Raw genomic sequence first — 72,089 nt, 5'->3', positions numbered from 1 at the left:
TATTTAACTATTTTTTTTCATTTAAGCAGGGAACCACATTTGCTTGTCACTTAACTCCATGCAAATGGGAAAAACAACAGCAAAAGCTATTAATATAAAAAACTTATGACACAGCATTTCCAATATAAACTTCAGTATGAACAGCATAGTATCTGACAGTTCTTTCACCCTTAACATATCTACCAAACTGCTTCACAAGTTCAAGTGGATTCATGAAATGGGAATTACACGTGCTGACACTTTGCCATTGTCTGCGCAAATACGTTTCTCACAGATGCGCTATGTAAAGATGTATTTTGCATGTCTTACTATTGTTATTGACCAGTTATATTCTATCTCTAATTAAGGCATTCATAAACACAAGAGAAGGTCAGGGATGTGTGCTTCACTGAAGACATATTTACTCAGAGTCATGTGTGTCCATAGCAATGCACCTGCAAATGATATAACAGTAACTGGTGTACTGTAAAGGACACTATAGAAATAAATAGGACAAGTGCATTGTTATATCTGGTATGGGTTTATACTGACACTGGACATTGGTCATCCATGATCATATCACATTGATATGGTCAGGATGTTTTTAAATGTATGTTTGCACATTGCAATCACAAAATCAAATCTGAAGTCCAGCTTTGGCACACAAGTCTCTTACAGTATATGTTACCTGTGATACTATGATGATGTCATCCTTTATAAAGACCACTATGACAATGATAATACCAGACTTCTGTGATGGCTTGAATGTTAGGTACTGTGTTCTCCAGCTGGAGTAACTAATTAAGTAGGGGTTCCAATGGCACAACAGTCAACTTGTGTGTATGTCTGTGTCTAACTGTGTATGTGCGTAGTCAGAAAAGCATGAATCAATATCCTCACTCAAGTATCATTCAGAACAAAATTTTACAGAAGTACATGACTACACAGCAATTTCATACCACCCTCCTGACATCTTCTGCTCACGATTCACTGAAGATATCATCCTCTATAAAGTGCAGTCTGACACTGTTAAAGTCAGAAATGTGCCATGGCACTAGCATTAAGTACTGTGTTCTCTAGCTTGTGGAATGAGTTTGGTAGGAGTTCTAATCTCATAGCGGTAACTTGTGTGCATGTTTAATAAACTATCAGCCAGGAGATGATTCTAGAGCAGCATGTGAGTACACAGCTATGTGAGACACTCCTACCAACATCCTTTTCTCATTATACACTGATGCTGTCATCTGCTATAAAATATACTCTGATGGTATTAAAGTCAGGTTTATGCCATGGTGCTATCACTAAGTACTGTGTTTGCCAGGCTATGTAACTAGATATATAGGGGTTCTAATCTCACAGCAGTCAAAGTAAGTGTGTGTATGTTCATTCAACTATTAGTCTGAAGACAATTTTAGAATGTCATGTGAGTTCACAACCATGTCAATCACTCCTCCAGCTTCTTCTTAACATACAGTGATGATGTGATCTCTATAACGTACACTGTAACAGGGTTTCACTCAGATGTCTGTTTTTGCATAAACATTAACTGTTGTGTTCTTTAGCTTGTGTATCTACATAAGTAAGGGTTCTAACCTCACAGCAGACAACTTGTGTGTGAGTTCATTCAAATATTAGTATGAAGGCAATTTTACTCAGAGATGTGACTCCACATTTAACCTCCTCCCAACATCTTCTTCTTAGCATACAATGATGCTGTCATCCACTAAAAAGTGCACTGTGACACTGTTAAAGGCAGACATCTGTGGTGGTGCTAGTCGTATGCTGTATGTAATCCAGCTTGTATACCTACATGGTTTAATGTTCAAATCTGACCTTAGTCAACTGCTGTGTGTGTGGTTGGTGGTATATTATGGTCATTATATGATTTTCTTAATCTTTTTTCATTTGACCCCTACTCAGGATAACCTTTAACATAACTTCATGAATACAACATCCCATTTTTCCCTCTGTCCACATAATATCCTTTCTGCAGAACACTGTTTGATGTCATCATCTGAAAGAGGCATAGACACATCATGAAGCAGAGCCCTTTCATGACCCTCTGCAAGCCATCTCTAGACCATTGGATGTCTGATTGCCAATTCTGTCATGGGATGCTGCACATGTCACATATGTACAGAGACAGTTTGTAATACAATCAAAGATATACACACATATGCACATACCTCTACTATCTTCCATCATATGGATATAGTGATTTTGGTTTCAATGGTATAATAATGGCTAGGATTGTATGTGATATTGGCCATTAGCTTAGTAATGTCATATGACCATATGAGCATTGCACATGTCAATGTTGTTGTCATCCACATATGCTATGTTGAGGAGTGGACGTATGGTAGCCCTACAACAGTGTATTCCAATCTGTTATTTAAGGTAATTTATTGATGGACACTGCTGCCATTTGATTGCATGTTCCTTCCCTAATAGCTGTAATAGTAATATGTCTCCTGAGGACTGTTGACATGAGATGATGCTATGTATATTGTTGCCTTAGTAAAGCATGTGCTGTTGTGGTATATCAACATTCTACACAGTTCGCATTCAACCATCACAGCAACAATTGCAGTATGACACATGTGCATGTGTACAACTACCATCATGAAATGCTATGTGACATACAATATTACATCATACTGATTGCATGGGCAGATACACCTTATTTCATCCACATGTTGTATTATATACACAAACATACAAGTTCAGATTCACTTGCAACTTTGGGGAATTCATTGTATACACATTAATGTTGCTAATCACAAGGATTATTCAGGTATTCCCCAGCAGCATTGTTTGACTGTCAGTGTTTGTGTCATTAACTGTTCTGCATGGACCACATCCACTTAATTTGTAATATGTCCATATATAATATCAGGACCTTCACACACACCTTTCCAGTCATAACTTTATAGCCATATGATACACAATTGATGTAATGACATGAAATAGGTAGAGTTGTATGATTCTATTAACAGTTCCACTGTGTGGCATGTGATACATAGCCAAGGTTGTTTTTGGAGGTGTTGTCCCAAATCATATTTTAACTAAATACAAAATCATAAGGGGAATACATAGCTATGTGCAGAGATGGTTGTGGATGGCACCACTCGTATTCATCTGAAGACAACAGATGACCTGCTAGCTGACAGATTTGGATCAAACTTCAGCCCCCTGTCCCCACTAGTTGTCACCCAGAGTATACATGCAAACATTACTCAGCTTATTTTCTCAAGAGAGCAGCTCATCCCTGTCCTTTCTAAGGCTAAAAACACAGTATCAATGGACCCTGACAACATCTTAGGTTGCCTTTCCAATAACGTAAAACCTGACCTAGCAGACACAGTTGGATCCCTACTTAAACAAAACTTCCAGACTGGCTATAAAGTGGCTGAATGGAGGACAGCAACAGTCATCCATCTGAACAAATGGGGACCATCACCTAAGACAGGGAATTATAGAAACATAAGCCTTACTAGCCTCATGGCAATGGAAAGAATCATCATGCACCTTGTCAACAAGAAAATTGAAAATCTCCCAACTGTGTAACCAACCCATTTTTGATTCGTTAAGGCTAGATCATGTCTGTTAAATTTGGCTGACTTCTTCGAGAAGGTCACCAAGGCCATTGATGAGGGAAAGACTGTACATCCCACCTAACTTGACCTGGCCTAGACATTTGACAGAATTCCACAATAAGGTATTACAGAAAAACTGTTTCAACTGGGCATAAACTCTACATCACTGAGTGTGTAGCCAAATAATTCATCAACGGGACACATACTGTCCATGTGTGTGAATTCGGGTCTATATAAGTTCATCGAAATGTCTGAAGTTCGAACACCATATGTTCGAACTTCAAACCACGAACTGCAAAAACATTGAAGTCTTAAAACAGTGATTTTTTTCTCAGGGAAAACAATTGCTGTTCCAAGAAACACACACGCAACACAAACACACCAAAACAACATCAATCCACACACATACACTCAAAATTCTACATCTAACCCTACACTAAACTGTACATACACTACTACCTATCCACTTACCTTAACCCAAACACTAACCCTAAGGTCCATCACTATTGCACACTCACCTGACCTGCGCCCTAACCCTAACTCACCTATCCCTCCCTAATCCTAAAGTCTTTCACTATCGCACACCCACCTCACCCGCACCCTAACCCGTGCCCTAACCCTAACATCCACACAGTTGCACACTTACCTGAACCTGACCCGTAACTTCCCACCACAGTCCTGATACTCGAGAAGCCACAGAAATGGCCCACTGAATTTTTTCCCTGGGAAAGAATTTGGTGGGCCGCGACTTTGTGATTACCAGTGTTTGAACTTTACAGTTTGAACATCTGGTATTCGATATTCAGCCATTTCAACAGACTGATATAAACCCTGTGAATTCACCTCATGAAAGAGGCCAGTGATCAGGACAGTACCACAGTGTTCTGCAGTAAGTCCTTTCCTGCTCTGTATTAAATTTCAAGAAGTCAAGGCAACCTTAGACATGTTTTGTCTGACCAACTTTGTGGATGACTACAAAGTGTGGACAACCCTCATATCCACTAATGTTATTGATATACTGCAGAAAGTATTAAGACACACAAATGATTGATGCCAGAGTCATGGAGACACACTAAATGGCCAATAACACAAAATTATTCCCTTTTGGAAAGTAAATACCCAAGCTACTTGCAATATAGACAGCAAACCCATATGAATAGACACAGTGGTATATGATCTGGTTACTTAAGTAGATAGTAATTAGAAGTTCAACATCCATATGTCCACTGTGGTGACAAATCCCTTCTATGTGGCACAACTCATAAGTACAGGCATGGCATACAGATCAAAGGGTGTAATAATTCCATTGTACTCAGCCCTCATCATGCCAATAACTGAGTACAACATACTCTTTTGCATGTACCTCACCACACATCTGCAACAGCTAGAACAACCCCAGAGTTTTCACACAAGGAAGATACAGTGAGTAAAAAGCAAATCCTACACAGAAAGCATGAAAGCACTATCACTGTATTCTGTCCCCTACCAACTACTAAGGACTAGTTTGTGTCTGGTCTACCGGGCAGTCTCTAATCCAGAACTGATGGAAATGTTACAAAGTGGTAAATTAATCTGCACAAGATTCACTCATTTCAAGGATGTTAAACTAGCCTCTGACATAATAAATCATGTTGGAGAGATATATACAGCTCTCAGACACTGCTCCTCTCTGGAGCAAGCTTTGAATTCACATAAAACAAAGACCTTTCCTGACCCTTGTCAAGTGCAATCTAGATCAATAGATGATTAATTGTAGTTGTAGTCCTGGTTTTGCACCCATGTTCCTCATGGATAGAGGCAGTTAGTCTTAGATAACATAGCATAGGCTCATACATGTGTGAATGTCATTCACCTAGCTATTGAAAATTGTGAAACTCATGTTAAATACAGCTAGGCTTTTATGGGATTTTGGAACATTAGCCTAGTACTCTCCTATTAACCTATGAAGTCCAATTGTATCCTAGGCTCAGCTATAGTGTGACTGCATAGCACCACAGTCATACCAGTATATCACACGAGTATATCACATAAGCGCATACATGTCGGGATTTCATGGCAGTATAACATTTTCACTGGCAATATCGGGGGGGGGGCAGTGATCATGTGGCACATATCTTGAGGTATGACATGTGCTTATCGAATGTTCTCCATGTATTGTTTGGTATGTGAACAATAACACAGTGACAGCTTCCTCACTCATTGATGCTAGACTTTGCACTGCTGCAGTTTTTGTGCACATAGGCATAATTGATGCATTGCCATCAGTGTTACATACTGCTGTACTATACATTATAATGGATCACTTAATTCACACATCAACTGCAGATGCTTAAGACAATATCCATTGCTATTACATGTGGCAGATGCATGCAGTACACAGCTGTGTGTAGGGAATCCACTCATAACAGTGTGTTCTTTGTAAGTGTTATCTGCATAACTGATACCTATGTCAGTCAAGGGATGCTTTAGTCAAGTGTATTCCATTTAGCACAGTAAGCTTGTACATATTTTGTTGCCCATACAGAACTATTCTTTGGTATGCATACCTATTAGAAATTGATAGTGCAGACTTCCCTTCAAGATGTTGCACAAGATGCATGTGTGTGATGTCTTTATGTGATGCACTCAGTAAATACACAGCTCATTGACGACATTGATGGCATGGGTTTGATTCTTGCAGGTGTGGCTTGTGGCTTATGTGTCATGCAAGCCGCTCTTCTGGCCAGGAATACCCCTGATTTCAACTCCAGGTTTAACACTCTCCTTTTTAACCTCTCCAAAAAGAGGTAATTTCTACAGAAAGGGTGGTGAATCCCCCTTATAGAATACTGACAATCATTACAGTTTTACATGTTTGCTCCTTCAGGACATGTCTGATAACTTAAACTCACATATCCTGTCAATGTCACAGATTAATGATGTTAATATTCTAAAATTGTTTCTGATTGTGCCTGCTTCATGTCTACAGTTGTCATGAGTCTGTTGCTATGTATCCATAATTGGTTGAGAGTATGCTGACATTTCAGTCATATTCAAGCAAGTCATTTTGCAGATCTTCACAATATGCAAATAACCCGTTTTATATACTATACTTGCTAAATGTCTTCTCCGGTGAGCATGCCAGTGATGTTTATGTCACAACCATTCATCTCCATTGATATGTAACCTTGTGTAACCATGTTTGATGATATAAATATACTAGCTCAGGAGGTGTAAACAGCAGTATGTATTGTGCTATCTATATATGTGCTTAATATTATACTACTGACTTGTTTTGGAAGGGTACATATATTGGCATAGCCTATCCTGGGTACAGTGCCACATTTAACATGCCCTCTTCCACTTTCTTCATTCCTGTCTTTCATATTTGTGCCAATTTTCATTAACACAATTTCCCTGCCTCGTGTATGTTTCATTGTATTTGCCCTAGCTGTTCAACCCCATCCATTATTTTATTCTGCAAATAATTGTTGTATTGTACATTGCAGTGAGTACACTTTTCTTTAATGCATGAATACTGCTGTTATTGCAGTATTCTCTCCCCTGGTAGTCATTGTGGTTGTCTGCACAATCTCGTCAAGCAGGTTAAAGTTGTATGCATCTTCTTTTGACTTTCTGCAGCTCTGCATGCATTCCTGGCTGGCAACACTGTTGCTGGCCATGAAGCATCACTTATATTTGTGTAAGTGCAATGTGTGGCATGCATATGCAATTAGCTCTTTTGCTCATCGCACTAACACATAAACTCCATGGAGGCTTCTTGCAAAGCCTACAAGGAGTTTATTGAATCCCCGGACAGCGAATACTTTTTATGCCAGAAATCAGGGCTCCTCCAACCTTTAGTAGGTGAAATGTCTCTTTTTTTCATAGCCAAGTTATGCGGTTACATACTTTGCAGAGAATGTGAAATGATAGTCTATCAATTTATCTGATGTTCATGAAGTGAGGACCTGCAATTGATGCATATGCAACTCAACAGTTGGACAGTGGAATGATGATTTACAGCATCAGTTTTAGCTAAGAGAACTTTTATATTTGAGATTTTTTTCTATAAAGCTAAGATGTCTGTATATTAAATCCCTGACCTCATTTAAAAATGGGTAAAGGGGGATTGATGATGACAATGACAACAACAAAGAACTTTTCAATAAGATTACGTTTTAGATGTCTTGGCTTGCTTACAATCTGGTTAGCAACTGTTTGAATAGAGCTCATGTTCTGCTTACTACAGATTGCTTTGATTATAGACATGAGTTGGCTCTGTAGACAGGATATATTTTTCCTGAGATATAAGTTGTATGCAAAACACAGACATATATTTTAACACATTATTTTATTATCAGAATTTTGTTAGTTTCATTTAGAATATACTTAAACATACAATAAGCACATGAAAATTTCCAGTTTAGTTTATGTATAGCTAATTACAGCTGTTGGCTTGCATTTTAGATTACCTTGCCTTACAAAGCAGTTATTTATTTTGTATTTATTTATTTGAAGTTTGTTTGCCAGGATAGTCCATTTGGCTGAAAGAGCCCATTTTCAACAGAGTCCTGGGGAGAAAAGCTCCATAGATACAATGTATAAAATAACAGGTTGTTTTAGTACAAGAAGAGTACATGAAAACAAAGTATTTGATGATACAATTTAGAAGATAAAAAACAGAAATTATATAACCATTAGTAAAAGTTTACAAATAAATAGTCCCTATCATTGCTAAATAGATGTTAAGTCTATTACAACAATGAGTGGGTATTTACAAGTCAGTTCCGACTATAAGTAGCTATTTACAAATATATATGTTCCCACAGAGGAGATATGAACAGTGAGGGGGGTATATAGGCTAAATGAGGTAAGGGAGAGATGAGAAGAGAGAAAGAGGAAATGGGAAGGTATGGAGTTGAGTTATGATAAAAAGAGAAAGGGAGAGAGGGTAGGGAGTAAGGTAGCTACTGGAGACATTATGCAGGATGGGAGCATGAACATTCCTAGAGAGATGTTAGGTGTGAGTGGAGCAGAGTTTTAAAGGTGGAGGGGCTGCTAGTGAGGCTGATATGAGGTGGGAGGGAGTTTCAGAGACGTGCTAAGGAAAAAGAGAGGAGAAGTTTGCCTGCTGGATGGCTAGGTTTGTGAAGTTCAATCAGATTCTGGATATTGGTTCTTAGAAGTCTGTTCGGTAGGTGCATTGTAAAGGTTGAGGCAAGAGAGGGGCATAGAGAGGGACTGAAGATGAGTTTGTGAGCATGAATTAGTTGAGTGTAGATAAGATAATTGGGCAGTTAAATGCACTGTAATGCAGATTTATATATTTTGTGATGAAATTTCTTAGTCATTTTTATGCAGAGTACTTGGAAAGATACCAAAAATTAATTAAAGCTTTCAATCTCCGCTATTTTAACTTCAAGGGTTATGTTGAAGAGGAAAATAATCCCATTTGCACACTCTCTCTCTCTCTCTCACACACAATGTGTGTGTGTGTGTGTGTGTGTGTGTGTGTGTGTGTGTGTGTGTGTGTGTGTGTGTGTGTGTGTGTGTGTGTGTTATAACTATCTGTCCTCTTTCCTTAGTTACTGTTACTCTGTGACATGTCCAAAATTTGCACAGTAAGACTGCAATAAAACTAGGAAAAATTTAGCTAAGGAGAAAAAAACGAGAGATCCAAGAGAAAGCAAGAGCACAAGATGGATAGGAAGAGTAGTGCAGAGATTTGTCAGGTGCTCATGATATGACCAAACTGCCTGGCTCACTGACCTTTGGTGAGGCAGTGGCTGTGGGATCTGTAGTAGATTGGGAGGTTTCCTGGGAAAAATGGAAAATGGAGATGGCAGTGGACTAGCTCAAAAACAGGAGAGAGCAGAGTGTGACTAAAGAAGAAAGGTTAACAGAAAGTAGCAAAAAATATGAAAAAACAAAACAAAACACTCAGCTCTGCAGTTAGAACTTCAAAAACAGCCACCCAAAAAATAAGTTAACTTAATTTATTTCTTAATATACGTATAAGTGCTTTCATTTTAAACATGATAAAACTTCATCAGATACAAAATTTCTCACATATCTACACTTACATACTCATAATTAAAAATCATGTGACATCCTCTTAAAAATCATGTTATCCTATGCTACAAAAGTAATCATGTGATCTGCATTGGAAATCCATCATATGTTTCAAATAAAAAAAAAAATCACACCTGATAAAAATATCTCCACAATACATTTTAAAAAACATTTTCATCATACACACATTTTTTCTACCTAATCAAAGATTTTAATTTTAAAAGTGGAGCTGTGCTTACACTATCATTCAAACCTGGGCATTTGCTTGAATTAAGACTCAACTGCCAAATTAACTACTGTCTTTCCAATAGTATGGACCAAGGACCACCTCGTGGGTTCTTCTCAACTTTTTCTAAGACTATAAATTTAAACCAGTGGTCCCCATGTTGTTCAACATGCCTAAACAGTGTGTTTGTGGTTTTATATTTTTTTATGTCATATATATGATCATAAATTCGATTCTGGAGCTTACGCTCTGTCTCCCCTATATAAAAGGCTTTGCAGAATTGACATAGGGCCCCTGTAAACCACTCCCATTGTATCACAATTATATTTGCCTTGCATAAATATCTCAAAGTTGTTAATACTTGCCCTATTACATTCCAAAATAAACTTGCACATACTACACTTCCCACATTTAAACATCCTGGGATTACTTATGATCAAATTATTTGGTGTCACAAAAGCATAAACCAGATACAAAAATGGATAGGTCATGGCAGAGCCTTATCAAACATTATTCTGCAATAAAAGAGAAGAGACAGATGCAAAGGTATTTCTTGAGTTTTGATGGTCAGTAGTAGGTGATGGACAGGGCCATATTAATTGAATTTTGATGTATTGTGCAAAAGAGAGCAGTTTTGTTATGGCAGAGCTTGTCAAAGTTATGAAATTTATCACAGGGGGTAGGTTAGGTATTTTAAATGAAGTATTAGGTTTATTCCTATCAAAGAAAGCATTGTCATGTATAATTTGCCATCATTTTCATAAATGAAAGTAAGTAGATTGTAATTCATTTTTCAGGAAAGTGGATTGAGCAGGCTATGTATATATCTTTCATTTTTGATTTAAGGCTATGAAGTAGGCTTTTATGCTATTCATTTTTTGTGGCTTTACGCTATGCATAGGATTTGCCCCTTAAATTGAAGATTTTTTTATTGTCAGATTAAGCCATTGACAGCCTTGTTCCTTTAGTTGTCTTTTAACTGTGGAAAGTATTTGTTTAGTATAGAAGTGGTGATGGTGTTAAAGCACTGGAGACCAGTGAATGGGATTTTAGTATGGTAAAGAGGTGCCTAGAATTAAAAAAAAAATCAGGACAGTTTGTCTTCCTCTCTGGATTCCAAAACTGGCTTTGTTTCTATAAAGTATAGGAGGGAAGTACAGAGCTTTGAATTAAAGGATGACTTGAATAGGAGGTGGTTGCTGAGGAACCTGTATAAGTATGATGCTTCTATAACCTTATATGAGGTATTGGTGAGGATTAAGTAAAGAGGAAAGAAATTTCTATTCTTGGTTTAGGTTTAGTAAAGGTAAAGATCTTTTTTGTCAAGTTGTGTTGGTACAGGAATGTGCACATTTGATTTTATTTAGTTAAAATGACACTGAAAGAATTCAGAATTTACTTTGGTTGAATAATTATAGTATGTTTGTTATTTTATCTTGGTATAGGGAAAGGCGAGGTGGAGAAAAATGCACACCACTGCTACAAAAGGTTTTAAGATAGAACATACAACTACTGAGACAGTGGTCCAGTTTTGGTTAATTTGCATTTTCTAATTGGGAAACAATTTAGTGTGAGGGAGATGGCACCTTCTGGGTTTCTTTTACAAGAAGCATGACACCACTTCATGGATGATTTTCTGCGAAAATGCAGAAATTATTATTTAGGTATGAGTTTGGTACTGCAGGTATTTTCATTAAAGATGGTTTTCACTACAGTGTCTGACTTGCTGCTACTTATTCTGTGTTCTATAATATCCATTTTGTTTGTGATATTTTAACACTGATATGGCAGAACATCAGGCCTGTTTTAGTATTAACTTTGCTGGGTCATTTTGCCTTAGTACTTGAGCTTTTATTTTATTTAGTGGGAACTAGCAGGGAGATTATTGCAAAGTAGAAAATGAACATGACTGCTGAGTATTAGCAATGGTTCACAGGATAGATAATTGGTGGGTTTAGGAATGGCAATTATTAAGAGAATGGTGTAACATTTTTTTGGAAAAGCATTTCTGAGTTGGGAATCCAATATTAAGAGAGGGTTGGGTATAGACTCTCAGTTGTGGGCAAGTAATTGGTAGATGGAGCCTAAAAAATACTGGGGTGATGTTGTAAGGTGTTTGTGGTAATGAATTCCTGCATTGGAGATACAGTAGATGACAGGGAGTGTAGTTTGTGCAATGGGGATACACTGGTGCTGAAACTGATGCCCTGTGCGATAAATTAAAAGTATGGGTGGTGCTTGGTGGCTGTATTTTAATTATTAGGTGAGGAGGTGACTGAATGTGAGCTGGGGGGGTTATGACATAAACAGAAAGGATTAGAAGATAAGGCAAGTATTAGTGTTAACATGCCCAATAAAGACTGGGGAATAAAACAAAAAAGGAAAACAGCTTAGCAGAAAGTGGTCCTGAGTTCAAGTCAATACACTAAAATTCATCCTTCTGATGAGGTACTAATCCATGGTCCAATCTGCTTGAGTTAGTGGTAGTGCAGGTGGATGTAAAAGATCCCATGGCATGTACTGAAAAGAGAAGAGGAAGTTCCCTGATGCCCTGGCCAAATATCCCCTAGTAGAATAAATATCACCTTGGGTTTCCACTGAAAAGGAGCCACTAGCCTTGTGGGACTAATCCATTCATCAAAGGCAATATAGATAGCTCAATAGATAGATATCTAGACAGATAACCATATATTCTTTCCATTGAAAGATCAAATGATTGAAGTAGCATTTAGAAAACCATTTTTGAATAGGACGGAATCATCAAGGTTGTATTCTAAGCAGATTTTTTTGTTTGTTGGTTATTTAGTGGAGTACTTTTATGTACATAAGGCGAGGGTCATATGACTGTGGAAATTTAGTATGCAAAATATGAGATGATGCAGACTGGTGCTATTTTGGTATTTATGAGAATACAGCAAGCATCTATAGCTTGAAGGACTGCTGTTGGGGAAAGAAATTTTAAAAGAGTAATGGTTAAAGTAATTTTATACTCTACTTTGGCCATGTAATGTTAAGTTAAGGTAAATAGATTAAAGCCATTGACAGCAATTTAATGGAAGTGTGGTTAAGGGGGGCCAGAAATGTGCTACAGATGGATTGGAAAAGTCTAGTTTTGTAGGCAAGGGTGGGTGGGGTGCTATAGAAAATGAGTTGTGTAGAAAATGGAAATAGGTGGTGTAAGATGAACAAGGGTTTGGGCAATGTTTGACTCAGTTTTTCACATTTGCTCTTGGTTTGGTTACTTCACCTCAGATTTAAAATGAACCTACTTTATCTAAAACCATTCGTTGTTAAAATAATGAAAATAAGTATCATTTTGTACTTTGGCCAATTATTTCTACTGTGTTTCATAAGAATCCTGTATTAATTGTTACATTTTCACACAGTAACTGAGTTTCATAGCTGAACTGCTTCCACCGATGTTGTAGTTCTTAATTACATTGCATCTGCTAGTTTTACAGGACAGTAGGGGTTTTCCTGCACTTGAGCTCTAAAACCAGAATTTTTACATTAAGAGGGTTTTCTGAGTGCACTCTTATGGCAGACGTGTGCTGTAGCAAACCTATCTGAGTTGGGGGCTGCTGGTTGAAAGCTTATTGTGTGTTTTCTAGATTGGTCTATATGGCTTGCTGTTGTAAAACTTATTTTTCTGATTCTATATAAGCCCAATGCTTGTTTCATAGTTTCATAGTATAGTACTAGGCTATCTGCCCTGGGGCATTTGTAAGCCTAGCCATAGTGATGTGGCTTTTGCCACCCCATGAAATGGTACAAAAATGTACAGAATAGATCTAGAATACTGTGCCTCTGTCTAGTAGTGACACAATGAAGGTCCCCTTATATAATAGAATTAGTTTACTGTGCCCCTGTCTAGCAGTGACACAGATGTGACTCCTGGGGTAAACTTTCGATCTCCCATCCACTCATCAAGATTTCTCTTGAAGAGAGTCAGTGAGGGGCTCTGCCTAATACGAACTGGGATCCTGTTCCAAAGCATGGGAAGCCTCTGGGTTATGAATCTATCCCTCCAGCATGTCCTATTCATACTTGTGCCGAGGTTTAAGTCTTTAGCTCTCGTGGTCCTGATGGATTTGGATTTTTTGAGGTGGAGCATGTCCATCAAATCCTGATTGGACATGGCCTTGTACGTCAGGCAGAGATCACCTCTGAGCAGGCGGTATGCTACTGAATAGAGCTGAAGTTTCTTTAGTCTGGCGGAATAAGACATATGTTGGAGACCCTTGATCCTTTTGGTGAGGTACTTTTGTGGTCTCTCCAGCTGTTGCAAGTGCCGGGTGAGGTACATACCAAATGAGGCATTGTACTCAATCATGGGTCTGATGAGGGAGGAATATAGGGGTACAATGACATCCTTGGATCTGGATGTGAATCCCTTTATGATGAGGTGTGCAAGGTAGAATGTTTTTCTAACCACTTTGGCAACGTGGGTGTCAAATGAGAGGTCGCTGTCTACTTGGGTCCCTAGGTCTCTGATTACTTTTTCCATACACAGTGGGTTTCTGTCTATGTGATAATTTGTGGGTACTTTGTTTTTTCCAAAAGGGATGACTATACATTTTTTGGCATTTAGTTTAAGGCCATGACTACGGCACCAGTTGTCCGTTTCAGTGAGGCCTTTTTGTAGGATGTGTGTGTCTGCTGGTGTATTGACTATGGCACCTAGTTTGCAGTCATCTGTGAACTTTGTCAGCCACAGCCCTCCCATGTTTGCTTTAACATCTGAGAAATAAATGCTGAACAAGAGGGGTCCCAGGACAGATCCCTGTGGGACACCACTTGTGACTGGCTTTGAGTCTGACATTGCTCCAGCGATTTTAACTTTATGGGTTCTGTCCTTTAGCCAGTTTGCAACCCATCTAGTGACATAAGGGTTTACGTTTAAGCTGTTTAGCTTATCTATGATGCCTGAGTGGGGTATTGTGTTGAAGGCCTTAGCCAAGTCCAGGTATGCTGTATGGACTGCTTTGTCCTCATCAATGGCTCTAGTGACTGTTTTAAAAAAGTCAACCAGGTTTAAAAGGCAGGATCTGCCTTTCACAAAGCCGAACTGGGTGGGGTCAAGTGTCTGTAGGTCCCCTATGTCTCTGTTTATGAGTTCCATAATGATTCTTTCCATAGCTTTGCATACCAGGCTAGTTAAGCTTATGGGTCGGTAGTTTCCAGGGTCTGTAGAGGCACCCCCCTTGTGGAGTGGGACCACTGTTGCTGCATGCCAGTGTACAGATACATATCCCGAAGTAAGGCTAAGGTTAAATAGCATTTTTATGTGTGGGTTTAGCTCCTCTTGGAGTTCACGTATCACGCACCCTGGGATACCATCAGGTCCCATTGATGCTGTGTTTTTTTGCTTTGTTTAGGGCGGTTCTCACTTGGACATCTGAGATGACAGGGAGATTACATTCAGCTTGGATATGTATTTCTTCTTTTGGGGGTGAAGGAGGCGAGAAGTTTGCACTGAACCTGTCAGCCAGAATGTTAGCAATATCTGTGGGTTCAGTGTATTTTTTGTTGTTGTGAACCAACTCTGAGCATATCTGAGGGTTTCCGCCCAGGTTTCTAACATAGCTGAAGAAGGCTTTGTGGTTATCTTTAGTGTCCTTAGCGATTTTTCTCTCAAAGTTTGCCTTGGATGTTTTTATGAGAGAACATCGTTTTCTGCTAATGTTGATCAGAGACGTCTTCCCTTCGTGGGATTTCACTCTGATGTGCAGTAGCTTCCTTCTTTTGTTATACAATTTGTTTATGGCTGAGGTCCACCAGACAGGATGCTTACATTTGGTGGAGAGGGACTTGGATTTGTTTGGGATTGCATGATCCATGCATTCTTGGATATGTCCACAGAAAGCATTTGTGAAGGATTCGGCATTGCGGGATGTGGTATCCACTGGCACAGTGGGCTTAAAGGATACTATCTCCATCTTAAGAAGAGTGAAGTCTGCTTTTGAGAAGTTTTTCTCTGTGGTCTTTTGTGCTGGGGGTGGAGGTGGGATATGTATATCCAGGGTGATTAGTTTGTGGTCAGATCTCACTAGTGAGGGGTATACTTCCAGTGTGGAGCATTTTGTCCCCATGTTTGTGATGATCAGGTCTAGTATATTATCTCCCTAGTGGGAGAGGTGACTAGTTGTTCCAGTGCATTTGAATTTATGAATTCCAGGAACCTTTGGGCTAGGGTATTAGGGCTAGAATAATGTACCCAATCTATGTTTGGGTAGTTGAAGTCTCCCAGTATGATGGTATTTTGTGATACATTCATATCCTCCAATGTCTTCAGGAAGGCTGAGTGGGGTTCTTGAGATTGGGAGGGTGGTCTGTAACATGCTACCAGTTGTATAGCAGTTTTGCCTATGGTTAGTTGCACCTGTATGGTCTCTGATGCTTCATGTGTTGCTATTAACCTGGAGGTGTGGGTGTCCTTTATGAATATGGACACTCCCCCTCCCTTTGTGGTTCGGCCCGGGTTATGGGGCCGAAAAGCATGATACGAGGTATAGCCTGGTAGCACTGGGGTGCTCTCAGGAGCCTTGAACCAGGTTTTAGTTACTGCACAGATGTCAGTGTGGGTTTGTGTTCATTTTCTCAGAACTGCTCTTGCTTTGGCTACTCCTGAGATTGACACTGGATCAGCTCCATCTAAAACCATCTGCTGGTAAAAGAATGAAAATAAGTATCATTTTGCACTTCTGATGATTATTGTTACTGTATCTCATAAGACTTTTTTGTATTAATTGTTACATTTCTCACACTTAAGTAGAGTTTCAAAGCTGAACTGTTTCCACTACTGCTGTAGTACCTAATTACATTGCATCTGCTAGTTTTTAAGGATAGCAGTATCTAGATTGTGTTTCCCTGCTCTTGAGCATTTACATTAAGAGAGTTTTCTGACTGCATTCCTGTGGCAGAAGTGTGCTCTAGCAAATCTATCTGAGTTGGGGGCTGCAGGATGAAAGCTTATTGTGTGTTTTCCTGGTTGGTCTGTAGGCCTTGTTGTTGTAAAACTTATTATTCTGATTTTATATAAGCGCGATGTTTGTCCTAGGTTGTTCTCTACACTGTGGTAGCTAGCAGTGACTTGTATGGATTACTCACGATCAAGTTAAAATTTCCCTTAGACTAACTATCTCTGCATCCTTTTCCAGTCCCCCTACTGCCCTAGGAGCATCTAGATTGTGCACAGAGCAGTGTCACCTTGTTGGATAGCTGCAGTTTACAATGGGTTTAGCACCCATTCTTCGTATGTGTGCTGTAATCCCATTCCAGTTAAATCTCCCACTCTTCTCCCTGGTTAAACACATATATAAAAATTGAAACTATGGATAGGCACTTTTCTGCTAGTTTTGTAGCCAGCCTGGTGAACATGGGCATCCTGAGGCAATGTAGCAATTGTCTCATATATACTGACAGCCACTTAATGCTGAAACAAACACAGTATGTAAGAGATGTAGCTACATTATGAAAATTGAAACATGATTCTCACATACTGACAAATCAAATGACAAATAGGTTGCCAGAGCAAGGACATCATTTCCCTCACTAAATAAGGTCTCAACACATAAACCCACATATGTGGAGGTACTCATGTGTAATTTACAAAACCTCAGAGGCCTCCCATATGTTACCCCCTGAAAGCACATGCAAACAAAATCAAGTCAACACCAACTACTACACATAAAAATACACATCACAGTGTCTCCACATGCAAGCCCCTAAGGCAAACCACCACACATTCAAACATCCTGGTCATAGGAGACTCCACTGTGAGACACATATACAGCCCCCTCACCAGGATTGATAAACAAAGGTTTACAATCAGCTGCCTGTCAGGGGCCAGGATTCGCCAGATCACACAGGCACTCAGGTCACTCATCCACAAGTAGCAGTATGATTTGGTCAAAGTTCATGTAGGTACGAATGACCTGAGATGTACCTCCCTGGACTATATGAAGACAGACATGATGGACCTCTTTGAATATGTGTTGCAGGCTGGTATGAGCCTCGCATTGAGCAGCATTCTCCTCTTACCATGAATTATACCACAATACAAACAGAAAATGATTGACTTCAGTAACTGGCTTAGCTACTGATATCATTCCAAGGGGATCTTGTATTTGTCAGCCTGGGACAATATGATCGACAAAATACCACTATGCCAGAGATGGTCTGCACCTGTCTCCTCTAGGCTTTTGAATACTGGTCAAGGAATTAGCCACCCCATAGTGCCTTTTTTAGGCAGTGCCAAACCAACAGACCTTCCAACATAACAAATTCTTCTAATGCCAAGCTAAAGGTACTACTGCTCAGAAACTGCTCTCCATGGAAGTTTTCCTTTCCCTGGAGAATACTGATGGCTGTCCAGTTACAGACATGGCTCAAGGCTGATGTAAACATCCCAACATTGCATGGATTCAATGCATATCACACATTTAGACCACCCCTCTGAAAAAGAAAAAAGGAAAGGAGGAATTGTTTTCATTTATTAAAAAAAGCAATGTCATCTTCAGATTGGTCAAGTAGGATGACTCACTTGAGCTATTCCGTGTCCAGCTGACCATAGGCAAGATCGCCCACTATATCATTGCTAGCTATAGGTCCCCAGCCATGGACCATGAAATCCATTCTGCATACCTGAAGTTACGAGAATCACTTACCGTTCAGCTCAACACACTACTCATAGATGATTTTAACTACCCTCCCCATATAAACTGGGTAACATATATGGCCAATAACATGCAGTCTCAGTGATTCCTTGACCTTCAGAAAAAACATATACCAACTGGACAACCACAACTGAAGACAAGGCTTTAATAAAAATGATGATAAAAATAGCAGCAAACAAATTCCATGTAACAGTCAGATAAAAAAGGACAAGCGCTTTCACATGCAGCTTCTTCAGATCCTATAAGAGACTAAAAAATGAACATTTTTAAACTAACACTTGACCTATCAAAATGAGAAAATTGTGCCAAAAAACAATGACATCATTTCCTCATACAATCAATGCAACTTCCTATGTGCCTTAAGCCTCCGCCCACTCAAAATGGGTTTGATGTTAACCTGACTATTCAACCCTGGATGCTTATAAGCTTGCATCCTAAGAATCCATTTTAGCTCCATCTGCTCCAAATAGTTGTTACAGTCACCACCTCTCACATTTTTCAAAACATGTTGTAACACCCTAAAGGAAAAATCATTTCCAAGGCATTCAGATTGATGTTTGACAAGGGCATTGTTTATATCACCCTTCCTCATATCTGACAAATGTTTGTACACCCTATCCCTCAATTGTTGGATGGTTTTACCCACATAGAAGAAAGAGCATACATCACATGTTGCTAAGTACACTATAAAGCGGGTATTGCAGTCTGCATAGAATTTGGGAATAAATTCAAATGCTAAAGTGGGGTGTTTATATGTTTGTTGTTTAGTCAAAACCCTACACACGCTACAAGACCTACAGGGATAAGTCCCAGTGCATTGACTTGACTGTCCAAGGCATTTAGTATCATTGCACAGCAACCGTTTAAGATTGTTGTTGCTTTGATAGATGAAATATGGTGCAGCCCCTACTAAGCCAGGCGTTGCAGTGTCAAATGTTAAGATAGCCCAATGTTTCTGTATGATACTTTTTATAACATTGTTATTGCTGGTAAAATTAGTTATAAATGAAGTATGACATTTTGTCTTCCTTCTATTGATCGTGTTATCCCTAACCCTCAAAATTGAAGCATTGACTATCAAGGCCCGATCTTGAGTGGCACTAGGTGTGGCAACATTCTGTTCCACAAAGGATGATTGACAATCACCCAGCCTATAAACTTCAAGGCTATCACGTATTTCCCTAACAGTAATGCCATTATATCCCCTATCAATAAACATTGCCTCCAGAGTATCAAATTCCCATTGCATGTCACTCTCACTGTTACAAATCCTGGACACTCTAGTGAATTGGCTTTTCACTACACTAGAAAACACATGTCCAGGATGCATACTATCTCTAGACAGAAGGCTGTTATGCCAACATGGCTTTCTAAACAGTGTGGTGTTAATGCCCCCTATTGTATCTTTAGTTACTGATACATCTAGGAAGTCTACATGTAAAAAAGAATGGATGACAGTAAACTGAAGAAACTCTGTGGTAGACTCTAAATATACAATATATAGAAGAAGGGACTCAGCGTCACCTTCCCAAACAATGAAGACATCATCAACAAACCATCTATAGTGTCTCACACCTCTATATAATGGACTCACAGTCAGGTTATTATCCTCCCAAAAATGCATCATCAGATTTGCATAAGAATTGGGGCAGGGGGTGCCCATGGCTATCCCCATCTCTGTAGATATTACTGTTCCTCAAACAGAAACACATTGTTATTCAAAATAGTCAAGTAAGGTACAGATTAAACTAACATCTAGATTCAATGAGAATGTATCACTACTCAAAATCTGCCTTATCGCTTCTATCCCGTACTCATTGGGTATGGTAGTGAAAAGATTTTTAACATCCAGGGTAACCAATAGCAGATCAGTGATATCATTCAACCGTACAAATTCATCAAGATCCTTCAAAAAATGTGCAGTATCCCTCAAAATGGTATTTATAGACCTAACTATTGGACTAAGTAGCCCCTCTACATAAATGGAGAGGGGCTCCATTACCCAGCCCCCTCTGGCAACAATGGGTCTCATAGGTGGCTCAATCAAGGATTTATGAACCTTGGGTAGCCCTTTGATAACTGGTATCATAGGATAAAGCACCTTGAAGAACTCAAACAGTCCCTCATTAATCTCCCTGGTCATAAGTAAATCAAATATACAACCATTCACATATTTAATAATGGTCCTAACCCATGCCCAATCTATCTTATGATAGTTATCCAAGTCATTCAATAAAATAGACATTGCTTTTACATAATCACACCTGTTCATTAATACTATAGCGCCACCCTTATCGGATGGCTGAATTATAAGAGCCACATTATTTTTCAAATCATTCAATGCCTTATGTTCTGCAGTGCTCAAATTATAAAAGTTACTTTTATTATACCCACTTAAAGTCATGTTTGCATTCCTTGACCTTGTCAATGCAAGTGCTCTGAAACAGCTGGTCTGCACTCCAACTAGGGGCTCAAATATCCTTTGGGTTCTTGTTTGAGTCATTACAAACATTCCTATAGATCTATAAACACAGTCTGGCAAAGCACTATAACTGGAGAGAAACTAATGGGATCTTATCCTTCTGGGCATTGTACCCATTGTCCCAGAGTATTAAAGACCAAACAATTTACCAGTAAGAATACAGCACAAGTATTTGACATCAAGTTTTTGGCAAATTGTGGTTCAGATTGGGTTGTTTATCTGGCTTCTTGTTCACGCTCAGCATTTTATGTTGGGCAAACTTCTAGGCCATTGAGAATCAGAATTTCTGAACACATGAGTGATGTCAGGAACCACAAGTTGACCAGCTCTTTGTATAAACACACTTTAAAGCATCCAACAGCCTCTTTTCATTTTACCATTATAGACAAAATTGGTGGGGATAGAAATTGTAAAGGGGGTTGGCACTCCATACTCAATTCTAAGGAGAAGAAATGGATAATTAAATTAGGTGGGCTGTTTAGCCCTGGTTTGAATGAGCATTTGTAATTGTTCAATTATATTTAATTGTATAATTAAGGTGTCTTTATATACAGCTTAGACTCTGCTTATATTCATTAACTTTGTTGAACTGAGGAAGGCTTGGTTAGCCAAAACCAGTTTGCATAATATGTATTATTAGTGTATTAGTGTTTTTATAGGGGCTTTTTTACCCCTAGTAATATTCTGAACAGTTATTATTAAACTGTTGGTTCACAACCACCTTATTGTGCTGGCTTTGTCTTTTTGGAGCACTGGAATTGTTTTGAGCAGTTGCACTTGCCGTACTTGCAATAGAACAAGGTTTTGCGGCTCAAATATCCTTGTCATAATACACACAAACATGAGGGAGCATTGCCCATCCCCCAGTATAATGTCCCCCTAGGTAAGCTTGGATCATAAATTAATCTTCTTTGAAATAAATGTAGTAATCAAACCCTAAAACCATAAAGATTTTTTCCAAGGATATTACCTCCTCTTAAATGCTTGCACATGTAATTTTAAAGCTCCCCTGAAAACATGCAGGCCTATGCAGAAGTATACACGAATTCCCTATACAACCACTTAAACAACTGCATAGAAATGGCAGTACCTGACCAAACTAAACAAAAGTCTATCCGGAAAAACAAGCTATCGTGTTAGAGCCCTGGCATAAATAGACTATGCAACAGAAAGAAGACATTTCTGTTTATAAGTAAGTGAGAAAGAGCTCAACAGAGGAAAAAAAATCTCTAATTAGTCTCAACAGGCAAATCAGGGGACTAGTCAAGTCTTCAAAAGTTAAATACGAAACCAAAATAACCTTTCAATCAAAATGATAATCACAAAGCATTTTTTGTTATGTCTGAAATCTTAAGGAAATCAGGTAACAATGTGCTAAGTTGGCTGTAGATGGAACTACCTATACTAAGCCAGAAGAAATAGCAAACCTGCTGGTCAATAAATTCAGCTCAAATTTCACCTTCCTCATCACCTCCGATTACTGCCCATGAAATACCCCTACCATTCCTTTGCCTGTTACCACAAAAGAACAGGTCATCACTATGCTCTATGAAGCTAGAAACACAGCATTAATGGGTCATGATGGAATCCCAGGGAGCCAATTAATTAGATTGAAACTTGACCTAGCAGAACCACTTGGATCTCTATTTAACCAAAGTCTTCAGACAGGCTTTGTCCCAGTACAGTTAGGACAGCAAGAGTCATCCCTCTGCACAAGATGGGGCCATCAACTGACACAGGAACTACTGACCAATAAGTCTGCTAGCATTATATGCAAGGCTATGGAAACAATAATCATGGACATGCTTAACAATGACATAGGAAATCTTCCGACTCTTGATCAAAGCCATTTTGGCTTTGTGAGGGGCAGGTCCTGCCTGCCTGCTCAGACTGGTGGACTTCCTTGAGAAGGTCACCAAGACCATGGATGAGAGTAAGCCAGTGCATACTGCCTACCTTGACCTGGCCAATATATTTGACACAGTAGTCCACTCAGGTATTATAGATAAACTCACAAAATTGGGAATAAACCTGTATGTAACCAGATGGATAGCCAAATGGCTCATGGATAGGACGTATGTCATTAGAGTGGGGGAATCCACATCCAGCAAAAGGCCAGTCACCAGTGGAGAACCATAGGGCTCACTACTGGGCCCCCTCCTTTTTGGAATACACTTCTCAGATGTCGAGGTAAATGAGAATGTTTTTTAGCTGACCAGGTTTGCTGATGGCTGCAAGTTGGGGGCAATCATTGACTCCTGAAATTATGTTGATATCCTACAGAAAGGTGTGACACAGACTGATGATTGGTGTCAGAGCCATGGTTTCAAAGTAAATATGAAAAGTGCATAATAATATCCTTTGGGAAATTAAATACCCCTACAAATGACAACCTTGATAACCCCCTCCCAAGAATGGACCAAGTGGTGAGAGATCTGGATACTCAGACAGATAGTAATCTGAACTTTGATCACCATGTGTCCACGGTGGTTAGTAAATCCTTCTATGTGCCTCAGCTTATAAATAAGGATGTCATAATACCACTGTACTCATTCCTCATCAGCCCCATAATCAAGTACAATGCACCCTTTGGATTGCACTTCTAAGGCCCTGGCAGCAGGTGGAGTATCCTCAGAGATTTCTCACCCAAAAAAACAAAGTGTCATATGTGGGCTTATTAAAAACCCTATCACTGCATTCAGTTTCCTACTAATTACTGAGGAGTGATCTGTGTCTGACCTACAGGGCAGTTTCTGACCCAGCCCTGATAGAAATGTTGCATATTCATAAAACTAACTGCATGAGGGTTACCCACTTTAAAGATCTAAACCTGATCTCTGACATGAATAGATTATGCTGAAGAGACAGATATGTGTCCCAAAGACCCCCCCCCTTTAGGAATCAGCTTCCTATTCATGTGAAAATTGGATAAAATCTGAGTAAAACTGGCTAGGTTTGTAAGGGCTCTTGAGACGTTAGGCTAGTAATCTCCTATGAACCTATGAACCTGTTAGTAGAAGTAGCTAAGGTTTGGGCTGATGTACAAACTGTGCTAATGTTACATTTTGTTTAGTGAGAATATATGACTTGTAAAGGGTTTAGGTTGATGATGCCTTAACATTTACAGAGTGTGTGGTGTGGAAGTTGTAAGAAGGGAAAGATGTAGATAGGACAATAGTGATTAGTATTAGGTTGAGTGATTGGCTAAATGTGTTAGATTGAGGCATGGTGTTTGAAACAAAAGAAATTCATGTGCATGGAGGGCAGTATTTATGGTAGATGGCAAAGCTGGATGCAGCACTGTGCAAGAGAGATGACTAACACAAAAGACAAAAACCCTGCAGAAACAATCAGTTAACTGACCATTAAGAACAGCAAGCACAGTACATGAATGCAGGTCAGCTCAAACATATGCAACATTTTCTGAGGTAGAAGGCCTATAATGTAGGTAGACCAGAGAAAGGAACTAGTATAAAAGGAGATCTGGAAGAGTGAAAACACAGAATGAGAGAGATAACTGGCAATCAATGTATAAAACTCTTTTAATAAACTATTATTGAAAGTAATACCCCATAAATATCTTAAATGTTTTAATGCAAAATTAGACATAGATATCTGATTTAGATCTGCAGTTCATACGAGCCAGGTAAGTAGTGGGAATACCTTACCAACTGTTTTGTAGTGGCATGCAAGACAAATTGCAAGCTTCTTCTCATTTGCTGTCCACTCAGAGGTATCTTTCTTTGACTGATTTGTCACCTGAACCTTTTGATTCTTTGTATCTTCACCATATATTATCTGTATCCCAGTTATATATGTGTGTGTGTGTGTGTGTGTGTGTGTGTGTGTGTGTGTGTGTGTGTGTGTGTGTGTGTGTGTGTGTGTGTGTGTATATATATATATATATATATATATGCCCATAATCCAAAATCCTGTGTACGATGTAGAAAGTGCTCGGATCGATAAACCAACTCTGTTCTCCAGCACTGTACTTTAAAGCCCAAATAGGCTAAATTAAAAGACCACAACACTCTGAAAAATAGCCTTCCATCCTTTAATCTGGCAGACATGTACTGCTGCGCTCAACAAACCAAGGTTTCGCCTCATGGCGTCATCAGTGTGTACTTCCGGAAAGAGAAAGCTCCTTTTTTATATGTGTTGCTCTTAAAGCAATATTGTTATAAAGCATTACTGACTGATATCACAAAATGTATATTTAACACTATACATGTTATAAGCATATAATCATAAATTATACATATATTGGTCAGCCCTTTAATTCACACCATTATTCCCCCGAAAGAGCTTATTTATGAATATAAATATGAAAACGTCTGTTCACATCTATAATTCAAATTACTAGATGTCAAAAATGGCAAATATTCCTATCCATTTACCAGTGTTCATTTAAACCAGGTTTAAATAATGCTCCTAGGTTTATAATCCACATTCTTTCTTTGTTTGTCAGAATCTTGTGTCTATGAGCTATTGTTAAATCTATTCCTGCTACTTTGTCAATCCCTAAGTATATGAAATGTGCCTTTGGGTGAACCAGTGTATGTTTATATAATACACTGCGTACCCTTTTGCAGTTAATATCACTAATATGTAGTGCTATACACTATTTCAAACTTAAAGATGTTTGTCCTACATAAAAGGAACCACACTGGCATATAGCCATATATATCATCCACTCACTCATACATGTTATAAGATGTCTAATGTCATATACTTTGGTCGTATTGACTGAAGTGACGATTTAGTTTTTGAGATTACTTTGCAATGTATACAATGTCCACAAAAAGTACTTCCCACCAATCAACTCTCAGTTTTCCCCTCTGTTGGGCTTTTGCTTTTTTAAACTTGGATAAACTCTCCCCTATAGTTTTTCCTCTTTTATAACCAAAAGTACTCTGGTTATTTAATAGGGAAGTCAAGAAACCATCTGCCTTTAAAATATGCCAATGTTTGGCTATTATTTTCTTAATTTTGAATGTATTATTTCCAAATTTGGTAATAAATCTTAATTTGTCTGAAGATTCACTAGTTTAATGTTCCCTCAACTGTAGCAACTGTGTCCTAGGCATTGAGTTAACTGACTGTAAAGCTGAATTTACCAAGTTAGTCCTATACCCTCTGGTAAAAAATCTAGACTTTAATTTTTCAGCCTGTACCTGGAAATCCTTTATTCTACTACAAATATGTTTTAACCTCTTAAATTGAGCCTTTGGGATGTTCTTGGCTATATGACCTGGATGGCAGCTACCCGCCCATAGCAGGGAATTTTTAGTAAATGGCTTCCAATATAAATCAGTGATCATGGTACCATCCATGACTTTGGTAACCTGTACATCCAAAAACTCAACATTTTTACTGTCAATTTTACCACTAAACCAAATACCATATTTGTCATTATTAAGATATTCCACAAACATTTGCCATCTCTCCTGTGAAGCTTGCCGTACTGCCCAGCAATCATCCAAGTATCTATGCCACACCCCTAGTTCTTCCTTGAACTCATGTTGTTGATAAATATCCTCTACTTCCAGATACCCCATAAATAAATTGGCATAGATGGGTGCAAATGTTCACCCATCACTGTACCCTTGATCTGCAAATATCAATTTTTCCCATATCTAAAGGCATTGTGTTCTAAAACCATGCCTAATAATGTCAATAGAAATTCTTGCTCTGTCGATCCATAGTAGTTCGAGACTTCAAACCAATATTTAACTGCCTCAATCCCTCCCCAATGTGGGATTCTTATATATAATGCCTGGACATCTAATGTGCCCATATAAGCATTTGTAGGGATTAACAAGTCATCCATTAACAATAAAAATTGGTTAGTGTCCTTAATTCTAGCTGACAAATATGTCAACAAGGGTTTTAATTTTGCTTCTAGATATACTGACAGTGGTTCAATAACTGAACCACGCCCTGCTACTATGGGTCATCCTGGTGGCATAGCTGCAGACTTGTGTATCTTTGGTACCAAATAGAAATATTGTGATTGAGGATCTTCCACTGTTAATTGCTGTTCTATCTCCAGAGATATAATACCAGCCTCCCTAGCTTGTTCAAAAAGGCATCAATCTGTTGTTTAAATACCATGGTAGGAACTAGAGGGAGCTGACAGTATGATATTACATATGTTAAATGTCTATAAACTTCTTGTAAATATTGTTCCTTACCCCAGATAACTATAGATCCCCCTTATCTGCTTTAGTAATGATCAAACTGTCATTTGCTGCCAGTTGGCTCAATGCTTCCTTCTCATCCTTTGTCATATTATTGGAATAACTTCTAAATAATTCATACTGATTAAGTTGCAAATCTTGCATCACTTGCTGTTCGGATATCTTCACTGCCCTATAATATGGAGGCTGAAAATCAGATTTTTTAAATTTAAACCGATCTATTGAATCTTGTACCTGTAGTCTATGTGCAAAGTAATACTTCAAATTTAACTTATGAGTGAAATTTTTCAAATCATTCACTGCTTTAAAAAAGACACATAAGTAGCTGGAACAAATCCCAATCCTTTATTAAGTACTTTTAATTCCAAGTCTGACAACTCATAGTTTGTTAAATTTACAACCAATTGGTTTTCTGTTTGTTGGATAAAATCAGGAGCATTAACCCTGTCTGTTATTAAGTCAATATTTTCTGAAACATGTCTTCCATTAATTCGACGACAGTGCTTCCGCCCGCCTCTCCTAAAGGGCCCCAAGGTCTCTTGGATATCGGGGAAACCAGTGTTTGACTCTCACCCCCTTCAGTCTCAGTGTCAATATTAATCCCAAAATAGCGTGGAAACAACCAGGAATCAAAAAACAGCTTAACGCTATTGTGTGGATACGCTAGCAGAAAGCACAAGTCTAGCAAACAATAATACTACCAGTTTAATAAGAAATAAGAATAAAAAAAAAACAGATCTTCTTTAAAACATTTGATTAAGCACTTTCATCCACTTCAATGTGGACTTCTTCAGAATAACCTTAATTGATTAATTAACCCAATTTATGCACTTTTGGTGCCAAATTCGCCCAATTTTATGTTCTTAAACATTCTTTCATTAAAAAGACATACAGCATATAAAGTCAAGTTAAAAAACTTGTCAAAGACCATTATTTTCCTAAAGTAATGACTTACCAACAATTCGTACTGAACTTCCTTAAACATACTGTTTAAAAAACATTATCATAATATTAATACTTTGTTCATTCATGTTACATATTGCTTCTAAATGTACTCAAATGACTTAAAGTTTGACCATCTATTTATTGCTATGTATATAAAATAAATATACACAAATGTGCAAAAATGCATAAGCTACTATATGCTTAAATACATAAATTATATAAAATATACCTAATAAATACACATATAGTAACTAATGAAATAAAAACTGACTATTGTTGCAAGATAGGCTCTGGTATCTAAAGTGGACACTATTATAATTAAAAAATAAATAAATAAAAAGATTTTTTTAAAAAGATTTTTTGAATGACAATAAAAATATCCTTATTTACATGTATTTCTGTAACATTGGTTTAATTGTACTATAATCATTCAATCCTGGTGTAGTGGAAGCATCTGTCAAAATTTGCCATCTCACTTCCTTTTCTCCTAAGATGGCTTTGGTATTTCCACCTCTACTATTCACTTTTAACTTATCCAGTATGGCAAATCTAAATTCATGACTGCCCCCATATTTACTAACATGTCTGGAGAGTGCATTAGTAGTGTCATTTTTCCTTATAGCATATAAATGATCATAAATTCTTTTTTTAAATTTTCTCTCCGTCTTCCCTAAATAAAAACTAGGACATGTCATGCATTTTGCAATGTATATAATATTACTAGTATTACAATTGCCATGCTGTAACACTGTTTTAGTCTTATTAATATTTCATCCTTTCTATTTTCTTCTCCTTCCAATAATTTTTTTTCTTTTTTAATTCCCATTTTTTCTCTTTTTCCTATTTGATTTTAGTTCCCATTTAAAAACAAAATCAATTTGTAAAAATAATTTTGTCTAAATTTCTATTGTTTCTGTGATTTTTTATCTGTGTTGAGAGTTTATATTTTTCTTGTTTTAATATACATGTGTTACTAAGTATTCCTGACTCTACATCATCTGGTGTTGCATTGTTATTCTTCTTGTTGCCCATTCAGGACTGGTTGCCTAGAACAGGTGCATATTTTCCCCATTCATTTATTACATACATCTTTGTTTCATTTAATAATTTTTCAGGGTAACCTCATTCATTAAATAATTCCATGAGCTCTAATATTCTTAACATCTCTCCTATTCTTCTAGGTTCTAGAGGTAGGTACTAGGCTATTGCCCCTAGGGCCTATACAAGCCTAGCCAAAATGTACCCACAAGCCTAGGCACCCGGCAAAAATTATTTTCCTGTGCCCTTGTCAAGCAGACCCACCCTTTGATCTTCCTGGGCCTATTTCCTATTCCCCTGATCTCTGGAGACCTTAAATAATTAGTTTATATGGGTGATTACTGGAGACTTTAAATATTTTATTTCAATATTTTATTTTGAATACTCTGAATATCTAAATAATTTATTTACTGGATATATAATTATCGTAAAATTGTATTCCCTCAGTGAATTTATTGTAGGTGAATTTTAAAATAATAGTATTATCTGTATAGAATAATTATTAATATAAAATAATTTTCTTTTCTCAAATTTATTTTTTTCATGTCCATTTTTTTCTTTTCATGTCCATTATTTATATTCTGTCAAATATATTTCATGTTTTTATTTTATAGAATGTCCTTTTTATTTTTTTTTTTTTCTATTAGATTGTGTAACTTTGTTCATTTTCTTTAAAAATATTAAAAAATTGTTCTTTCCAGCTGTCAATCAATATATCCTTCATTATCTATATTATTATATTCATCAATTTCTTTCTCAATCAACAATTAATAAATGTTAAACAATTGTACAACAACATTTACAAGGAATGACATTAGGAGGAGAATGAAGAGAGAAAGGGAGGGGAGATGACACATACAAGAAAGGGAAGAAAGGGAAGGAGAAAGAAAAAAAGGAAGAAAGAAGAGGAAAATGGAGAAGGAAGAAGAATCCCACCAATTGGGAATGGAACTGAGGGTGAAGAATTGATAGAGGTTGAAGTAATAGGAAACATAGGAAGAATGTGAAGTAGACATTACATGAGATGAGATGAAATGAAATGAAATAATTAGTAGGAGATGAAAACATTTATAATTACAAGTACACAACAAAGTATGAATATTTCAATTATTTTGGTGAAAGGTAAGTATATACCTAAAAGGAAAGAAAATTTGATTAGACAGCTAGAGGAAATAAAAAAAAATCTCAGGAGGAAAATCAACTGAGATAAAATGTTTCTTGAAACCAGTTAGAATGGGGAAGGAAAAATGTTAAAAAGAAAAAACATAAAAAATATATAAATAAAAATCCAAATGTGGCTATTTAAAAACATAGTAGCAAAAGGATATAGTATAGTTTACACAATGAAATAAGATAACAAATTATAAAAATTTATATAAAGAGAGAGAAATTTAGTTAGTTAAAAAAGAAAGAAAAGGAAAAAGGCTCAGAAGCAGATAGCCAGATAATGGAGGGTGTGGTATACGGTAGAATGGAACAATATAAATATAAAAATTCAAAAAAATAAATTTAATAGGAATCATACATCACACATCAATCCAATCAATAAGACAACATTCATGATAAACGATTAGTATGTTTTTTTTAGAATTTTTTATTAGATGGATGTATTACAAATGATACTACTTTTTTTTTATTTAGAGAACATCCTATGGGCAAATACATATACATATAAAACTACAAGGCACACATTTTAACATTCCCATTTGTCCATTTTGTCCCATCATTTCATTCAAAATTATTCAAAAACCATTCAAGAATAGAATATATAAAGCACATTTATAGTTTTATAGTACATTACCACATTTAACTAAGGACTCTGTTGTTGGGATTTTTAATAGCAGCTGATTTTATGAAAAGTGATATCAGTCTATAATAATAAAAATAGATTTATTAGATTTATTTTCAAAACAACCAAGGGTTGGAAAGAAAGTTTTTGTAACAGTATGCAACAATACTCTAACTGGGATCAAAAAAAGTTTTTATAATAATGGGAAATATGTTCATTGTTGTTCTTGAGCATAATTATATATACTTGAAGGAGAGTATTATAAGAAAACGGGGTAGCACATGCTGGATTGGGAAAATGAAAAGTTTCAAAAGTGATTTTATATATATATTAGATATTACTCGAGATTTTTGGATGACATCTTTATTTTATGGGATGGACCAGAAAATATTATTAGTTCTTTTATTGACTATCTTAACAGTACAAGTAACTATTTAAAATTCACCTACAATAGCAGTACTGAGGGAATAGCATATTTAGATACATATATATATATATATATCCAGTGCAAATAATGGATTTAAATCTCATATTTATAGAAAGAAAACTTTTTCCAATAATTATTTAGAGTTCTCCAGTAATCGCCCATATAAAACTAAGAAAAGTATATTCAAAGGACAATGCATACGTGCAATTAGAATGACATCAGAATATTTGGAGATGTTAGAAGAAATAGATTTCATGAAGGAGTTATTTAGAGCTAGAGGTTACCCTGAAAAATTATTAAATGATACAAAGATGTATGTAATAAATGAATGGGGGAAAAATATGCACCTGTTCTAGGCAACCAGTCCCTGAATCAGTTTAAGACAGATGATAATGCAACAGGAATATATAGTAGAGCATGTATACTTGAATACACGCCTCAGGCAAAACAAGTGAAAAGTATTTTAAGTAGACATTGGAACATTCTCACAGTAGATAGCGAAATTAAAGAAATAGTAGGAGTGACACCTTTATTTGTTTTTAAAATGGGAACTAACATCAAATTGATTTTAGAAAGGAATATTATTACTAATGAAGAAAATATACAGAGAAAGGGAACAAAAAATGTGGAAGCTGTGGACAATGTAAAGTCATATTGGAAGGAGAAGAGATTCACTTAGACAATATTAATAAGACTAAAATAGTGTTACAGCATGGCAATTGTAATACTAGTAATATTATGTACATTGCAAAATGCATGACATGTCCTAGTTTTTATATAGGGAAGACGGAGAGAAAATTAAAAAAAAGAATTTATGATCATTTATATGCTATATGGAAAAATGACACTACTAATGCACTCTCCAGACATGTTAGTAAATATGGGGGCAGTCATGAATTTAGATTTGCTATACTGGATAAGTTAAAAGTGAATAGTAGAGGTGGAAATACCAAAGCCACCTTAGGAGAAAAGGAAGTGAGATGGCAAAGTTTGACAGATTCTTCCACTACACCAGGATTGAATGATTATATTACAATTAAACCAATGTTACAGAAATACATGTAAATAAGGATATTTTATTGTCTTTCAAAAAATCTTTTAAAAAAAATCTTTTTAAAAATGTTTTTTTTAAATTATAATAGTGTCCACTTTAGATACCAGAGCCTAACTTGCAACAATAGTCAGATTTTATTTCATTAGTTAATATATGTGTATTTTTTAGGTATATTTTATATAATTTATTTATTTAAGCATATAGTAGATCATGCATTTTTGCACATTTGTGTATATTTATTTTATATATATATAGCAATAAATAGATGGTCAAATTTTAAGTCATTTGAGCACATTTAGAAGCAATATGTAACATGAATGAACAAAGTATTAATATTATGATAATGTTTTTTAAACAGTATGTTTAAGGAAGTCCAGTATGAATTGTTGGTAAGTCATTGCTTTTGGAATAATAATGGTCTTTGACAAGTTTTTTAACTTGACTTTATATGGTGTATGTCTTTTTAATGAAAGAATGTTTAAGAACATAAAATTGGGTGAATTTGGCACCAAAAAGTGTATAAACTGGGTTAATTAATCAATTAAGGTTATTCTGAAGAAGTCCACATTGAAGTGGATGAAAGCGCTTAATCAAATGTTTTAAAGAAGATCTGTTTTTTTGTTTCTTATTTCTTATTAAACTGGTAGTATTATTGTTTGCTGGACTTGTGCTTTCTGCTAGCATATCCACACAATAGCGTTTAGCTGTTTTTGATTCCTCAGTGTCAATATTAGAATAACCTGAAGATACCGCTGAAGCACTAGAACTATCAGGATTTTTTTTACTAAGGGTAGATCTAGGGCGCTTCCATTTGGGTCTATTCATCCCCTTGTTTGACCCTTCTGTAAATCTAACTGTTCGCTTAGCTTTTTTCCATGTATATGCCACATCATTTTGATAATCATTGGAATCCCTAAAAACTTTTTTGACTTCCTATCTTGTAGCTCTTTTTCTATTTTTTGCACTTCCTTAACATACATTGCAATCTCTCATTATAAGCTGTATCTCCAAAATGGTTGTTCATTTGTTCATATACTTCATTCAGCTTTGCTGACATACCTACATATTGTTGCTCATAATATTCTATTACTATAATGGGAAGGTTCTGTTGTTTAAATGGTTATGGTTTGGTATCTCAACAGCTAAATTCTTTCCACATAAATGGGCTGGTTTGCTCAATGAGCTACATGGTGGTGCTGTCATTATGGATGACATACTGGTGTTTGATGTTGATAAAGAAATGCATGACTAGATGTGTGAGACAGTGCTACAGACTGATTTAATGTATATATACACACACACACACATATATATATATATATATATATATATATATATATATATATGTTACAGTACTTTAGTCACAATATGAGGACTGATAGAATCAGATTAGATACAATCATGATCATAACAACAGCCATACTATAAATTCATCTTGTTTGATTGCGTTGTCAGGCCCCGCTCATGAGTATCTACTTTGCCAAGTTCATATCAGACTGGTTAACCATCCTTTGTCCTTTAACTGACCTGTTAACAAAATTTACATTGGTTTAAGGGTCATGCTAATGTCCAAACATTCAAAAGAGTAAAATAAATGCTTGCAACAGGTCCAGAACTAATATGTTATGATGTTTTTTAAAACAACAATATTGAGTACTATTGCTAGTAGCAATGGCCTTTCTGTAGCCTTACTCTAAAATGGATGGTCAAGTCTCCTTAGAACTATTGCACTTTTTAAGCTGAACAGAGATATTCACAATTTGAGAAAATGTGCCTTGTAAGTGAAAGGGCCTATGAAATATTCTCCATATACCTCTTAGGGCTCAAGATTTTCCAGCTGCAGACTGAACACAAACTATTAGTTCTGCTCATCATTTCATATGACTTAGACTAATTTCCACTAAGATGCCAAGGACTTAAAGATACTAAGAAGGTTTACTGCTTGAAAATCCATGTGTCTGGAAACAACTAGTTGTAGCACAGTTGTGTTATCTGGAAATACTATACATGATCAATCATTATCTGATAACAAAAAAGACAATGCTTCTTATGTGCAAAGCAGGATGATGACTAAACCAATAACTACTAAAAGACTAAACAAGTCTGAGAAAGCTAATCAAATGTCAGGAGTTGCAAGCTGTGTGTAAGATGGATGGCCAAAGAGTTGGACTAAAAGCTAATGGCTCATGCATAATTACTCTTCAGTTAGACTAAAGTTATCTGATCATGATTGCTTCCTCTTATATCTAGACAAATCAAAGTACCTTTAGCATGGCAAGCAGAAGTGTTATGTCAAATATGAAAAAGGTCATTGAGTCTCACAAAATGTTGAGAAAGAGCCAAAATGTCAGGGTGGAGGTCAAAAATTAATCATTATGTCATATACCTGATGTCCAATTGTTAATTCTGCATTGTGCATAAACTATCACAGAAATGAGAGCCACTGAGTCTAGCATCCCCTATCTCCAATGTCCATGGCAAAAGATACATGATGACTTCTGTGAATTGGAATGCACAAACTACCCTAAGTAGTTCAGTTTTGCTCTCATGACATAGATAACTAATGTATGAAATACATCTAGCCAAAATGTTCACTTGAAGTTAAAAGAGGAGAAAGAATGTAGTAAATCAGGTCTCACAGTGCAGACAACTATCAAACTGTGATCCTTCATGATACAAACAAAATATGACAGCATGGTTAGAAGACATAGAAAACTTTGAGTATCATCCACAATGCAGTATTCCAGAGAACCTATCAAATTAGGCTGAATGAAGAATAACCAGACCAATTTACAATAAATTTGTGCCCATTCCAAACAAACAAACAAACAAACAAACAAACAAACAAACAAACAAACAAAACAACCCATACAAGTATTCAGGACAAGGGTAGATGTTTGTGCTGTCCACCCAAAGCAACTGAGTGTTAACTGTTTCAATTCATAATCCTGTTGGTTCTCTCTTGTCTATAAAAAGTATAATGTTTGCTATAATAGTATGTCTCATAGTTTTCTTTCTGAATGTTTTCACTCCATTTCTGTTTCTACTTTTTGTGGGTTTTTTTAGTGGCCAGGAATGGTTGAGAGCTTTCTATGCACAATCCTAAAAGATATGTGACAGAGTCATAGTGACGATCAAATGATTTTGCAAGTCTAGCTAGTCACGCATTTTCAAATATTTCATAAATAATTGCACTGTACCTTTGTATTACTTACGTGCAGTTGCTGAATCAGTCTAGATTTTTGAATAGTGCATTGATCATTTGACAACCTACTTCTTAATTTGAAAAAGAGATTTTTCTCTTAGGGGAGATGAGATGTTAATTGAAAAAACAGCTGCTAAGCTTTGTATCCATTTTGTAAATGTATGGTAGTGTCATTGCACCTTTAATTAAGAATTTTATGTGGTATTCTCATTTTAAGACTGCGTATATCCTATAATGCACTGCCTTAAGCTATGGTTAGCTGTTTCAAGATACTTGAAGTGTTAACATTGTTTTTGAGGGTTTTGCCATGCTTTTCTAAATACAGTTGTTTGTTTGATTAAACTGTTGGTCTATCCTGATATTTAAAAGACTACCAGGGAACATTATTGCCTAACTACAAGTGCACACTCATATAGGAGGCTTCAGTTTTACCAGGTTACAGATAGGTTTCTTTGTCTTTCCTCCACAATTCTTCTCATTTTTTATACCACTAACTTACCCTTTTTGTCAAAATTATAGAGAATGTAGCTTATTTGCAGGTCAGATTCTAACAAACATTAAAATGTTATAGATCTTGACAAGGTCTGTTCCTGTAGACTGCATAGTACATAGATGACCCTTGTTAATGTTGTTAGTGGTATTATTTTGGCATAAGAAAAAATCTCCTATTTATTTCTGATTAGGTTATAGTTTTCTGCATCATTTGATGGAACTGATTGCCATATGTTGAGTGGCTTTGGCTCTTTCTATGGTTACTCCTCTACTGTTCTGGACTGGTTCACTGAGCATAAGTGAGTGATTACAGTTCTGGGCATAAGGAGGTGGTTCTGAGCATTCAGTTCTATCACACTACTCTGAAAGTAAGTCAGGCCAGGGATCAAATTTACATACATTTTTTATGATGTTTATATTGTCCGCAGGAGATCTCCAAGATAATTATTTAGTTAATCTTTCCTTCACTCAGAAACATTTCTGAGTGTTTATTCCCCAGTAGAAACCTTAGATACTATATACCAATGACTATGTTGTACTCAGTTAAAACTTATCATCACTGACAATGAGGCCACATCTGTGTATGTCCTCCTATAATACTCCCCTTTTCCATCACTGCCAATATTTAATTGCAGTGCTTGTCTGACAGAACCATGTGGTTAGAGTAGCAGTTGCCACTTCTGAAAGCAAAACATTTATCAAAGATTTACCACGGGGCACAGTTTTGGCACCTCTCCTATTTGGCATATATTTCTCAGACCTTCAGGCCAGCACTTCTGGCCTATGGTTAACTAAGTTTGCAGATAACTGTAAAATGGGTGTTGCTATTTGAACTTTAACTGACTCACAATTTCTCCAAAAAGGCAAGACCATGTTAACTGTGGCAATAGGATGTATTGCCAGCCATGCCAGGAGAAGTGGGGCAGTGGATATGCAATGTATGCAAGCATGAGATAGCTGGAGTTTTGTAAAGTCATTTGTGCATCAAACTGATTTGTACAGATGTTTGTATTTAAAAATGTATTTGTAAAGTTGCTTATGTTAAAATGTATCAACAGTGATTCCTAAAGGACAGAAAAAAATGTACATGCATTATTGTAACTGTTTAAATGTATGCAATGTAACTACATATACTGGAAGAGAAGAGATTATTCAACCTGACTTTGAAAAAGTATGCTTGAAATTTAATTGCTTTATGGGTTAAGCCATAAATATGTTATTCCACAGTTTTGAAGGGAGCCACAGATACAATGTCTGTACTAGAGAATAGTTTGTAGCTCCTGTAGGAAGAGTGGAATGGTTTATATTGTTTTATGGCTTCCAGATGCTCTTGTGTGTGTATTATTGACAAGTATGTACTAAAAGCCTGGCAGCTTCTAGTGATGAGGATAATGTGGGGAAACAAGTGTCAAATGATCAGATTTGTGTGATGTCATTTTGTAAGCCAGAAATAATATTTAGATATTAGTAAGAGATTGCTCTCAGTATTCTGTATTCTGTCTTGGATCTGATAACAAGGACCACTCACCCATCTTGCTCTATTCAGTAAGTAGGAACAGTAATTCTCTAGATCAGTTATGAAAATATAGTGAGAATAGTTAAGTATTATTTTTCTGTAACTGTGAATCTTTCCAGCTGTCTTAATATTTCCTTTGACTGAAACTCTGGTGTTTACTGTAAATATATATTTAGTATTTTATTGTTCTTTTATTATTTACTGTTAAATATACTTAAACTTTTCATTGTGGTTGGTCCTTTTTAGAAAAAATGTTTAAGTTTTTTAGAGTATTTGCACATATTTATTTGGTGATAACTGTGGCCACTCCTGAAAGTCTTGCCGTTTGGTCAACATTACCATTTGTATTAATATTTACTTTGCTCAGTATAATTGGATACCCTTTTAACAGCCTTATAGTAACTGACTGGTGGCAGTGAAACTACCTTATAGTCTGGGCAAAGTTGGTATGTGGGTAATCTGTGCTAACCTTTCTCGGGTATGTATGTGTATGAAAATTAAATCTCAAAGTGTGTATGTGTCAGCTACAGAGTGCAGGGACATGAAACACTGGTTTGACAGAGAGGGATCTGAACAGAGCTGTGCCAGTGGACAGCCTTATTGGAGACCTAGAGAGAGAAAGATATAGAGAATTACAGACCCTGGGCTGACTGTGTTCCCTGGGTGCTCTTATGGGGAAATTGTGCTTGATGTAGAGATGTCTGCATCTGGAAATACTGAGTGTATCCTTTTGTATTCCAAGTGAATGTGCATCTTCAGTGTCAGTGGTGAGGATTCAGACTCCTTGATTACTGGCCCAGTGTTGGGGACATCACATATTGGTGGCAGTGGTGGAATATTGAACTTCTGTATCCTGTAAGCAGTCAGCATCCACATGGTAAACATTCAGACTTTCATATCAAAACAGTTTTTATTTATTTTTTTGTTAGTTTAGTTTAGTCAGGAAAAGCAGGAAAAGATATGAAGATTATGGCAAGCTGACAAAGAACCAGTTGACTGAGGTGTGTGAAGACAAAGGACTGGTACATGCCAACCTGACTAAAGAAGAAATGAGATCAGCCTTAGTTGCAGCTCAGACCAGCATCCAGCATCCAGTAGGATAACCAGTTTGGTGATGGGAATTTACAGGCTCAGAAACTTCAACCAGAGGCCAAACATTTGGAATTAGAATCAGCAGAGACAGACTGCAGTGTTTGGAGGCTGAAGAAAATGAGAGACTGAGGTATTTGGAGGCTGAAGAAAATATCAGACTGTGGCATTTGGAGGCTGAAGAAAATGAGAAGCAGTGTCAACATGAGAGGGAGATGCTGACTCTTCCCCAAGGTCATGGAGGTAATGGGGAAGGGTATAACTGAACCCCAGAAGCAACAAAGGTCAGTAAATTTCTTCCACAATTTACAGACAATGATACTCTTGATAATTGTATTCATATATTTCAAAGAGTATGCAAACAATATAATGTTGACCAAGGGGTCTGGTTATGGTTTCTAACCACTTTACTCCATGGTGAAGCTGTAACTGCTGTTTGTAAATTGTCTGATACTGATTACTTAAACTATGATACAGTTAAAAAATGTTTATTGGAATGTTTTAAGTTAGCACCCGAAGCTTACAGAAAAAAGTTTTGTGAGCATAGGCGGAAGGCATATGAAAGTCTGTGTGCTGAGTTAAGCACTTATTTTCATAGGTGGGTCAGTAGGTGTCAAATCACCACTTTTGAAGGGCTGGTAGACCTTTTGGTGAGGGAATAGGCCCTTAGCACTTTGCCTGAGGTCAAGAGAATCTGGTTGGCAGACCACAAATGTAACTTTGTAGTTGAGTTGGGGAAGAAAGGAGATCTCTATTTTGCAAACGGGACATCACTGCACAGGAAGGGGATACCAGTGCTGTACATGGATATAAGAGAACACATGGTGGGGAGCCTAAACCATCTCAACTGAGTCCACCAGTAACAGAGAAAGCCACTAGTTTAGGTACATGGCCAGGATCAAGGATTAAAAGTTTTAAATGTAACTAGTGGGGCAACGTATCATATAGATGTCCATGGAGGCAAGGTGGGGAACAAATGGTGGGGGATCCAGCAAGTGGGAATAACAGTATTCAGTGGTAAATTGTTTGGAGACAACAGGGGTACTAATCTGTCACAAGAGGTTATATCGTATCTTAGTGGATGGAAAACAAGCCACTACTAAGAGAGATACAACCTTTGACATAACCATTGTGAAGCTTGCAGTTTTCAAAGAGGAGCAGTACTTGATTTGGCAGTCCACTGCAGTTAGAGCTTTAGGAGGGACCTCATTCCAAATGCCTTTGGCCAGGATTCACCTTGACTGGGAGGGTGGAAAAGGAAGCAAGCAAGTAGGTGTGTTTAAGGATATCCCTGCAGATGTCCTGATAGGGATTGAGTCTGATAATTCAGTACCTTGTGTGCATGCATTTAGATGCACTCAGGCTTGGAGACAGGCATATGGGTCTGGTAGCCTGGGGAGACCCAGCCAGGGGTAGTTTTGTGGCTATTTCAGGGAGGGGGCTACCATGTAGCAGTGATCCTGAAGGTGAGCACAGTAGTAGGTACTGATGTTTTCTTGGACAAAGTGATTGCAAGTACAGAGGTGAGTGGTAGTGCCCAGGCTGATGGTGAGGCACTGCTGTGATAGAATACCAGAATACCTGTGGAAAGGGAGCTGGGAAGAGTCATAAACATTGAGCTGAGATAGGCTCAGCTCTCAGACCCTACATTACAAGGCTTGAGGTAGGTAGCTAAGGAGGCACCTGATTGTCAGGGAAAGGCAGAAACTGTATACTGGAACAAAGAGTTGCTGTGTAGAGAGTAGACCTCTGAGGGAGGGCTAGAGGGTGAGGTAATACAGCAGTTGGCAGTGCCTAGTGTCTACCATCTGGCACTTCTAGCCATAGCACAGGACATTCCTTTTGCAAGTCATATGGGCATAAAGTGTACTGAGAGACTTATTATGCAGAACTTTTATTGGCCTGGAATTGCAAGGGATGTAACAGGGTACTGCAGGACCTGTGAGCAGGGCCAAAAAGTAGGCAAGGCAAGAGACATGGTCAAAGCTCCTTTGATGCCTTTGCCTGTGATTGAGGAGCCATTTCAGAGGGTAGCTACAGATATTGTGGGACCTCTGAGTACTCCAAGTTCCACAGGGAAGAAGTATATCTTGGTAGTAGTAGATTATGCTACTAGATACCCAGAGGCAGTGGCTCTGTCCTCCTTTGAGGCAGAGCAGATGGCAATTGCTTTGCTAGAGATATTCAGCAGGGTAGGTTTCCCAAGAGCAATACTGACTGACAGAGGTGCCAATTTCATGTCAGACCTGCTGGCTTGTCTGTGGAAGCACTGCGAGGTGAAACACCTAAAAAACACCCCCTACCATACAGAGACTAATGGTCTTGTGATGAGTTTAAACTCTGCACGATGGGACAAATATTTGCCTCATCTGAAATCCATCATTTTTAGGGGCCTGGAGATTTGATTTATGATGGGTTGCAGGAGACAGCTGAATGGGTGGGAATCAAGACAAAATGAAGTGTAGAAGAAATAAATATTTCAATGCATTGGCTACATGATTTATATGGAAACACAAAGGTTGTGAGGCATGAAAAATAAATTACTTTTAAATACATTACTGGAATACCAGTCAAAATCAAGTATAAAAACAAGCAGCACTCAGCTCAAACAGTTCTAATTATAATTTATATTCAGCTTTATAAAATTACCAAGTAACATGCTGAAGGTAGCAATCTCTGTGATACCCCCAATTGTAAAAATGTTTCTTATCCAAAAAAGAACTGCTGCCTGACAACAACAACTATCTACTTGTTTCACGGGGAAAACATGATCAAAGTAAAAAATGAACAGCAAGCAAGAAACAAGCTCAAGATAAATTGCTTAAAGGATTACTGCGTAAGTTATGGACCACACATGATAGATTAGCATTCTGATTAGTTTACGGGTAAAGCCTGCAAAGAGGACTGCAAGTCTCCAACAAATGTAAAGCTCTTCTGAAAATACTGTAATCCTCTCCTTTATTACAAATACTGTCATATGCATTTCAATACGTAAGGCTTATATGTTATCTAGTTATGTAAATATTCTCTGCATGGCAAAAACAGAAAGGCTTTCAATGTTGGTAATTCTTTAACAGTATGCTTATTAAAGCTTACTTGCATCTTAAAATCTCTAAGCTTACCTGATGGTCATTAAAGCATTGCTACTTAAATGCAGAGCAACAGGACACTACGGCAGCATGCATTTTCTGAATAATTAGATGCATAAATCAACAGTATAAAAATATGACAGAAAACCAGAACATTCTGCAAAATCAAGGACAGATAAAAAGTCACTGTTGTACTTGTATCTACCTTGGATGGGGGAATACTCTGCACACTTACACTGCATAACTGCTCCTTGCCTTGCTTGGACACATCCAGAGGCCATGGGGAGTGGGGTGCAACAAGTATGTCACAATTTGAAATGTCTCTGGCTGACGGTGCTGGCTGTGACACTCATACCTCTCAACCTCAGAGCAAGAAATCTGGACAAAGCCGTACACAGAAGTGGAACACAGGCCCAAAGATAAGGATAATTTTTAAATATTGCTCTTATAAACTTAGAAAGATAATAGAATAGTAGTAGGTCTTGCATTAGTATGAATTTCCTGAAGGGTATGAAATCTGAAACTCAAATGTCTGCCATTATTTTCTAACTTCAATCTTTAATGATTTACCACTAATTTGCCAGAAAACCACAATTTTATGAAACACAGACCAAAAATGTGATGCAAAAATATAAAATTGCCACACAATGCAGCTGGGAACCTGTCAAAGAAGGGACACCTTTTTAATATTAATACTGTTAACTTGAGCAGCTGACAAAATAAGAGAATCTACATGCATTTCTGAAATAAAAGTAATCTATAACTCTATTCATTACAGTTATTTATAATTGTAAACCCTCCATGTTTTCTTCCAAAACTACAATTTTGCGGTGGGATTATTAGGGGGAGAGCAACTTTTTGAGCCAAAATTGGGGACAGTTGAGAGGTTTAGATATTCCTAACTCTATAAAGCGATTTATTTGCACATACCTCTCAACCTCTTAATGTAGGAAATCTGTACAAGGCCAAATATATTGGGGGAATATACGAACAGTACTAAAAATTGCTCTTGTATAAACTTAAGACAGTTGGTAGAATAACAGGTCTTGCTTTAGCATGCATTTTTATGAAGGTTATGACGTCTGAAACTCAATGTCTGTCATTATTTAGTGACTTAGATCCTAAATGATTTGCCAGAAAACCACAAATTTTATGAGAAACAAACCAAAAATAAGAAGCAAAAATCTATTCATTCTGCAAAAATCTGGTCAGTTGAGAGGTATAGTTCAGCTGGAGCTGTCTTTGAGTTTGCTGCCCTTCCCCCCTCACGAAATCATGGTCATATGGAGCCTACGCCCTGTAGCCATTCCAATGTCCCATTCCTTGGTTATTTCACCACATTTGCCATAAACACTGTAATGTGCATACTGCTTTACTTCTGCGTTGATTTGGATATAATTTGAAAGTTTTATTTTTCATTTTACAGCACAAACACCAATAGATATCTGCTAAACAAAGCAATGCAGTCTCACAATGAAAATAGACTTAGCATTAACACTTCTCTGCCCTTGAAACTCACATTCATTGAAACAGCACTGAAACCCACATTCAAAGAAAATACATTTTGCCAGTGGCAGATAAAGATTAACTTTGGGCTGTTTTCAAATTATAGGTCCCTTGCACATGAAAGATGCACGTGCTCTTTGATATATCTTCCTGACTGTATTAAATTATATTCCTTGTGTAATACAGTACAGTTGCTAGAGGGTGTTTTAAATGTATTCTTTTGAACATTTTTCCAGTAAACAATGAAACAAAATGCATGCAACAATAATGACAAAACTGCCCAGTTCAGAACATTTCCATCATAAAAGCCTACTCAAACTTCTACAGTTCACCAGTATCAGCAAATATGCACAATCTCTGAAGAAGTAAAAGTCATCTAAATAATTCCACATTAAAGAAATCTGTGACTAATGAAGAGGTTGCTACTAGCAAACAACTTTATATTTCATTGTTTCATCTACAAATAAAGTGCCTGTTGCTTTTGAGGAATAAATTGCCTATGTTGCATTAAAAAATGATAATCTAGTAATATTGCAATAGGAAATGGATGGCAACCTGATAACAGGTTCATAGTTACTAGGTATCTTTGCTAAAAAGGACTGCAGCATCCACCCCCTTTACAACACAGCACAGTATCAGCAATGTATTTACCTACTGTGGGAGTAGAACCCACAGCCTTCTGCATAAAAAGCAAACACACTACCTGTTGTGCTATTAACAACACAAGTGGACTTGGCATAAGCAGCACTAAACTTTTGATGTGAAGTTGTTCAATCTTGCCGTTCATTCTTACAGATGGGTTCATAGCCGATCCTCAGCTCTGAGTCAGCCTACTACAAAGCTCAAAGTCTTCAGACAGCTCAAGGCCAAGTCCCTATCCCATGATGCACCTAGAGTTATCTCAGATCTAGTTTGCTGCTGCTTCACATGAATTGGCAGCATATTCCAAAGATGAGGCAGTTACTGAGAGACAAATCTGTCCCTCCAGCCGATCCTATTCAAGTCGTAGGCCATATTTAGGTCCCTGGAATGGGTAGCTCTAGTCCTGTTTGATTTACGGATGTGCAGCAAATTCATTAGGTTTGGGTCAGAGATGTTCTGGTAGTCAGGCATAAGTCTCCATTAAAAAGTCTATATGATACTGGGTATAGTGACAGTGACTTTAGTCAGTCTGTGTAAGGCATGTGCTGGAATCCCTTGATATTCTTAGTTAGAAACCTCTGAGGTCTCTCAAATTGCTGCAGGTGCATTGTATGGTACATGCCGAAAGGGGTGTTATACTCAATTCTGGACTTGATTAGTGACGAGTATAGAGGGGTTATAACCTCCTTTGCTCTAGAGGCAATGCCTTTGCTAATCAAGTGTGCTATGTAGAAAGCCTTCCTTACTACAGTAGACACATGGTTGACAAAGTTACGATCGCAGTCTACTTGTCATCCAAGATCTCTTACCACTTTGTAGGTACATAGGATATTGTTGTTAATTTGATGATGTGAAGGGACATTGTTTTTACTGAAGGGAATTATGCATTAATTTACATTCAGTTTGAGACTGTGACTAAGACACTAGTTGTTGGTCTGTGTAAGACCCTCCTGAAGTATGCTGACATCATTTGGGCATTCAATAATTGCACCCAGTTTGCAGTCATCCGCAAACGTGGTGAGCCACAGCCCCTTAGTTTTGGCCTGAAATTCTGAGAAATATATACCAAACAGTAGGGGGCCCAACACTGACCCTTGTGGCACTCAGCTGGTGACAGGTCTGCTGGTTGATCTGGAGTCACCCACTTTGATAGTGTGTAACTGGTTTGTGAGCCAACTGGCAACCCATCTTACAACAAAGGGGTTTACATTCAGTTTGCTAAGTTTATCGGTAATGCCTGAGTGTGGGATTGTGTCAAAGGCTTTGCCAAGTTAAGGTATGCTGTGTGCACAGATTTGCCCTCATCAATGGCCCTGGTTACAATTTTGAAGAAATCCACCAGGTTTAACAGGCAGGATCTGCATTTGATGAAGTTGAATTGGGACAGATCCAGAGTCTGGAGGTTGCCTATATCTTTATTTATGAGGTCCATGATGATGTGTTCAATGAATTTACAGATGAGGCTTATGGGTCTTTAATTCCTTGGGCCTGTTGCTAAGTTGCCTTTGTGGAGGGGAATAACTGTTGCTGTTCTCCATTCCACAGGACAAAGCCTGTGGTTAGTCTGAGATTGAATATGGTACTTAATGGTGATGCTAGTTCATGTTTTAGTTTGTTTAGAAGACAGCCTGGGATGCCATCTGGTCCAATAGAGGCTGTATTTTTTGCCTTAGACAAGGCTTTAATGGCCTGCTCCTCGGATATGTATGGTATGGGTAGAAGTTGGGGGTAAGGATTGCTTTAAGTTTAGAGGGGATAAGAGAGTGAAATTTTCACCAAATCTCTCCACTTGCAGGTTTGCTACCTCTGCGAGATTACTGTGTCTGATACTAGCTCAGTACATGCTTGGGTCCTACCTTTTAGGTTATGTACATAGCTGTCAAAGGCCTTATGATTATCCTTGGCTGACATGTTATCTTATTTGCCTGTTGAGGCTGAGAAGGGCGCTTTTTCCAGGGTCTATATCAGAGCAACGAAAAGGCTCATTATCGAATGCCGTAACGTCGAACTGCAAAACCCAAACCTTAATAATATCGAAACCTCAAAATAGCGAATTTTTTTCCCAGGGAAAAAAATTGCTGTTCCGAGAAACACACACATACACCACAAGCACATGAAAAAGCAGCAATCCACACACATACACTTAAAAGCTACATCTAACCCTACACTACACTGCACATACACTACTATCTATCCACTTACCTTAACCCAGACCCTAACCCTAAGGTCCATCACTATCGCATACTCACCTCACCCGCTCCCTAACCCTAACTCACTTAACCTGCCCCTAACCCCAAATTCTGTCACAATCGCACACTTACCTGACCCGCGCCCTAATTTTAACTCACCCAACCCGCGCCCTAATCTGAACATCTGCAAAATCACACACTTACCTTAACCCAACCCGTAACTTTCCACCGCATCACTGAAAACAGCAAAGCCACAACAATGGCCAACCAAATTCTTTTCCTAGGAAATAATTCAGTTTTGTGCAGTTTCACTGTTGGGTTTGATATTAGATCATTCGAAATTCATCTGTTTTGATGATCTAATATAGACCCCTTTTTCCATTATAGGGGCCTTGCCTTAGTTTTCTTTTTGCATTTGTTGTAAAGTTTGTTTATGCTGGATGTCCACCAGAGTGCCTTTTTTTTTTTACTTGGGGCCCTGGCTTTGATTCGCTCTGGGACAGCTGATCTATGCACTTATGCAAGTGATTGTACAGGGCTTTAATGTGAGCTTTGGTGTAGTAACCACTTCCAGCTGGGGGTGGGGCCTGGAATGCATTTATACCTTCCCCTAGGAGGGTATAGTTTGCTTTGGTGAAGTCTTTTAGTCTGACTTTTCCCTTTGTGAATTCTGGAAATAGCACCAGTTCGAAGGTGACTAATTTGTGGTAAGACTTAACTAATGAGGGTCTGACAGTTGTGGTGGTGCATCTGTTTGTTATGTTAGTGAGGACCAGATCTAGTACATTTGTTCCTCTTGTTGTGCTTTGAGCAACTTGTATCAGGGGATTTGAGTTAACAAAGTCAAGGAACTTTTGTGCTATCGAGTTAGGATTAGAGTAGGTTTCCCAGTAGATGGTGGGATTATTGAAATCTTCCATGACCAGAGTGTTTGACAATATTTGGAATGACTCCAGTTTGGTCAAGTAGGCCTCATGAACATCATGATCCATGGAGGCAGATATATACTTAGCTATGACTTGAATGGGGATCTTAACCACAGTAATCTGAACTTGGAATAACTCTATGGAGTTGTCCAGTCTAACTAGTCAGGAGGTGAATTTATCTTTAATATAAATAGAAACATTGTCTCCTTTGGTTCTCACACATTCGTTTTGTGGTCTGAAGGTGTGGAAGGCATTGTAGCAATGCAAGGTCAGGGTACTCTTTGAGGCATTGAACCAGGTTTCTGTGACTGCACAGACATCTACATCCACCAGTTATAGAAGTGCTTGCATGGTGTGCAGGTTTTGGTTTAAGCTCCTAGAGTTTAGCAGAATAAACCTTATTTTGTTATGGTTGACAATTTTCACATCGGTAATTTTGTTTTTGAGACCTTACCTAAAAAGGCACTATGGGGGACGCAAGAGCCTTTGCCAGCAGCCAAAAACCTAGTGGTGCCAGTGTAAATCTTCTCTGGAAAAGCAGCGAGGTTTGTTGATCATGTCATCCCAGGCTGAAAGAAACTGGATCCCCTTTGAATGATACCAAAAACTAAGCCAGTTATTGAAATTGATCATTTTTGTTTATACTGTGTCATCATTCTAGATGAGGGTAATATGCTACTAAAGGCTAGGGACATATCTGCCTGGGACACATACTTAGAGAGATAAATCATGTCTTTTTTCATATAGTCCATGGAGGTATGTTATTCACGCCAACATGAGCTTTGACAGATTCATAATGGTACTTGTTGCTGAAAGACCTGAGTGCATGCATGATGTAATGAATCCTGGCACCAGACAGGCAGCTGATCATGACTTTCTCCTTATCTAACCTTGTAAGTGGGACTTCCATGTGTCTCACTATGGAGTCTCCAGTGACAATAACATTTGTTTTTTGAGTGTTACGCCTTAAGGGCTTGGTGGGTGAGACACTTGTGTTATTATATGTCTTGGGTACTGTGGGAATTGTGTTAGTTGTAGCAGTCTTTTGTTTTGTAGGTCTCTGGTGTTTCTGTAAGTTTTTTATGAGAACCTCTCTGTATGTTGATTTATGTGTTGGATGCCTACTATGTGTATGAGTAGTGGTACTATGTGCATGAGTAATGGTGGTTGAGTTGACAACCTCTTCAGTGTTACTGTTTTGAGTGCAAGAGAACAGGGATTCAAGATTCTTGGTGTAGATACATCTCTCGCACTCCGTACTAGAGTAAATTATTAATAGAAAGTTGTCAATGTACATGAGGTAGTTGCTACACTGCCTCAGGAGATCCAAGTTAACAAGGCTGGTAGGAAAACAAGGGTAATCTAACTAGCTTACTGAACTCGATGGGTTGCCAACTGGCTTACTGACAGAACCCACACTGTAAAATTAGCTGACTCCAGATCCAGCTCGAGACAAGTGACAAGTAGGGTACCTCAGGATTCAGTCCTGGGACCACTCTTGTTTGGCATCTACTTCTCCAAAGTACAGGCCAACACTAAGGGACTCTGGCTAACAAAGTTCGCAGATGACTGCAAACTGGGAGCCATTATTGAATCCCCAAATGATGTGGATATTCTACAAAAGGGCCTTACAGAAACAGTTGCTTGGTGCCAGAGCCATGGGTTCAAGCTCAATGCCAAGAAATGTATAGTTATCCCCTTTGGGAAAAAACGTACTTGTGAATTACCACATAGGTGGCAGTACACTAAACACCGAAAGTGTGATAAGAGCCTTAGGGACACAGGTGGACAGTGGTCTCACCTTCAATAACCACATCACCACAACAGTCAGGAAATACTTCTATGTGGTACACCTCATCACTAAGGGCTTTTCATCCAGGAAAAAAGGAGGTCATTGTCCCACTGTACTCATCCCTCATTAGACCCATTATAGAATCCAATGCCCCGTTTGGTCTGTACCTCTCAAGACATCTGCAACAACTGGAAAGGCTACAGAAATACCTCACTAAAAGAATCACAGGCCTAAAATAGATGCCCTATGCTGACTGTCTAAAAAAACTCCACCTATACTCTGTCGCATATCGTCTACTTAGAGGCGATCTCTGTTTAACATACAAGGCCATGTCAAACCCAGTGCTGTTGGACATGCTACACTTAAAGAAATCCCAATCCCTCAGAGAGACATATGCTCCAAGGATCTAAACCTTGTCATCACAATGAACAAAACATGCTGGAGGGATAGGTTCCTGACCCATAGACTTCCCAGACTCTGGAATAGACAGCCCATACATGTCAAGCAGAGCACCTTGTTGGCAGTCTTCAAAAGGAACCTTGATGATTGGATGGGAGATAGGAAATTCACCATGGGGATCACGTCAGTCACCCTGCTAGACAGGGGTCCAGGGAAGTAAATACTGTGAGAAGAAATAGCCAGGGAATTGTTATGGGTACGCTTTTATAGGCCCTAGGGCTGATAGCCTAATACCAACCTATGAACCTATGTCCATAATGCTAGGTTGAAGAATTGTTATCACAAAGGGGGTGCTTTCAGGACTGATCTAGGTGGTGCTGTGTAGATGGATATTTCTGATGGGATTTTTGGCAGGTGGTTTAATAAGTTGCAGCTCACTAGCAATTTTTTTTAGACCAGAGATGTACTAAAGATGTGGACTACACTAATATACTACAGCTGTATCTAAGGGAAAAATTGTCGAAATTATCTGTCCTGCTATAGTGCACAATTGTGTGGCAGTGAGCAGTGCTGTGCAATGTGCAAACAAGCATATACCCACTCAAATGCGGGGCTTAAATACCAGAAGTTAAAAACTTTAAAAAAAACTATAACACAATCAAAAGAACCAATGGGGGGGCTTACTCCAAGCCCTAGACCAATCAGCCTTCACTAGACAGGTTCCAATCAGCACACTTCTCTCACCGGGGTGTAGAAGGGCTCTTTCCAACCAAAGATGGCTTAGCGAATGTGCTCAGAATATGACAGCCACTACAAACAGGCCCAGATGCAGCAAACTTGCATCTGGATTATGCTACAGCTACTAGCTACATTATTTTAGAGGTGGGAAACACAAAAAATGTTTTAAACAGCAGAAAAACAGCAGAGAGACACTAAAAAATGTTTTAAACAGCAGGAAAAACAGCAAGGAGACACTAAAGAATGCTTTAATCAGTTATTTAAAGCACTGCTTGGTGGAAAAACAGAATATAAACAGAAGAGATTATTTGCAAACAGTGGAAAAGCAGCAACAATTACTTTGCAAACAGTAAAAACAGCAACAAAATATGATTTAACAGGCACAGTAAGGCAGACAAATGCAGTACAAACAGTGGTTTGAAAAATATGATGACTCCTCCACACGCATTAAGATATTCATACACACACACACACACACACACACACACACACACACACACACACACACACACACACACACACACACACACACACACACACACACACACACACACACACACACACACACACACACCACTCATCTGACTCCATTCCTATCCTGTAGACATACATGCTCACATAATGTCACACACATGGATACACAAACACACTCACAACTCCCACCCTTGCATCTTTGCAAAACTACACTAAATGGACCTTCAGTGAGGTGTCTTCCATTGACTTTGGTGGTAGATCACCATCTTTTGGCTGAGTTACATTTTTTGGTCATCCAAGGTGATTTATTCTGTTGAGTGACTCTGTGAACTGCTCAGTGACATAGATCTGTAGTTGCAGGCATTTTTAAAGGAGAACATAAGATTTCATGGAAAATCAGTGTGATAATGTGGTCTCTGAATGTGCAAGTGTTACTGCAAGGGGTTAGACACTCATAGCTAAGCTTAGCACTCATAGTAACCACTTTCTAGATCACACATATAATGTTACGCAGTTTAGTTCTAGCCATAGAATGGTTGTGATCTGAATGTCGAGCTGTCTGTTGTTTAAATCATGGTCAAACACACGGGGCTGATAAGTGCTGTCAAATGAGAAATTTCTTGAAATACTCCAGATGTCCTCTCTTGTATTTATTAATACTCCATTTGTTTGCAATGAGGTTAATAAGTTGGTTTAAGAATATTTTTCATTTGACTGTACTAGAGCATTTTAAGTTCATATAATTTGGAACAGCACAAAAACACTAGTGGTTACATTTAAATCACCACTTATATCCTCAATTACTCTTTTGAATTGTCTGCTTGGCAATTTTTCATCTATGACCAAGCACTTGTTGCAGTGAAGCCTTATTTACTTATTTGTTACTATTTATTGTGCTGTATTCCTTTTCCAAGTCATCCACTTGTCACTCATCTCTACAATTCTCATCATGTCTAATTTTATTCCTGTCACCGTTCATTCATCATCCTTTATTTTGTCCTCATAGTCTCATCAATTTATTTCACCCTTTAGTTTCCCTTTGCCTTCTCTCCATTTGATTAATTTTCTGTTTTTTTTTCTCTGCTCTATTCCCTCTTATCTGCACATAACACTCCCAGCTCTGTAATAATGCCTTCCTGTCTGATGTCCCACTCTTTTGCATTCTTTTTTAAATTTTCTTGAGGTTTACTGGTGAAATTATTTGTCTTTTAAAAATATAGGTCATAACTTTAAACTGCAAACCATAGCATTACAATGAGGTGCACTGTGTTTCTTTTTATTCTGTTGGTTACCTTTTTAGATGGCAGTTGGTAGCAAGTTGAGGAGCTGTCCATACATGAGCAAGCAGATCCACTCACATTGCTCCTCACTGTGTCCATCTTCACTCCTTTTCTTCTTTTCATCCCCAACTACCCCCACGATCCCCACCTTTATAGATATGATGAACACCCCCTGCATTTCATGAGGCAACAATTAAATCAGTACATTGCTACCCCAAATAATCCTCTACAGTAACTCAGTCTACAGGCAAAACTATGGTTATTAAATTCCTGTATAATAAATTCACTATCACATTACCAAAGTTACACTTTTTGACCTTTACACAACTTTTATTTTACCTTCTATTATTTACATTTCCATACCAAGCAAACTTATTTTACACTAACAAATTCACATAAAGTGCTGTACAACTTTATATGACTTTCATTATACATTCAGTTATGACATGCCCGTACAGATCAAATTAATTACAAGGCAGAAGTACAATGTTTCTGTTCTTACCTCTTCTAATTATCCTTCTCTTTCCTTTACCATTTCCGTCACAACATTCCAGTGGATATAACTATTCTTCTTAATTGTTTTACTTAAAAATATATATGACAATAAAACCTACTACTACATAAATATCCCCCTGTTGTGGCCCAGTCACCTGCAGTATTGTTTGCTATTTAAAAAAAAAATCTGAACAATTCAGCTCTGTCATCTGTAAATCCCTTCATGCAACAATATTAGCGGCTTCTTTTCTGCTGTGGTTAAACAACAAATATACAGCTTAATCTTTGCTCTATCTTCCCTCACCCCAAAAACATAACAAGCGTAAACTGAGCATAGCTTATATGACTATAGGGAGTATCAACAATAAAAGGACAAATCTTGAAATTTGACTGAATAATCCATATAAACCAAAAATAAACAACATTTCTGAAACCAGTCTAAATGAAAATTACTAGGTTTTGCCTTTGATAGCTAATTCTTACCATAGTTTCACAGACAACAACCTGCAAAAAGCAAAAGTGTCAGTACTCTCACCTTGAACCAAAAAGACTCATAAACTAACATCCCACATATTAGATAAAGTAACTGTACTAATGACTCTAGCCCTAGCTGGACTCTTCTTTAACCATTCTTAATGGTGCCAGACTGATGACACAGAAGGACAAAGGCTTAGCGTTGACCCTAGGAGACCTGAGTTTGATTAGTGTCTCAGGTGCTGCCGGTGGGGTTGATGGATGTGCCTATTCTGAGGGTGGGAAGAACAGTGCCTGGATCTCCATAGTGGAGATTTGGTTGAGGTAAAAGCTCAGGGGTTTGATGCCAGGTTGGGGGACAAGGAGATAGAGAGAATGTGGCCATTTTATAGACCCCCCCCCCGGTAATGGAGCATGTGCATAGGAAACTCCCACTACCTGCCCAGTCTGACAGTGTTATTAGCACATAGGGAAGAATGTAGAGTAAGGAAAAAATACAAGCTTGACTACAATGTGATGGTACTGGTTTTCTCGATCCTTTCCAAGGTGCAGGAGGACAGTAAGCCAGTACAACCAAGATGACATTTCTATTTTTAGGGACATAACTTGGCTAGTGATGACACATGCAGTGTTGCCAATGGGAGTGGTCTATAAAGGAAACAGAGGATTTGATGTCTGCAGTAGGCTGGTCAAGGAAAAAAAGAGTGTGCCTTATTGGTCACACTAAGTTCTTTTTATTGGCAATATATAACCATCTACTTTCATCAATCACTTTACACTAGATCTGCTTATTGCTGGGAATGACCATGATGGAGTTCCAATAACTCTGCTTCTGTTATTACATGCTGATCTTTTGATTGTGGATGGCTTTTTCAGTCCCAGTCATCCTACCAGGTGATATGTATTGATGTTTGCAGTATATACTAATCCATTGTCTGTGCACATAAACATACTGGCAATATGTACCTCTGCAATTAGTGGCAACACATATAGCTATATGTTGTATATAAAGTGCATTTCTACTAAGGTGTTCAAAGACATGCAGGAAGTCATTCTCTACATTTTTTTTCACAATAGTTGTACATATTCCCTGCATTGCTACCACAGGTTACCCTGTTGTACGTCTAACATTGACAGAGACAGTTTTAGAATGCATACTTCACTAACCTATATTTTGAATATAACACATGGTCTTTATCAACTGATCTTTATGTAACATGCTGTGGATACATAATCACACACATTCCTTACACAAAGTACCATATGTGTGACATGGTGTATGCAATAGTATATCAGTCATTGCATACGTACCACATAGCAACATATGGTAAAACTTTCAGGTTTATAGTATTTTTCTTATGTGTCACTATTTTGGTAATGTACATTTGTCTGTGGTATGTTGCTATATCGGCTGTTGCTCTTTATGCATATGTAGTGAGTACACATGATATGGAAATAGCATGCTGACTCTGTCCTATAATATGGACCATTATACAATAAATGATCATTACTATTCAAAAAAGCAATCTGACTGGACATCCCAAACAGTGTGCTCATTGTAAACCAAGTATCTACTGATAGATGGAAGTCCTGTCACTGAAGTCCGACTGTGCAGCCACACTTTCTGTTGGAATACTCTGGATAAGAGCATTGCAACTCTCTTTTACCGGGGAAAGAGCAAAATATTAGAACAATGAGATATGTTCTACAAAACTGATTAAACAGAAACATGTCTGATTTTCCTCATATTTTTGCCTTGTCCCTTGTAAAAGTTTTGATTTATATTTTATACAGTGCAAATTAATAAATAAATAAATAAATATATAAATAAATAAAACAGCAATCGAGAAGCTCTTTTTTCTGTCACATCTCTTGGACTGCATTGATGTACTGTGCAAGCATGTGAATGCCAGTTGCTTATGCATATGCAGTACATCAGCAAATAGAAGACGGAAGACTAAAATGCCATTATACAAAGCCATTATTTAAGAAAGGCAAGCAATTTCTTTCTTAAATAATGTAATTATATAATAGCAATAACTCCCTTTTGGATGGGTGTATCACAAGATGTACCCACATTTGGTTTTATTTAATCACTCAGACCTCAGCCTTGTGATCAAATCATGCCAACCATGGGTAAATCTGGTGATAGATACACCCAGCCATGGATTATTGCTAAATTGTTTTTTCATGTCGTATGCAGAAGTTATCAAAGTGAGGGGATTTGTTTTCTGATTTTGTTACTAGAGGCTACTAATACAAGGGAAGCTGTTAGTGCACTATCAGCATTCATACCGCTCAGCTGTTCAGATTTCCAACGAATGTCCAGCATTTTGGTTCATATTTTTGCTCCATTCCTCATAAAACTTGTAGTTTCTGGCAAAAAAACTGAGAATTGAAGTCATTAAAATGACAGATATTTAAGTTTCAGACATCATATCCTTCAGAAAAATGCATACTAATGGAAAACCTGTTATTCTAGCAACTTTCTAAGTTCATAAGAGCAATATTTAAAATTGGTCCCTATTTTTGGGCCTTTGTTCCCCCTCCCATCATTTTTGGCTTTGTCCAGATTTCTTGAGTTAAGAAGTTGAGAAGTATGTCAGAATTCAGTATAGCTGCTGTGTGAAGCTGTGTTGCTTTGTTCTGTAGCAACTGCTTTTCTGTAGGCATGTCATGTGTACTGTATCATATTCTTGCAGACTTGTATGAGATGTGAGTAGTCATTTAATATAATATATTTCAGTACAATACTACACATTGTCAGTAAGTCCACTATATTTTGCTTCACTGTATAGTTTTTCAGATCTCTGCTGAAGGTGTTGGTTTTCCCATACCCACCCTCCCTATTCCTGTCTTGTTTAAATTTGGAGGCTTTTGCAGTTGCCCGCCCCCACTGTAGATTTGATCTGGGACATTCCGCTCAGTCCCATCTCTTTACCTCATTCTACCTAATAGACTCTTTCTGCACTTGTTTTTAGTCATTTTTAATTTAATTGCATTTTTTAAACTGTTTGGTCTAACATTGCTACATACTCAAGTGTGCTAGCTTGCACTGCATTTGAATTGTTTTTACTGCTGTTTTAGCTACTTTTCTATATATATATATATATATATATATATATATATATATATATATATGGTTCTACCTCAAAGCGAAAAAACACATAAACACACAACCAAATACAAAAACACAAACCCACCCGAAACCACATAAACGACAATACAACAAACAAAAACACCCCACGACCAACAAACGCAACAATGAACAACCAAAAACTACACACACCACCACACACAAACAACACAAACACAACAAAACACCCCAACCACACACACACCCACAACAAACCCACATACACAACCCAAACCCTAACTACCTCAACAATACACTACACACTACACAAACCTGACCCGACACTTACCTGACTACTCACTTTCACTACTCCCTTACTAACCCCCCTAACCTAACACACAGCCTACTGCAAACACAATCCAAACACACTCACTACGCTCCTCTCCTCCTAACCCAAACACATCCCTTATCCACCCAAAACCAATCACTACACCACACACTTACCCCCTTACTCTAACTCACTTAAACTCCCCTCCACCCCACCACCACCTTACCCTCTTGACCCTAACGCGTCCGTCACTACATACTTACTACCAGCCTTTTCCCATTTCCTCATCCTCGGCATCGGTGCTTTCATCCGTCGGGTCGGTCTTCTGCTTGTATGATCTAGTAGGTCCGTCGCGTCGCTTCTTCGCGCTGTCGATCTTCTGGGGCTCGCGATTTCCCTGTCGATGTTCCAGCGTGTCGTTGAAGTAAGGTAGAACCATAAATATACCTTTCCTGTAACTAGTGTAGTCCAGATTCAGATTTGCTGTATCCAGGACTGTATGTAAGCTTCTGAGCCCCCCAAGTTTTCTGTGTTGGAGGGAAGCCTTCTAGCTTATCAGTGGGAGTGGTAAGCACTAGGTAACCTATCTGCCACATAAGGAGTGGTTCTGGCCCAGAAATTGTAGTTATTGGCTGTTTTGATGGGCAGTTTTTCCATCTCTCTCAACTTTCTGATTTAAAAGCCCGCATTTGCACTTGTTTCCCCCTTTTCCTGTTACTAGTTTAGTCCAGATACAGATTCTTAGTTTTAGCACTTGAATTTGCTTATTCGTGATCAGCACTTGTTCAGAACTTGTAAGCACTAAATAACCTACTAATTACTGCAGCACTCAACCTTCCTCATTACCTAGAGGAAAACAATTTTGGTACTTACTTTCCTCACTTGCTTAGAGAAAAACAGCTCTTGTACTCACTTTCCTCACTTATCTAGAGGAAAATAGTTTTTTATTCAGGCATGTCCAAGGGTCAGCTCCCAGTGTTCTCGCCTGTCTATCTGATGAATCTGGGCATCTTGGGGCAATGTAGAAATTGCCTCATGTACATAGACAACCCTCTCCTCCTACCACCCAACACTACAACCTGTGAGAGATGCACTTATCTAGCCAAACTGGAGGTAAAGCTCTCTCCAATCAAGACTGAACTTGACAGTCAAGAGGAGAAGGTAAACACTTGCACCACACCACAATCATCACATAGTCTCAATAAATCTACACCACCAAAATCCACACAAAGTAACACAAAAACATTTGCGGAGGCTCTCAATAATAATCTGTCTAAGCAACAGAGACCTCCAAAGTAGAAATGCAAGCAACCTCCATCCCCCAACACAACCCAAATGACACATAGCCCGCAGACTCAGTGTGTCACTCAACCACAGCCAATAAGGCAAAACAACGTGGCCAACACACTAGTCATAGGTGTCTCTATAGTCAGGCACACTGATGTCCCACTCACCAGGCTAAACAAGGAGAAGGTTACTGTCAGCTGCCTGTCGGGTGCATTTAGCAGCATGACCTTTACATTTTGTTTAGAAGAATTTTTCACACTGACAATTTTGTCCTCATGACTTTGCCTAAAATAGACACTATGAGGGAGGCAAGAACCTTTGCCAGAAGCCTGAAGCCCAGGGAAGACAGATGAAGGCCATCTCTGGTAAAGCATCGCGGTGTGTCAATCATGTCCTCTCAGGCTGTCAGGTACTGGATCCCCTTGGAATGACACCAGAAACTAAACCAATTGTTAAAGTCAATCATTTTCTGCTGGCATTGAGGCATCATTCTGGGTGATGTAGGATGCGGGTTACGGCTAGGGACATACCTGCCTGTGACACACAATCAGTGAGCTCAATCATGTCTCTCTTCATATAGTCCAGAGAGGTACGTCTCAAGTCATTCACACCAACATGGACTATGACAGAGTCATAACAGTACCTGTTATTGAGAGACTTGAGTACATGCATAATATGGTGGATTCTAGCACCTGACAACCAACTTACCAAGACTTTCTCCTTGTCTAGCCTGGTGAGGGGCACATCTGTGTGTCTCATGATAGAGTCTCCTAAGACTAGAATGTTGGGTTTATGGCTGGGCCTTAGAGACTGTGAGACACAGACGTGTACCATGTGTGGTGCTTGGTGCTATGGGTTGTGATATAAGTGTATGTTTTTGCCTCTGAGGTCTCTTTTGTTTAGGTATGCTTTTGCTGAGAACCTCTGCATATGTGAGAGTGTGTTATACAGGTGTGGGTGGTGTTAGAGGTGTGGTGTTTGTGGTGTTTGAGCAGACAACCTTCTCAGTGCCAGATGTGCTGGCTTGTGATTGAGACAGCAAGTAGTCTAGGTTCTTAATGCAATTGCATCTCTCACATATTGTGTTTCTAGGTGGTAGTAGTAGAGGGTTGCCCATATACATGAGGCAGTTGCTACACTGTCTAAGGATGCCCAAATCAATCAGACTAGCAGGAGAAACCACAGGAAATTGACCATCCATGGTTGTTGGAGTCTTTGGAAGAAAGGTCAGGGATAGTAGAGTGGGTACTATCTGAGGAGAGAACTTACAGGTGTGAGTAAGGCTGGATAAAATCAGTACAATAGCTGCTAGGGAAGGCCTCACTTACACAGGAGTGCTGGTAAGGGAAAAACTGCAGCTGAGATACCTCACAAAGGGTTAAAACAGTGCAGCGGTGGTGCATAATGCGCAACAAGTGAAAACCTGGATAAAGTGGGGTTTAAGTACCACAAAAAACGAATGTAAAATAGAAACATTGGTACTGATCACCAAACAAAAAGTGCAAATCCAAACTGATAAACAAAAAGGACGAAGAATCAGGAACCAATTCTTGAAAAATACCAGGAATTTATTGTAGAATCACTCGAACCACAAGGTAAAACAAAACACAAATAATCCACTCCACATTAACGTTGTTCAGGAAAATTACGTTTTCGTCACAAAACTGGACTTCATCAGATGATACCATTAACACCAACCATTCCCTTTTATAATGCATTCAATGAAATAATTATTCAATTAATGTTTTAATTAATTTAAAAAGTTCTCTTTAAGACTATTTTACCATAAATATTCCTTTTGAATTCATATTTTTATTTCTTGTATTTCCTATTTGATCCCCACCATAATACAATTAAAATAAACATTTAATATATACATTTTTATTATTTTAAAAACAGTTTAAAACCTTTTAAATAAGTTGCGTCTGATAAAAACCATTGTAATACATGTTTTTCATGCCATCTAGTGCCCATTTCATATATTGCAACCATTAAATACATAACAAATCTTGTAGAAAGTAAAAATTCTTTAAATTCACAGGACAGAAGGAGAAAAGGCACTTATAAATGTGGAAAATGTGCCCAATGTACCTATATATCTAATAGTAACACCATTGATATTAGTAGTAGAAGGAAAACCATTGTTAATGATAGGTATTTTTATAATTGTGACTCCTCAGGACTAGTTTATTTGGCAACATGTAAAAAATGCCAATTTTTCTACATAGGGAAAACCGAAAGGAAACTAAAAAGGAGAGTTTACGAGCACCTCAATGACATAAAGAATTGTAAGGAAACTAATGCTTTATACAAGCATAGTAAGGAATGTGCTCAAACTATTTTTAGTTTATCCGTACTAGAACATACAGAAAAGGATATAAGAGGGGGACCCTGGGAAGTAAGGTTAGAGTATAGAGAATTGTGGTGGCAAATGACGTTAGAAGCCTATAACCCACCAGGGTTAAACAAATATACTAGCATAATACCAATTTTGAAACTAAGAGCAGCCAAATTATAAATAACTCTAACAAACATTTTTAACAAAGGTTTTTATCTTTTTAACCTTGGTCCTATTTTTTGTGTGTTTAATTTTATTAATATTTTTAAAAGTGGTTTGCTTCATATGGTGGGGTTTGTGGAAACAGGGGATACACGATATGAGCTAGAAATAAGGATTCTGTAGAACATTTAGCTATTCATAGCCTTACATTGGGAACATTTGAGCTTTGTTATGTATTTAATGGTTGCAATATATGAAATGGGCACTAGATGGCATGAAAAACATGTATTACAATGGTTTTTATCAGACACAACTTATTTAAAAGGTTTTAAACTGTTTTTAAAATAATAAAAATGTATATATTAAATGTTTATTTTAATTGTATTATGGTGGGGAACAAATAGGAAATACAAGAAATAAAAATATGAATTCAAAAGGAATATTTATGGTAAAGTAGTCTTAAAGAGAACTTTTTAAATTAATTAAAACACATTAATTGAATAATTATTTCATTGAATGCATTATAAAAGGGAATGGTTGGTGTTACTGGTATCATCTGATGAAGTCCAGTTTTGTGACGAAAACGTAATTTTCCTGAACAACGTTAATGTGGAGTGGATTATTTGTGTTTTGTTTTACCTTGTGGTTCGAGTGATTCTACAATAAATTCCTGGTATTTTTCAAGAATTGGTTCCTGATTCTTCGTCCTTTTTGTTTATTGGTACTGATCAGTCAACCCTTGTCCCTGAGCTCCTAGCCAAATACCATATGCCGGACCAGTTCCATCCAGTTCACTTACTCTCACTAAGTGCAAGTACGTCCCAGACAACACAAGATGGTATGACATGAAACACAAGAAACACAGGAATCCCACAAACAGATCTGGATATAGCAAAACCTATAAAGGCAATGCTAAAGATATTTAAACTCTGTTTAAATCGATTTAACAAGAGAACAGATACACACTTAAATATAAAAGCAGAACAGTTCACACTCAGTTAATTAAAGAGTTTACCAGCAAAACAGTGAAAAAATACAGTGCAGATGTAATGCAAGTTAATAAAACAGCGCAGTTAATCAAATACAAGTGCAGTATAAGTTAGAATAAATTGAAAAATGGCACTTAGTTTTGTAGATTCTCTCAGCAGCTTTGAAATCACCACAGGGTAGATGCAGAATGCTCACCACCTTGTAACTCGACTAAAACAAGCAAGTACCACAAAACTAAAGTAAAACAGAAACACTGGAACTGACCAATCAACCCTTGTTCCTGAGCTCTTAGCTAAACACCTAATACCAGACCAGTTCCAACCAGTTCACTTATTCCCACTAAGTGCAGGTAGGCCCCAGCCAACACAAGATGCAGCAGGAAACACACAAACAGATATGGATACAGCAAAATCTGTAACCAGACTATGCTAAAGATAACCTCTGTTTAAATTGTCATGAATGTTACAGACTTTCCCTATGCACATCTCTAGAAATGGAAGTAGGGTTGCCAGGTTTCTTTGTGGCTAAAACTGGACTAAGGTCATGCCCCTCACATCACCCATAACTCCACCCATTCCCACCCCCCCTCCCATCCATGCCCCACCCATTTTGTGACATCATGGTGCCATCAGCTGATGGGAACGCCCTCTTTTTCTGTTCGGGATGCCTGCTTTCAGCCGATTTACTATGCTTTTCTGTAAAAAAGCATAGTAAATCAGCCAATTTAATAAACACTGATAGTCTGTTTCCTTTTGTGAAACAGAATATTGGAGTTTGTACAGTGTTTTCCTGACTACTAGAGAATTGATTTGATTTGTGGATAGTCCAGAAAAAAAATGGATAGGTGGCATTGAAAACAGAGATGATTTCCAATTTCCCACCTATTGGTCAAAGTTATACTTAAATAGGGCTAGGGATGGACTCTGCTTCACATGGATGGGAAGCTTGTTCCAGTGCATGGGGACCCCCTGAGACACGTGTGTCTCATCAACATGGCCTATTTATGTCACAAGCAAAATTTAAATCTTTGGGGGGGTAACACAGTGTAGCATGAGAGAGTAGCTGTAGGTGAGGGTTGCAATACACAAAAGTATGAAGAGATAGGGACAAGGAGTAACTGGAGGGCCTAATGTGTGTTCAGGGTGGGGGGAAGCAAGTGCTGCTATGAAAACTCTGGAGGGAGAAATGCAGTCTGAGGATAACAGGGGGATTTATAGATGATAACAGTAAGGTAATGGGGAAGTTAACTGGAAAGAGTAATGTGCGAAGCAAATTGTATATGGCTTTGGACAGATGAGGATAAAGATGAGCAGCAGCAGACAGCAGAATACTGTACAGTGAAATGGGTATGAATTAACATTCAAAGCATACACCAGAAGTAGAATAAGAGTTTGTTCTGTAACCAATGTAGAAATACAGTGTGCATATTATTTTATGCTGTGGTACCTTAGGCGGCACTCACCCATGTGAATAAATTACCTTGTACTGGTGACAGTATACAAGTTCCAATCCTACAAGCCAAGTGCAAAATCAGAAATCTCAAAGCACTCTTTGGAACTGTTAACTTACAACTAAATAATAAACTCAGGAGTTCAGTAAGACAACTGATGGTGCAGATATGTGACAGCTTGCAAGTATGACTTAAGATTGAGTGCAAACAAATGCACATTTCCCATTACGGCTTCTGCATAAAAATAGCTTCTTTAATACCCTGGATTGTGACTAGTTAAAAACAGTGATCAATATGCAAAGTGTAAGCTTTACCAGTGCCAGATATTCAGAGCAATCAAATAATCAGCAGTTGTATAGACAGCATAATAGATGCAACAAAAGAAATGTTGCTCAGATAGTCCTTTGGAGAACAGCAGTGCAGACAGCAGAGTGCACCACTGTCCCTAAAGCCAAACTGTTACCCATCACCACCACAACCCGACTTTGTGAACCCTACACATGGGCTGTCAAACAGAGAAACTACTATGTAAACCTGGGAAAGTAAAAGCTATCTTAATGGAAGGCAATTTCCCAGTGCCCGCCACAAACCACAAAACAATAAATACAGATGGCACTATACAATGCACTCTTTCATTTAAATGCCACTATGCTCCTCGATTTGTTGCACTCTTTGATAAATCAATTAAAAACAAAAACTGAAGCAGTTGGCATTCCTGATCAATGTGATGTGCAAGAAGATCCAACCACAATGAATGTACTGTCATTATACAGGGTACCGCTTAAGAACAGCAATAATCAAGGGTTTTAATGTCAGGTAATATAAACAGACTCCCAAAATAATATATTAAGCTAAATGAGATGCCAAATCTATTTGGCATTAGGAAATATTTGCAACTCTACAGAAAAATGCAAAGCTGCCTCCAGTGTGTCATTGTTTTAAAGGAATAAAACTAAATAAAGAAATAATGTATCTACATGCTTTGAACTTCTGCAGCATAATACTAAACTAACCCCACTCTTGAATTCCCTATAATTAAAATAAAACTTGACCCCACCACTCTATTTTGTACCAAAAGTAAAGGTAAAAGTAGTACAAAAATAAAAGGGTAAAGTGTTACATAATATGCAGACACTGCTTACCTCCTGAAGTCAAAAGGCATGATGCTTTGTTTACCTAAGGCAATTTTACAACCCTTTTAGTAAGAACAGAGATGCCCCAGACTGAAATTCCTTCATACAGCACCCCCTCACCACTCATTTTGGCTTTTTTTCTCTCTCTTCAATCCTGCCAGCTAGACGGAACAGACGTGACATGGTAATAGGATGCTTTGCAAAATGTGATTGGACTGTTTACAACGAGGCTGACCATTGGCTTCTGCCCTTCACTTAGAGGGGCCTGACATGAATACGTGCATTGTGGTAGAACCTCCTTGATCTGTATAATACTCAGCAACTTCTGATTCGCAGAGTAAGATAGCATGGGAGAAACGCTTGAGATCAAATTTGTGGTAGTGGCAAAAAAACCCTGGGCTTCATGTGTCCGGTTTTGAATTAAATTTCTAACTGGACAATTTGTCAGAAAACAGGACAGTCTAGTCAAAAACCGAACAGCTGGCCATCCTAATTGGAAGTGGAAGAATGTCAATGGAAATAGACCTGATATATCACTATTAACCAGCATGGATTTTTTTCATATAATTGAAATACCAAAACACTGAAAATGAGAAAACGTCATAATTTAGAAGACCAAAACACTGAAAGCCAAAATCCTGAAAACTCAAAATACTGAAACTCAAAACAGTGAAAACACACATCATACATATACTGAGTTTAAACAAGATAAATCATATTACTTTCCACCAAGTATAAGCAGGGGGGGCGCGCCCACTTAGTGCAGTGAAGTGCAATCTTGGAGTTGATATATTTAAGTAGCAGGGGGTGTGGGGGGTGCAGATGCCCCTGCAGAGATTAAACAAAATAAGGAGGCTCATTAAAATTGATTGCAGTGCTTCAAAGAGGCATGAGGTAAGGATGGCTTCATGTATTACAGAGTACAGTGTGAAAATACAAGTAATTGTACCAGGAAGAGATAATGCAGTTTCTAGAAACTGGGGCACAAGTGGTTGTCAGACAACTTAGTATGAATATTCTAGTGTAAGTGCGCAAACACTATTTAGCTGTAAGATTAGCTACAGAGCTATGAACCAGATAATTGTCAGCAAAGATTGAAAGGCTGCTCATTCTGTTCCACCCAACAGAAAATATACTTAATATAAAATGTTTATTGCTTAAATTGAATAGCTGTACTCCAGACCTCTCAACTGCCCCGAATTACTCGGTTTTTACCGAATGTTGGGGTCCCAATAATGGGGTGCCACAATTCCCGAGTAGCACCCCATTATTTTCCGATTTTTCGAATCTATTTTTTAGATTTTCGTGCTTTTGGAGCTGATGTCATCAAGTGCGCGATGACGGCAGCTCGCCGTGCATCTGTTTGAATACTGGAGGGTTTGGATTTACTGTTTAAGTTGTTGTTCGTGTGTCTTACTTTACTGCTCTTTGGGCAGAACACACAGGATTACTGCAGAGCCAGAAGGTACAGAAATGAAGTCCGGCAAATGCAGAGTGACTGAGTGAGTGTATTACTTTACTGCTGTTTGGGCAGAACACACAAGAGCCAGAAGGTATGGAAATGAAGTCAGTAGAATGCAGAGCGAGAAGGATTTAAGGTACAGAAATGAAGTCTGGTGAATGCAGAGCATGAAGGACGTGTGTGTGTGTGTGTGTATGCGTGTGTGTGTGTGTGTGTGTGTGTTTGTGTGTGTGTGTGTGTGTGTGTGTGTGTGTGTGTGTGTGTGTGTGTGTGTGTGTGTGTGTGTGTGTGTGTGTGTGTGTGTGTGTGTGTGGGTGTGTGTGTGTGTTTAGCAGAACTGGGCTGATTATGGTGATCCAGGTTCCATTTCAGATGCAGGGTGCACATATCAGTGTTTGTGGGTAGGAACTACGATTAGCATAAGAGTTCTGTAGCGGGTATGTATTTTCTATGCGAGGGATATACACCATTTCAAGCAGATTTAAAAATGCAAAACACAAGCAAAACAGCAAACATGACAACAGCTTCTTGTTTTCTATCACCTTCTTGGGCTAGCATGCATTCTAACTTTAAAAGCTGACGGTTACAATTAAAGAGAAACATTAGTTTACTGTGCCAAATGGCTCTCCTTCAGGCAAGAGAGGTATGAAAATAGACTACTTACAATGTAGTTACAATGTATACCTGTCATTCTTATACTCTTCAAATTAATTAACAGACCATACAAAAAATGATTCAAAAACACTGAGTAGTAGGATTCCAGGAGTAACTATCACTCATAACTTTCACAGCCAATATCAGACAGTGCAACAGGCTATGTAATATCTGATGATGACGACCAGGGGTAAGTCAGCAGTGAAAGGACAAGGGTAAAAGGTTACTTTTTTATAACTTCCTCTCAAAACAACGCCATTTTAATGTTAAGTAGGAAAACTTGTTTGACTAGACATGCCTTGTGCTCTGTCTTGCATTTTAGGAATCTTACACTATCTGCAGTGATGTTAATAATTATATTACTAATGTGATAATGGAGGCATTGCTAAATAAAGTGATGTCTGATCTTATGAAAGGAAACATGCCTGCTCTGAACTCTAGTGATGGCCACTTCAAAAAAAATGTTTACGACTACTCAAAAGTTACAATTACAAGGACTTTATCTAACTCTAAAGTGAAAGTGTTGGATTGTTTTAATGTGTGTGTGTGTGTGTGTGTGTGTGTGTGTGTGTGTGTGTGTGTGTGTGTGTGAATACCCAAACAGAATACATCTGTGGCTAGAAGTACTCAGGCTCAAATCCTGTACCTTGGATACAGGTAAAAAGAGCCCAAGTCCCTAGCCACCATCACTTATGAACTTATGCCTCAAGATCAGTATTTGAAATGTGTCCTTATTTTGGGGCTGTATTCCCCCATTATTAGCTTTGTTCTGTATTTTTTGTGCTAAAAGGTTGATAGCTATGGTGAGAACTGAATTCACTAAATGATAGCCGTTTAAGTTTGTCTTCCTGTCTTTTAGGAAACTGCTGATTTAGGTTAGTGGTATGTTTCTCTGACTGTAGTAGAGTTATGGGTTCAAGACCTGGCAATGAAATGCATGGTGGTGACACATTTTATGCAAGCAACTTTCCAAAATTATACAAGCAATGTTTAAAATGTGTCCCTGGTTTTTGGCCTTTTGCCCCCCGCCCCCTTCCCCCCTAATTGAAAATAAGTGCAAGACGCTGTGCAACATGCCTATGACTTACACTACTGTGACTATATTTTTATGTATATATATTTTGTGTGTAGAAGTAGACTGTTATCATGGAAAGGTTCTGAATAGGGTAGTTTTGTCATTACTGGTGCATGCATTTTGCTTCATTGCATACTGGAAAAATGTTCAAACAAGTTAAGTCTAACAAGTGTGCTGTATTATACAAGGAATATAATTTAATAAAGTCAGGAAGGTGTATTAAAGAATGCATTTATGTTTCTTGTTTTGTGTGCAATCCAGGAGCCTCTGATTTGAAAACAGCCCAAAGGTAATCTTTATCCACCACTGGCCAGATGCATTTTCTTTGGATGTGGTGTGGGTTTCAATACCGTTTCAATGAATGCGAGTTTCAAGGGCAGATAAGTTTTAATGCCAAGTCTATTTTCATTGTGAGGCAGTATTGTTTTATTTAGCAAATATCTATTGGTGTTTGTGCATTGTGCTATAGAATGTAAAAACAAATAAAATCCAAATAATCATTGAAGAAGTAAAGCAGTATGCACACATAAGTGTTTATGGGAAATGGGGTGAAATAGCCAGGTAATGGGACACTGGAATGGCTGCAAGGGGACTCTGGTGTTATATTTTGGTTCTGTTCTTCAGTTTGCATTTGAAAGTTGGTATCCCACAATTCCACTGGAGTGGGCAGGGCTGTGTAATCATATATGCAAATTGTATGTTAATCAGCATAGAGATTTGTACCTATTTTTCATGGGCCTTGTCCAGATTTTTGATGTTTCCAGGTTGAGAGGTATGCTGTACTCTGAAATAGTATCACATCTGTGCAATTAGATTATAAAATCAGTTGTATTCATGCAACTAATTTAAAATAGGTACATTTCCTGGACAATGGTTGTTACATGTGAGAGCCAATAACAGTAATTAACGGTGTCACACTTTTATATCTGGATGTAAACAATCCTAAGAATGTATCTGGAATGTGTAATGACTGTGACCTTAACATTAAAGAAAATAAATATCTATAATACTTTTGTAATGCATGGGACATGCTGTTTGTGACCTGACATCACGAAAAAGACAAATTAGTTAACAACTGCCAAGCACTCTTGCTTTAGCTGTTAAGATTGGATATCACATTAGGCAATAAAACCTGCCATACCTGACCAGCAAATGACAGCAGCATAATTAAAAACATCTTTCTTTCTGCCTGCAGTCTGTGTCAGTAATCTGACACTAATTTTCTTTCCTTAACATAAGATATGTTATGCTTAATTTGTGACAGCGCTTGCTAAGTGCTTTATGGCTTTGAAAGCCAGTAAAACAATTTGCTCTTTTTATTTAACTAGTAGTACATGAAGATGAAGCTCCATGCACCAGAAGGAATTATGATCAGTTATCTGATTGTAACCTTTCATTATCAACATGGATGCCAAGATTCACTCCTCAGGTCAATTTCTTGGCATCCATGACTTGAGCACATAATACTATGGTTACGACTTGTGACCCAATCATAACCTTCGATGTTGTTATGTCTCTCCTCCCACCCATTTTCTCACTAGTCTTTCTAATTGTTTTTTCTGAAGTTTTAATCGCAACATTCATTACTGCCCTACCATGATACCAGCACAGGCTGTTAGACCAGCCACAGTGGCTCAGACCGTTATCCCTGCACAGGTGGTACTGGTGGTACCACCATCAACAGCAGCAGCACCAAGCACTTCTTTGCCTCCACTCCTCTTGTGCTACCTGTGTCAGGTAGCTTCGTCCTGCTGGCTGAAGCGTTGGTACTCACTGGGACTAGTGCCAGTGAAGGTGATGAGTATGTCACCCAACAGGAACTGGCAGGGCTGGGACCTTGGTTCCCAAATTGCCTACATGGAAAAGATTCTGCAGCAAATTGCCATATCACTGCCCCTTCCGGCTTGAGGTTTTCAGGGCAGGAAAGTATGGTGACAGTTCCAAGAGTGAGAACTTAATTTCCCAATGTGTTCATACCAGAATGGAATGTACCTCTGATCATAGAGTAGATTGAGAGTGGCACACTTCTACGTCCTAAAGTTAAGTGGAGTTTGCTGCAGTAGTTTTTGGGACTTTAAATTAGAAGGTCACATGACCGTGGTCAGAATTCATGAAGAAAGTACGTAACAGAAGAAAAATGCATGATGCTACCATATTTGTAAGAATCATGTCAAAAATGGCGAGTCCTCTGTTAGGTTTAGTTACTAACTGCTCAAGGTAGTTTTTGTATATAACTTCTAGTAAGTTTGGGGCTTATCCAAAATTAGAGATATAGATGGTCTGAAGATGTGAACAATACAAAGCTCAGGTATAGAGAGCTCTGCCTGCAATTAAACTAAGTTTCAGTAACTATGCAGACACAGATGTTTTCCAAGTACAGGAGTACCTCAAAATCAGGAAATGTATTATTCAATCTTCGAACACTGATGAAAGTGAGAATATTGCAATCATTTTCAGGACCAATATGTTATGTCTGTCAACTGGACTCTATCTAAAAAATGCACATTGAAGCAGCAAAGACACTAGTCCGTATGTGGAAACCTTTGAACAAAAGCTGGAGGTAATCCTTAGCAAAACAAGTTGGATTATTCAGCATCTCATGCTGATGCATACCAAAACCCTGTTGAATGACACAAGCCATTTAACCAGTTGTCAAAACCAAGTATCTTTTTTTTTTATATCTAAGCATTATTCAGGGTAAAAGAAGGATTTCACTCAGGATCAGTCACTTAACTGCATTTGTAGCTGCATGGAAATTCTTACATCTCTCTTCATGTCTCTCAAACTTTTGTGTATCAAGTCATTCACTACCAGATGTACCTCTACTATGTCAAAGTCACATTTAAGTTCATAGGTTCATAGGTAGGTACTAGGCTATCTGCCCAAAGGCATTTATAAGCCTAGCCAGAATGTGTTGGCTTTTGCCGCCACCTTAGATTAGTTCTCTGTGCCTCTGTCCAGCAGAGTCACTGAAGTGATCCGTGGGGTAAACTTTCTGTTTTCCATCCACTCATCAAGGTTTCTCTTGAAGAGGGTTAGCGAGGAGCTCTGCCTAATGTAGATTGGAATCTTGTTCCAGAGCATGAGAAGTCTCTGGGACAGGAATCTATCCCTCCAGCATGTCCTATTTATTGTTGTGGTGAGGTTTAGATCCCTACAGCATGTGGCTCGAGGGGATATGGTTTTCTTTAGGTGGAGCATGTCCATCAATTCTGGGTTGGACATGGCCTTGTATGTCAGGCAGAGATCACCTCTGAGTAGGCGGTATGCAACTGAGTACAGTTGGAGTTTTTTCAGTCGAGTTGCATAGGGCATCTGCTTCAGGCCAGTGATCCTCTTGGTGAGGTACTTCTGTGGTCTTTCCAGTTGTTGCAGGTGTCTTGTAAAGTACATCCCAAATGGGGCATTGCACTCTATGATGGGTCTGATGAGTGATGCGTAGAAGGGCCCAATGACCTCTTTTGATCTGAATGCAAACCCTTTTGTGATTAAGTGGGCCACATAGAAGGATTTTCTAACCACTTTGGCAATGAGATTATCAAAGGAGAGGTTACTATCTACTTGGGTCCCCAAATCCCTTATTACGTCTTCTGTATTTAGGGGCTACCAACTATGTGGTAGTTTGTGGGTACTTTGTTTTTTCCAAAGGGGATGACTATGCACTTTCTGGCATTTAGCTTGAAGCCATGGTTTTGACACTGGGCATTTGTCTCAGTGAGACCCGTTTGGAGGATGTCTGTGTCAGCCGGAGTGTCAATTATGGCCCCTAGTTTGCAGTTGTCTGTGAACATGGTCAGCCATAGTCCTCCTGTGCTTGCCTGTATCTCTGAGAAGTATATAACGAACAGTAGGGGTCCTAGGACTGAGCCCTGGAGAACGCCACTTGTAACCGGTTTAGAGTTAGACCTAGCTCCCGCAACTCTTACCATGTGGGGTCTGTCCGTGAGCCAGTTGGCAACCCATCTCATGATGTAGGGGTTTATGTAAAGGCTGGTGAGCTTATCTATAATACCTGAGTGGAGAATACTGTCAAAGGCCTTTGCGAGGTCTAGGTAGGCTATGTGGACCACCTTTCCCTCATCTATAGCCTTGGTAACTGTCTCAAAGAAGTCCACAAGGTTTAGGAGGCATAATCTGCCCTTAACAAAGCCAAACTGGGTAGGGTCCAGTGTTTGGAGGTTCCCAATGTCTCTGTTAATGAGATTCATGATGATGCGCTCCATAGCTTTGCTGACCAAGCGAGTCAGGCTTATAGGGTGATAGTTCCTGGGGTCTGTTGTGGCTTCACCTTTGTGAAGTGGAATAACCATTGCTGTGCACCATTCTGTAGGCACGTAGCCTGTGGAGAGGCTGAGTTTAAACAGTGTGTTTTGGTGAGGGGTTAGTTCATCTTTGAGCTCGTGTAGGACAAAGCCTGGGATACCGTCTGGTCCCATTGATGCTGTGTTCTTGGCTTTGGAGAGGGCTGTTTTAACCTGAGTGTCTGTGATTTGTCAGGAGTATGCATCCTTAGGGCTCTTGTAATGTCATTAATCCTGGCACCTGAGAGACAACTCACTGCAACTTTCTCCTTGTCTAGCCTTGCAAGTAGCAAGTCAGGATGCCTTACAAGAGAGTCATCTATCAGTTATACATTTCTGTAATACATTTCTGTTGTTGCTGTGGTTCTGACTGGTAGATTGGAGTGTATAGAGTGATTCTGTAGGGTAGGTAGGAATGAAGTGGAATAAGTGGATGGATTTTTGCTGATAGTTAACCTTATGTCTAGGTTTCTAAAAGTTTTTGGTAGTGATTTCTTTATAGCCTCAGCAAAAACAGGTTTGGTGTGATTTTTTGAAGGATTATGGTGGGGAGGTTCATGAAGCTCACAGGGAAAGTTTTAGGTGAGAGGGAAGTCTGTCTCTGTCTGTTTCTCTTTATATATTCACACATGCACACATATTGGGTCTACTTCAAATCATCAGAGTTTCAGAACATCAAACCACATGTGGTTGAAGACCAGATGACTGAAGTTATGAAACATTGAACATTCTGAATGGAGATTGCTGTACAGCACGGAAAGGGACATTTACCATTTTCTTTGCTGTAGTGTGATCTCAGAGTTGGTATATTTAAATAGCAGGGTGTGTGGGAAGACTTTTTTTCTTTTTAATTTTTTTTTTAATTTCACGTTCGATGTTTCTGAACTTTGATCATCTGGTCTTCGACCATATGACTTTCCATGTTGGGAAACTTTGATGATTTGAAGTAGACCCATACATATACATATATATATATATATATATATATATATATATATATATATATATATATATATATGGGTCCCTTTCAGAAGCTAGAATTTTCAGAAACTTGAAATT

The sequence above is a fragment of the Protopterus annectens genome, chromosome 5.part0 (assembly GCF_019279795.1).
Source record: "Protopterus annectens isolate FY-2018-M chromosome 5.part0, PAN1.0, whole genome shotgun sequence".
NCBI classification, from domain to species: domain Eukaryota; kingdom Metazoa; phylum Chordata; order Ceratodontiformes; family Protopteridae; genus Protopterus; species Protopterus annectens.
Note: the sequence above shows the minus strand (reverse complement) of the source record.